At 41.6% G+C, this 72,089-nt stretch overlaps 1 protein-coding gene across 3 annotated transcripts; it reads left to right on the top strand.

Annotated features, from left to right (window-relative positions):
- Window positions 1-29,541: 29,541 nt before the first annotated feature.
- LOC140737524 (N-acylethanolamine-hydrolyzing acid amidase-like) lies at window positions 29,542-67,265 on the top strand. 3 transcript variants are annotated; one of them, XM_073063971.1, is made up of 11 exons: window positions 29,542-29,735; window positions 33,056-33,220; window positions 34,568-34,694; window positions 42,128-42,218; window positions 44,419-44,495; window positions 47,592-47,764; window positions 48,568-48,630; window positions 48,721-48,787; window positions 54,990-55,018; window positions 66,744-66,837; window positions 66,921-67,265. In XM_073063971.1, the coding sequence occupies exons 1-11, from the start codon at window positions 29,557-29,559 to the stop codon at window positions 66,966-66,968; spliced, it is 1,113 nt and encodes a 370-aa protein (XP_072920072.1). In that variant the 5' UTR covers window positions 29,542-29,556; the 3' UTR covers window positions 66,969-67,265. The 3 variants fall into 3 exon arrangements, with proteins under 3 accessions (XP_072920072.1, XP_072920073.1, XP_072920074.1); XM_073063972.1 differs by lacking the exon at window positions 34,568-34,694 and having other exon boundaries at window positions 33,056-33,236; XM_073063973.1 differs by lacking the exons at window positions 66,744-66,837; window positions 66,921-67,265 and adding an exon at window positions 65,465-65,487.
- The last annotated feature ends 4,824 nt before the right edge of the window (window positions 67,266-72,089 follow it).

Here is a 72,089-nt window from a genome sequence, read left to right as displayed (position 1 = left end):
GTCTAAATACTTTCAATTCTTAACATGGTTTCACCCCATTTAATGTTCTGCTCAGCTCACACATTTCCTCCAGTTACTGTCACAGTCTTTTCTGACAAGTTCAAAGCAAATTATTATTCTAGGGCTTTATTCAGTATAAAGTGAACGTGCACATGTGCGCGCGCACACACAACAATTGGGACAGACGGACGAACACGCACACACCCTGACCAATTGGGAGAGAGGTATCTCGTTAGTTCATTTATGGGGTACAACTTTCATTGCAGGGCCCATGAGGTGGTGTTGGTAAACCACTTCACAAAATAGTGAAATCCACCTAGTCAAGGAACCATGTTATTAAGCGGAGACACCTCATGATATTAAAGTGTAGCAATATTTTTCCAAAATCGGATGCAAGATGCTTTGGAGATTTGGTTGTATCCGTAAGCATTTTGTACTCTTGTTCTTTAAGGTAGTAATAGTTGTTTATATATAGAATGTGAGATCAACGTCACCCAAGTGAGTTGATACTTGTGAATGAAAAGTGCTGCAGATGTGGAGTGCTGGTGGTGGAAGCAGTCAATGCTTAAAGTGTAATATGAAGTATTTTGGCATCAATGGCTTCTAGTTTCTTGAATGTTATAAGACCATACTCATTGAACGAATTAGTAGTCTTCCACTTTAAGAAGTCAATAAGTGGTTCCGAGGCAAACTGACTGGAGTCAAACAGAATCATCATCCTTCAAGTAGGGAAGGACCGAAATTGTGCCCCCCCCACCCCAGTTTCCAATGACTTCAATTTCACTAGAACCCCTGGATATCAAATCTAGCCAAATGTTGGATGACAAAGGCTGACACTTGCAGTTGTAATCTGCTTTGGTGCTAAATGATGCTGACAAAACCTCAATGAATTATTATTAAGGGCCTCTTGAGCCTCTAACATTATTTCCAACACTTTACAGGCCCTTTAAAGGAAATTGATTGGCTAGTAGTGAGTCAGTTTGAATTTATTCAGCTTTTTGTAAACGGTAGATACCTGAGAAATTTTGGTGTATAAACCACAGAGTGCAATTCTAAATGGTGACATGAGAAAGAGCTTTTCATTTGAAGAGTAAGATACTTGAGAACAAGGGTAAAGCACGCAGGATCCTGAGCACTGGGTGCATGGTAGGGAAAAAGAGAGCTTCATAATTGCACCACACATAAAGATGTATTGGCTAATTGACTTATCAGGACTTCAGTTAAGTGGATACATTTTTAAAGCTAAAATTGTTCTCTCAGGAATAGATTCTGAGAGGGGATCTGATTGAATTAATTAAAGTCATAAAACTGTGCAGACAGAATAGACAGAGAGCTGTTCCCATTAAAGCCACCTTTCTAAGGCAGTGCTCCTTGAAGATGTCCGGGATGCAGGGGAGGGTAGTGCCCATGGTAGAGCCGACTGAGTTTACAACTTTCCACAGCTTATGTCCATCCTGTACAGTGCACCCCCCCCCCCCCCCCCACCCCACATCCACCACCAGACAATGATGCAACCGGTTAGAATACACTGCACCGTACATCTGTAGAAATCTGTGAGAGAGTCTTTGGTCACATACCATATCTCCTCAAACTCCAAATGAAATATAGCTGCTGTTCTGCCTTCTTTAAAGCTGCATTGGTAGGTCAGGTCCAGGTTAGATCTTCAGACATATTGACTCCCAGGAAATTGAAATTGCTCACTTCGGATTCCCTCTTTGAGGACTGGTGCGTGTTCCCTCATTGAGGACTGGTGCGTGTTCCTTCATCTTACCCTTTTTGAAGTACACAATCATTTCTTTGGTCTTAATGACATTAAGGTGGTTGCTGTGACACCACTCAACCAGCTCCTGTACACCTCGTCACCATCTGAGATTCTGCCAACAATGGTTGTATAGTGGGCATATTTATGGGAGTCATTTGAGCTGTGCCTGGCCCCACAGTCTTGGGTGTAGAGAGAGTAGAGCAGTGGGCTAAGCATACATCCCTAAAGCGCGCCAGTGCTGATTGTTAGCAAGGTGGAGATGTTATTTCAAATCCACACAAATTGTGGTCTTCCAGTTAGGAAGTCATGGATCCACTTGCAGAGAGGGGAACAGAGGTCCAGGTTCCAGAGCTTCTTGATCAGAATTGTAGGAATGATGGTGTTAAATGCTGAGCTGTAGTCAATGTACAGCATCCTGACATAGGTGTTTGTATTGTCCAAGTGATTCAATGCAATGTGGAGAACCCATGGGAAGGCATCAGGAGGTACTGTTTCATGCCTGTGGATTGCATCACTCAATTCATCTGGAGCCTGCTTGACATTGGCCTGTGGTGGGATGTACTGCTACCAAAATAATCACTGAAATCTCCCACAACAGGTAAAATGGACAGCACTTGATCACAAGGTGTTCTGGGTCTAGAGCACCACCACGAGGAGTTGATCATGCAACACATCCCTCTTCCCCTGCCTTTGAAAGACTCAGCAGTCCTATCTTGGTGGTGTATTGTGAACCCGTCAATCTGTTCTCCTATTTTTGGCTCAGGTTTCCTTTTTTAACTCGATCATTTGTTAATTGTTTTTTTTATCATACACATAGCCCCCACTGGCTGGAATCATACCTAGCACAAAGGTCGTTTTGGTTGGAGGTTAACCAAGAAGGACAAGGACAGCAAAAGCACTGAACACCACCATTTGGAAGTTGCCTTTAAAGCCACACACCGTCCTGACTTAGAAATTTATCACTGTTCCTTTACCATTAGTGGGACAAAACCCTCTAACTCTCCCTAACAGCAACTCAAGGAGTTAAATAGTTCAAGAAAACAGCACCTCCACCTTTGAGGGCAAGTACGGATGAAGTGCTGGCTCGGCCAACAAAACTCAGATCCCTTGGTCAAACACACCTAGTGGTCACTCTATTAGGTACACCCCCTTATTAATGCAATTATCTAATCGGCCAATCATATGGCAGCAATTCAATGTAGGAAACTATTTCAGAAGAAGAGGCGACTTCACATAGTCCGCAATTTAAGATGGTAAAACAGTGCTTCACGGCATTTTCAGAGTTTGAAGTGTGCCTAATCAGTGAACAGGAGTGCCAGAAGAGGTGACTTCACACAAGTCCATAAATGAAGATATACTTTCTTTCTTTCTTTTTCAATCTTTTTATTAATATCAAAATAATGGATATACATAGTATTGTACACAATTATTGGGATTACATTTTTAATAGATAACATATATAGTTATATATTCAGTTAGTACAAAGGTAATAAACCTCCCAAAAATGTTCAAAATACAAATGTAGAGTTCGGAGTGGGTGACACTAATGGTCCTGTTATTTTTTTTGTTTTTGATGCTATAAACAGCCCAAGCAGGATAGACAAAAGAGAATCAGTTGATGATGTATACATGGATTTTTGGAAGGCCTTTGACAAGGTGCCACACATGAGACTGCTCAATAAGGCCGTTGGTTCCAATGCTCTACTCAAAGTGAACTTACCCTATCTCAGCCACGTACTTGTCAGCCATTTCTGTGTTGTTAATCTTCAACATCTGGACATGACAAAAGTAATTTTTTGCTTTTAAATTCCACATTCCCCTATCACCTAACCCTGCCTTGGCCCATCCCTGTCACAGCCTTCTCCTCCAGCCTTGCAGACCTTGTAACCTCTCCCACGTATTTCTGACTTCTTAGTCATCTTCACACACAACTGGTCCACACTGAAGGATATCACACATTTCTTGACTTTTTTCTTAAAACATCACATCTTTAACCAGGCATTATCTGACTTGGTGTCAATTTTTTTTAAAATGGCTATTCTACGTAAATATAATTGGTTATTTTAACCATATCTTGTAGCAACAGAACACCATTCTTTTCAAAAATGATTTATATGCAATAAAAAATAACAGTGGGCAAACATCAACACACAGAAAATGCTGGTGGAACACAGCAGGCCAGGCAGCATCGATAGGGAGAAGCGCTGTCGACGTTTTGGGCCGAGACCCTTCGACAGGACTAACCGAAAGGAAAGATAGTAAGAGATTTGAAAGTAGTGGGGGAGGGGGAAATACAAAATGATAGGAGAAGACCAGAGGGGGTGGGATGAAGCTAAAAGCTGGATAGCTGATTGGCGAAAGTGATACAGAGCTGGAGAAAGGAAAGGATCATGGGACGGGAGGCCTCAGGAGAAAGAAAGAGGGGGGGAGCACCAGAGGGAGATGGAGAACAGGCAAACAACTAAATATGTCAGGGATGGGGTAAGAAGTGGAGGAGGGGCATTAACGGAAGTTAGAGAAGTCAATGTTCATGCCATCAGGTTGGAGGCTACCCAGCCGGTATTTAAGGTGTTGTTCCTCCAACCTGAGTTTGGATTCATTTTGACAGCAGAGGAGGCCATGGATAGACATATCAGAATGGGAATGGGACGTGGAATTAAAATGTGTGGTCACTGGGAGATCCTGCTTTTTCTGGTGGACCAGGCGAAAACGGACCAGGTGTTCAGCGAAACGGTCTCCCAGTCTGCGTCGGGTCTCACCAATATATAAAAGGCCACACCGGGAGCACCGGACGCAGTATACCACACCAACTGACTCACAGGTGAAGTGTCGCCTCACCTGGAAGGACTGTCTGGGGCACTGAATGGTGGTGAGGGAGGAAGTGTAAGGGCAGGTGTAGCACTTGTTCCGTTTACAAGGATAAGTGCCAGGAGGGAGATCGGTGGGAAGGGATGGGGGGGACGAGTGGACAAGGGAGTCGTGTAGGGAGTGATCCCTGCGAAAAGCAGAAAGGGGGGGAGGGAAAAATGTGTTTGGTAGTGGGATCCTGTTGGAGGTAGCAGAAGTTACGGAGAATTATATGTTGGACCTGGAGGCTGGTGGGGTGGTAGGTAAGGACAAGGGGAACCCTATCCCGAGTGGGGTGGCGGGTGGATGGGGTGAGGGCAGATGTGCGGGAAATGGGAGAGATGCGTTTGGACGAAGGGAAGCCACTTTGTTTAAAAAAGGAAGACATCTCCTTCGTCCTGGAATGAAAAGCCTCATCCTGAGAGCAGATGCGGCGGAGACGGAGGAATTGTGAGAAGGGGATAGCATTTTTGCAAGAGACAGGGTGGGAAGAGGAATCATCCAGGTAGCTGTGAGAGTCTGTAGGCTTTTAGTAGATATCAGTAGATAGGCCGTCTCCAGAGATGGAGACAGAAAGATCAAGAAAGGGGAGGGAGGTGTCGGAAATGGACCAGGTAAATTTGAGGGCAGGGTGAAAGTTGGCGGCAAAGTTAATGAAGTTGACGAGCTCAGCACACGTGAAAGAGGCAGCGCCAATGCAGTCGTCGATGTAGCGAAGGAAAAGAGGGGGATGGATACCGGTATAGCCTTGGAACATGGACTGTTCCACAAAGCCAACAAAAAAGCAAGCATAACTGGGACCCATACAGGTGCCTATGGCTACACCCTTGGTTTGGAGGAAGTGGGAGGAGCCAAAGAAGAAATTATTTAGGGTAAGAACTAATTCCGCTAGACCATATATGTCAAACTCAAGGCCCGCGGGCCAAATCCGGCCCGCGGTGGAATTATCTTTGGCCCGCGAGATAATATCTAATTACTATTAAAGCTGGCCCCAGTAATCGAAGCGCCTATGGCGTATGATATGGCTAATGCTGAGTTTATTCAGGTACCAGGTTTTCAGGGTTTTTAGTGTTTATTCGGCAGTCTTGCTCGGCAGTCTTCTTCATAAGAAACGGAATTTGTAAAGTGAAACACTTTGTAGTTATAGCAGAGACTGAGACACATGAGAGCAGGCTGAAAAAATGGAGGCAACGAAAGCTGCGTTCGCACGCGTCCGACTGATCCGGCCCGCATGAAGCTGCATTTTGCTCAATCTGGCCCGTGACCTAAAATGAGTTTGACACCCCTGCGCTAGACGGAGGAGAGTGGTGGTAGAGGGGAATTGGTTAGGTCTGGAATCCAAAAAAAACCGAAGAGCTTCGAGACCATCTCGGTGGGGGATGGAGGTATATAGGGACTGGACGTCCATGGTGAAAATAAGATGGTGGGGGCCAGGGAACTTAAAATCATTGAAAAAATTCAAAGCATGAGAAGTGTCACGAACATAGGTGGGAAGAGATTGAACAAGGGGGGGATAAGAGTGTCAAGGTATGGAGAAATGAGTTCAGTGGGGCAGGAGCAGGCTGAGACAATAGGTCTACCTGGACAGGCAGGTTTGTGGATCTTGGGTAGGAGGTAGAAACGGGAAGTGCGGGGTGTGGGAACTATGAGGTTGGTGACAGTGGGTGGGAGATCCCCAGAGCTAATAAGATTGGTGATGGTATAGGAGACAATGGCCTGGTGCTCCTTAGTGGGGTCATGATCAAGGGGTAAATAAGAGGAGGTATCAAAGAGTTGTCGCCGTGCCTCGGCCGGGTAGAGGTCAGTACGCCAGACAACAACAGCTCCCCCCTTATCAGCAGGTTTTATAGTGAGGTTGGGATTGGTGCGGAGGGAGCGGAGAGCAGAGCGTTCGGAAGGAGTGAGGTTGGAATTGGAACAGGGTGTGGTGAAGTCAAGATGGTTGATGTCCCGTCGGCAATTAGCAATAAAGAGATCCAGAGCAGGTAGAAGACCAGAGTGAGGTGTCCATGAAGAGGAGGAGGGTTGCAGATGGGAGAAGGGGTCATCGGTGGGTGTAGGAGAGTCCTTGTCAAAGAAGTAAGCTCGGAGACAGAGCTGGCGGAAGAAGAGTTCAGCGTCATGGCGTACACAGAACTCACTGAGGTGTGGGTGAAGGGGGACAAAGGTGAGGCCCTTAATGAGGACAGAGCGCTCTGCCTCAGAGAGTTGAAGGTTGAAGGGAATGGTAAAGACCCAGCACGGATGAAGATGGGATCAGAGGGGGGAGGGAGGCTGGTAGTGTCACTGGAGAGGGAAGGGTTGGGGTGAGAGGAAGATGGACCCTCTGAGGGCCCAGGAGCTGACGATGGGATCTGAGGGAGAGGGGATTGAAGAGTGGTGGTGGGGGAGGGGGAGACGGGAGACACAATCGCAGCTTGTGAAGACCCGGCCTGGAGTTCAAGGCTGGAGTCGCAGTCGGTGGTTGCGCAATTGCTTTGAAAAGTGGGCAAACATCCAATGTTTAAATAAACCAAGTCATTTAAAAGGTGCACAATGTAAAACAAATATTTCTTAACTGAAACTCATTGGTTCCTGACCACTATCTGTACAAGGTCCTGGTTTAGGATCTTTGTGGAAATTTTCCCCTATAAAATTATGGCAAACTTTGCAATTCTCTGCCCCCATGCTTGACTCCAGGTCAAGTTCAGCATCTGAATGCAGTTGCTGAAGCACCAAACAACTGATTGCAACTTCAGGCATAATCTCAAAGTTAACATGTATAAACAAGCTGGATGAACTCAGCAGGTCGGGCAGCATCCATTGAAATGAGCAGTCAACATTTCGGGCCAAGACCCTTCGCCAGTCCTGATGAAGGGTCTCGGCCCGAAACATTGACTGCTCATTTCAACGGATGCTGCCCGACCTGAGTTCATCCAGCTTGTTTGTACGTGTTGATTTGATCACAGCATCTGCAGTGTACTTTATGTTTAATAATCTCAAAGTTAGCTGACAGTCACCTGTGTCAATGCAATATTAACTGGTTTTACACCAACAAAGTTAAGTTTCCTGTTTCAGCAGTGAGCTGGACCAACTTTCCTAGGCAGTACCTTGGCACTGAGGAGCACTTGTTTCCATTCCATTTTTTCTGAGGCCAGAGTGGAAACTACAGACTTCTCCACAGCTTGTGTCTGAGAGGATAGAGAGGATAGGATAGAGAGCTGGTGCCTTTTTGGAAAGTGTTTGTGATATCTTTCCCCAAAGTGGCTTAAGTGCCAGCTGTAGCTTGTCAAGGCCACAGAGGCATATAGGAGGACGGGGATCAATACTGTCTGGTACACTGCAAATTTTGTGCCAGGTCTGGACTCTGGCATGGTGCCAGAGGACTGGAAAATTGCACGTCAGTCCACACTTTAAGAAAGTAGGAAGGCAGGAGAAAGGAAATTATAGATCCATTATAGAAGGTGGAATCTCATGTGGATAGGGTGGTGAAGAAAGCTTTTGGTATGCTGGCCTTTATAAATTAGAGCATTGAATATAGGAGTTGGGATGTAATGTTAAAATTGTACAAGGCATTGGTGAGGCCAAATTTGGAGTATTGTGTACAGTTCTGGTCACCAAATTATAGGAAAGATGTCAACAAAATAGAGAGAGTACAGAGGAGATTTACTAGAATGTTACCTGGGTTTCAGCACCTAAATTACAGAGAAAGGTTGAACAAGTTAGGTCTTTATTCTTTGGAGCATAGAAGGTTGAGGGGGAACTTGATAGAGGTATTTAAAATTATGAGGGGGATAGATAGAGTTGACGTGGATAGGCTATTTCCATTGAGAGTAGGGGAGATTCAAACAAGAGGAAATGAGTTGAGAGTTAAGGGGCAAAAGTTTAGGGGTAACACAAGGGGGAAATTCTTTACTCAGAGAGTGGTAGCTGTGTGGAACGAGCTTCCAGTAGAAGTGGTAAAGGCAGGTTCAATATTGTCATTTAAAAAAAATTGGATAGGTATATGGACAGGAAAGGAATGGAGGGTTATGGGCTGAGTGCAGGTCGGTGGGACCAGGTGAAAGTAAGCGTTCGGCATGGACTAGAAGGGCCGAGATCACCTGTTTCCGTACTGTAATTGTTATATGGTAGTTAGCCTGACCTCAGTGGTTGGGAGGATGTTGGTGTCAATTGTTAAGGATGAGATGATGGAGTACTTGGTGACACAGGACAAGACCGTGCAAAGTCAGCATGGTTTCCTTCAGGGGAAATACTGCCTGACGAACCCGTTGGAATTCTTTGAGGAGATTACAAGTAGGATAGATAAAGGGGGTGCAGTGGATGTTATATATTTAGACTTTTAGAAGGCCTTTGACAAGATGCCACATATGAGGCTGCTTATCCAGTTAAGAGCCCATGGTATTAAAAGTTGCTAACATGGTTAGAGCATTGGCTGATTGGTAGGAGGCAGCGAGTGGGAATAAAAGTATCCTTTTCTCGTTGGCTGTCAGTGACTAGTGGTGTTCCGCAGGGGTCAGAGTTGGGACCACTTCTTTTTATGCTGTATATCAATGATAGAATAGATGAAAGAATAGATGGCTTTGTAACCAAGTTTGTAGATGATACAAAGATTGGTGGATGGGCAGGTAGTGTTGAGGAAACAGGTAGGATGCAGAAGGACATAGACAGATTAGGAGACTGGGCAAGAAAGTGGTAAATGAAATACAATGTTGGAGAATGCATGGTCATGCACTTTGGTAGTAGAAATAAATGTGTGGACTATTTTCCAAATGGGGACAAAATCCAAAAAACTGAGCTGCAAAAGGACTTAGGAGTCCTTGTGCAGAACACCCTATAGATTAACTTGCAGGTCGAGTCGGCAGTGAGTAAGGCTAAGTTAGCATTCATTTCAAGAGGTCTAGAATACAAGAGCAAGGATGTGATGCTGAGGCTTTAAGGCACTAGTGAGGCTTCACCTTGAGTATTGTGAACAGTTTTGGGCCCCTCATTTTAGAAAAGATATGTTGGCTTTGGAGAGGGTCCAGAGGAGATTCATAAGGAATGATTCCAGGAATGAAAGGGTTATCATATGAGGAATGTTTGATGGCTCTGGGTCTGTACTCACTGGAATTCAGAATTCACTAATGAGGGGGATCTCATTGAAACCTTTCGAATGTTGAAAGGCCTAGACAGAGTAGATATGGAAAGGACTTTTTCCCATGGTGGGAAAGTCTACGACAGGAGGGCACAGCCCCAGGATAGAGGGGCGCCCTTTCAAAACAGAGATGCGGAGAAATTTCTTTAGCCAAAGGGTGTGAACTTATGGAATTTGTTGCCACATGCAGCTGTGGAGACCAGGTTGTTGGGTGTATTTAAGGCAGAGATTAATAGGTTCTTGATTGGACATGGCATCAAAGATTATGTGGAGAAGGCTGGGAACTGTGGTTGAGGAGGAGGAATAAAAACGGATCAGCCATGATTGAATGGTGGAGCAGACTCAATGGACCAGATGGCCTAATTCTGCTCCTATGTCTTATGGTCTGCTGTCTTGATCTCCATCATCCTCTGCCTCAATTGACTAAAGGCTGTGCTGGGCATATTGACAATAATGGTGCATTTCAGCAATGCCTGCTTTCACTGACAGTTGGCTCCCAAGACACATGGTCCACATTTAATGGGCCTCGCCCTTTATGTTTATTGTCAAACGACAGCATTGTAGACAGTAGGCCGTCTGAGGACCTCTGGCACGTTTTGAGTTGAGTGACATTGAGTGCAAAGCCCATTCACATACACTTCAGTGAAAGTGTCAACAATATCTTGAAGCTTGGCTTCCAAATGCCAACAAATACAACCAATGCCTGCATACTGCAACTCAACTATGGAGGTTTGGATGATGCTACTTCAGGAGTGGAGTCACTGTAGGCAATATTCCTCAGTCACACTAACCCCATTAGTGATTCCAGTTCTTCTAGCTAATGTATTGCCTCCATATTTTGAACTGCTGCCACAATCCCTCAGATAGAACACTAAATTGGTTGTGGTGAGTTAGGGGTTTCCTTCCAAATCTCAATTCTATCCACGATTTAAGAGTCACACAACACAGAAACACACCCTTCAGCCTAGCACATTCACACTAACTATCAAATACCCACAAAATGCTGGAAGAACTCAGCAGGTCAGGCAGCATCTATGGAGGGAAATGGACTGTCACCATTTCGGGTCTATACTTTCTTCTGGACTGGAAAGAAAGAGGGGAGAAGCCAATCTAAAGGGCAGGCTGATGTAGGGCTGGTGGACAAGAAGCAGAATTAAAACTGTGGGCCAGTGGCTGTCCCAATGCATAGAGCAAAGGTGCTGAATGAAGCAGTTCCCCAATCTGCATCAGGTCTCACCAGTGCAGAGAAGGTTGCCATAAAGACAATAAATGGCACCAATGCATTCACATGTGAAGTACTGCTTCATCTGGAAGAACTTTTAAGGGCTCTCTATGGTGGTGAGGAAGATGTCATGGGGAGGGGGGGTGTAACATGGATTAAGTGGCTGGAATGTTCAGTGTGGAGGAACGGACAAAGGTGTCATGGAGAGAAGGATCCATGTGGAAAGTGAAGAGTGGAGGGGAAGACATGTCTGGTGACTGGATCCTACTGGAGATGGCAGAAAATAGAAGAGATGTGGGTGAAGACTGCATCAATAGCAGTGGAATGGGGGTGGGGGAGAAAAACGCGTTTTCTAAAAAAACACAAATGTCCAGGAATAGAAAGTCTCGTCATGTGAAGAAATGCAGCAGAGTTGCAGAGCAGAGCGAAAGAAATAGCATCCATGCAAGTGGCAGGGTGGGAAGAGGTGTAGCTGAAGTAAACGTAGCAGTTCTCAGCTAGGCTCAGATTACAGGATTCACATCTCATATTCAGCCTTCGCAATCTCCAACCTGATGACATGAAGACTGATTTCTCCAACTTCCAGTAACCACTCCCCTGTGTATCCCCCCATCTCACCAGCTTCATCACCCTCCCACACCCTCTCATTCTCTCTATCACCCATACATTTCTCCCTAACATTCCCTTTATTCAACAATCCACTATCTTCTCATATTCGATTCCATCTTCTTCAGCCCTTTCACCTATCACCTTCCCGTTTCTTCCACCATTCTCACTCTCCCTCTCCTCCACCAACTGCCTATCTTCCCACTCTGCCTAACTTACCAGCTGATCAATATTGCTTTTGGTAACTTAAAACTACCTTCCTCATTATTAACATAACTGGCCACCTTACTAATAACACCTTCTAACATCCAAGTCATTAAGATATATGATAAAGAATACGGGTGTAATATTAACATGTTTTAGAATATGTCTGTCCACCTCCCTAAAATCTGTAAATGCAACTTCATTTCTTTAGTAATAAAAGTATTCATTTAAGGCATTATCCATATCTTAAGTGCAAGTTCAAATGAAATATAATTAGTTATATGGTGGTCTATGTTATAAAGAGGCTTGTACCAGTCTCGCTTGTTAATCTTAAACTAAACACTTCAGCCTTAGGATGCCCTGAAGGGATAAACATTTTGATGGAATAATGAGGTATTTGTTTATTTGAGGCTGTCTACTGTTGAGTAGCTCAAACATTTTCATTGTGAAGTCATGTGAACTTGCAATCTCAAATATTTTCAGGACACCACATCTGAACCTCATTAGCACACCCACGCAGAGATTACTGCTCCCCCTGCTACCTTGTAAAGCAAATATATTTTTTCAATGTGTATAAGCATTCCACTAATGCCACAAGGGAGAACAACTTGAACAACAGCAACTTTAGGATGTGGTTTTTGCTATTAGCAGATGTAAGAAGAAACTCTAGAATGAAAGGAGAGATTTTGAGATGAACCCAATTGATAAAATAACATTCCATCCTTGATAAAAACTTCCCCAACCAAATTGTCTTATCTTATTTTAGAGTACAGTTGGAAAACAGCACAAGTAAAAAATAAATAACTGAACCAGGTTTACTTTATGGGTTACTTTTTAGGATTACACATATTTAAAAGATTAAGGCAAAGGAAAAAGTAGAAACTACACACTCGCTTATCGATCAATGAGAAAAGGCATGGCATTGCTTTCCACAAGAAAGGAATTCTTGCAATGAACAAAACATTGATGGGTTACTGCTTTACCAATCAAGAACTCAATTTCTAACACTGGTTTAAAAATGTTATCTTATAGTATTAATTTTGACATCAGAAATAGATTAAGAACATGCATTACAAAAAAAAGATTTAAAATTAGGAAATTGGCAGACAGACAAGCTGGACTGTTTCACCTTTACTTAAATTGGGCATGTGTTACTGGGATTAAAGAGGGTTTTAATTACATAGCATATTATTCAAATTACTTCACCAAAAATCATCTTGCACTCTGGTACACTGAGACAGAAAAGCAGAGAAAGATTTTTTTTCCCCCAACTCCCAAGTTACATTTTTTTTAAATGTTATTCCAGGAGACTTTTTGGATATCATGAAGTATTACCATAGTTGGTATATAACAAAATAAAATGCATATACAAAAGTCTGGAAAAAAAGCACAATTATAGATATCAAGCAAAAGCCAAGAAATTGTATCAGAGACAGAGAGAGAAGACTTTAAGGCAGAGAATGAATGAGTAAACTGCAGCAGTATTGGAAAAGCTCTTGGAATAGGTGGGAACTAAGCAGGAATACAGTAAAAAAAAACTGAAGATATATTTAAGTGTCAGGTCTGTTTCGGTGCCAGCTTTCTCAGTGTCAGGAAGTTTTGCATCAAATATCTGTTCACATAACCTATGTTGACCCTTCTGTGAAGTATTGATGGAATCCTGTCTCGTCAATATTGCCAAAGGTTAACCACAGATGTCCATCAGACTCTCATGGTGATATTTGAAAAAGCAGGAAAAATTCTGCCATTGCCCTGATTTATCTCTCCTTTAGGGGAAGTGTGTAAAAAAATTGTGGAGTTCTACAATAACCAATATTGTGTGGATAGCCAGAGGCTTTTTCCCCGGGGCTGAAATAGCTAACATGAGGGGGCATAATTTTAAGGTGCTTGGAAATAGATACCATGTCAGGGGTAAGTTTTTCATGCAGCGAGTGGTGGGTGCGTGGAATGCTCTGCCAGTGGCGGCGGCTGTGGAAGTGGATACAATAGGGTCTTTTAAGAGTGTCTTAGATAGGTACATGAAGCTTAGAAAAATAGAAGGCTATGCGCTAGAGAAATTCTAGGCAGTTTCTAGAGTAGGTTACATGGTCAGCACAACATTGTGGACCGAAGGACCTGTAATATGCTGCAGATTTCTATGTTCTATGTTCTATTTGGATTCCTTTGTCATTCTTTGGATGTAGCAAAACTGAAGTATGACAAAATGAAAGTTGTCACTGAGACAAAGGGGATTTTAATACACAAAACAAAATCTTTACACAGGTATACTCTGTGGACTGTTTTAAAGTAAGAGAGAGTGGTCAGAATTTTTGAGAGAAAATACAGGTTCTAGACTGCTAAAAACATAGTTGCTATTGGCAGAGACAAAGCAATTGGTGATACATAGGAGACCAGCGCTAGACCAAGGGCAGAGTTCTGATAGAAAATGTGTCTGGATGAGGTTGCAGAAAGAGGTACATGGAGGATTTTGAAGGTGATAAAACTTATCACTGCAGAACCAGAAATCAAAGTAGCCCAAAAGCAAAAGGGTGGTAGACAAAAGGGGCAATGTAAATTGGAAGAGCATTAGTCAAGTCCAAGATGTGTTTAAGTAATATGGAAGGTGGAAATCCAGTACTAATAGCATTTGAGTAATCAAGTCCTGATCCAAGGTCTGGACGAACATTGCATCATTCCTGAGTTCAGACAGGGATGGAGTAATGTTGTGTTAAAGAGGTCTGTTAGTGATATTTTGGATATGTAATGAGAAGCTTATCATGACATAAAATATAATACTAAGATTTTAGCCTCAGAGTATTGCCTGGAGAGAAGAATATCAGTAGTTGGAGGCTGGGGTTTATGCTAGGGACCTAATACAATCACTTCCACTTTCCTGGTATTTGGGTGGAATAAAATTGCTCCAGTAATTGTATACATTAAAAATACTTAATTGACTGTAAAGCTCTTTGCCAGTCAAAACAGTGAAAGATGTAATCAATAAAGATATTTGCATTCTTTCTGACAGGATTAGACATATGGCTTGAGAAGATTAAGATGGGTGTGGGAATGGATGGACTTACAGACAGAAACAGAATTGAAACCGTTGCAAGAACATCGGAATTCAGCAGAACTTGCTGAGAACTGTGTCAGTAGATGTGCAGGAACGTGCTCAGCTGCCCAGTTCCAGATTAGTGGGGGATATGGAGGATACTTTTATCAGTCTGATCCTCCAAATAACATGTGTATACCTTAAAGGGTAGACAGCAACAGCTGGTAAGTGGCATTCATTCCGAAAATATTACAAGACAACCCTGGGAAGACAGCATATTGAACTGACAGCACATTTATGTCAAGATTAGCACCAAGGATTCTGTACCTCACGAATTTGCCTGGGTATTGCTCTTGAGGTTCATTCATAATGTACATTGTGAAGAAAAAGAAGTGTTGTAAGAAACGTTCTGAAATGTAGTATGATATTTAAATTTCATCTTCAGAAATCTTGGGGCAGCATGATAGCATAGTGGTTAGCACACTTTATAATACCAGCAACCTGGGTTCAATTCCCGCCACTGCCTGTAAGGAGCTTGAACATTCTCCCCATGAACATTCCTCCGGGTGCTCCAGTTCCCTCCCAGAGTCCAAAGACGTACCAGTTAGAAGGTTAAATGGTCGTTGTAAATTGTCCTGTGATTAGATGAGGGTTAAATTGGTGGGTTGCTTGGTGTGTGGTTCATTGGGCTGAAAGGGCCTGTTCCATGCTTATCTCAATAAAAATAAAAAGCCTAAATAAAAAGGAATTTGAATGAAACTGTTACAAAAACATTAATTTCATGAATAAAAATCAATCTGAAGGAATTTTTTTTTCCATTGCAAGTAAAGCAGGAGTTTAGAACTTCTATTTTAATAAAATGTCTGATTTTGTTAACACTTTTAAATCAAACCCAAGAGGATAAGAAAGTTTTAATTCTCCTTTCTACTCTGTATTTTCAGCCAATAACCAAAATGAGTGAAGATGATTACAAAATATTTTGACTGTACAGGTAATCAACATACATAACCTGATAACCCTGAAGATCACACTTAAGGAATGATTTGTGGAAGTCTGCACAAGATTAGGTAGCTACAGAACAACAACATAAATCAATTATCATTTTTGGAAGGTGCCTACAATTTTGTGTTTAAAATTACTATTATGATTAAAAATAATCAAGGTTAAGCTTGAAACAATAAAAATGAGATTAACAATAATGTCAAATGATACAAATATTTTTAAATAGTTCAAATTTGTACACTGTAGTATCAACAAAATTTGAAGTTCACAGAATTAAACTGTTCGTTAAAACAGTTAACTGGAGCTCAATTTTGCTGTTTACAAAATATATTGGCTGAAAATTTAAAACGTTGATAATAAATTTCACTTTGAACTTTGAAATTGGCCTGCCTCCATAAACTTGGCTCCATTTGTGTTATGATGACATTCAACCTGTCAACAAATTAAAGAAATACTTTTGTGAAAAACAGTACTTTTATTAATCTTTCAATCAAAACACAACAAACATTATATCCAGAAAAAAGCTCAACCAAGATATCAAAACAAATGATGTTATCAAATAAGCTCATCAATTGTTGGTTGACACACACAAAGAAAATTCAGAATTCTATTAGGCACATACTACAAAATTAAATTTACTGATTTGACTGTACTATTGATAATCCTCCTCTCCCTTGCATAACACACAGAAAATGCTGGAGGACCTCAGCAGGTCATGCATACTAGGAAAAGGAAGAAAGAATCAACGTTTCAGGCTGAAACCTTTCTTGGCATTTCCTCAGACCTGAGAACCATTTTGGTTCCAGAGGTGAATGATGCAGCCGATATGGGCCTGCAGACTCTGATGTAGATAACAAGATGGTGTCTGACAGTCCAGGTGATGGGTACCTTAATAGAACTCACACTCCTCCTGCTGTTTTACTGGTCTTCTTTGTGCCCCCAAAGCATAGTCTCAAGGTCCTCAATGGATCTCCAAGCACCTCCTCATACTGGCATGTCATGAGTCAGGAATCTGAGGGCATTTTCGTTTGTATTTTTCAACCAGGTTTTGTGAAATCCTCAAACCTTTTTCTCTGTCCATTCAGCAATCTCCTCTTGGAACAGGGTGTCTGTCATTGGACATGCAAAAGATGCAGCCTGTCTCAGAGCTAACTGAATACAACTAGGACTTGGCATGGAAGAAGATGCTAGCATCAATCTGTCTATCGGGGTGGATTTGGAGAATCTTGCAGATAGGCACTTTTCAATGAGCAATCCACTGCAGCTAGTCCAAGTGTCAAAAGTAGATAGAGGGAGCAGCATTATTTAGACCATGACTTCTGTCCTAAGCTTAAGGACCCATTCTTCAAATACCATTTTGCTCTTTGGGCCAAACAAGATGTTGGTGCCCTGAACGGTGACTCTTATCATTAATTCCCACCTTTGACCTCAGATAGAGAAACCAGTCTATGTTTTTCAAGATCTCACAATGGATGCTTATTATAGGCAGCGTTAAACAATGAAGGTAGATTACCTTTGTTTGGTGGATGCTGACTGCAAGGGTTGTTCTCTCTTATTTTTCAGTAAACAAATCAAGAACAATTTGGAATTGGCTTCTGAATGTTTACAAAGACAAAAGCAGTCCTCATGCTGCAGCTCAGCTGTTGAGGTTGGAATGATTTTGGTTCTGGACTGCAGTATTGGTTGAACAGTTTCCTATTAGTCCTATAGATTAGTTTCACTCCAGGTGAAAGCTTGTGGAGTGTTACACATGGGAGAAAGTTCAAAGTTCAAATTAAAATTTATTATCAGAGATCAAACATGTCACCACAAACAACCATGAGATTCATTTTCTGTGGGCATACTTAGCCAATCTACAGTAACTGTAAACAGGATCAATGGACAAACTGCACAAGTGTAAATATAAATACCAATAAATAACAAGCATGAAATAACTAGGTAAGAGTCCTTAAATGAGCCTGATGGTTGAGGGGTAGTAACTGATGCGAGTTCAGAGGCACCTGTACCTTCTACCTGATAGCAGCAGTGAGAAAAGAGCACGGCCTGGGTGGTGAGGGTCTTTGATAATGGATGCTGCTTTCCTACGGCACCGTTTCATGTAGATGTGCTCAATGGTTGGGAGGGTTTTACCCATGATTTACTGAGCTGAATCCATAACCTTCTGTAGGATTTTCTGCTCAAAGGCATTGGTGTTCCCATACCAGGCCAAAATGCAGCCAATCAGCACACTTTCCTACACACATTTGTAGAAGTTTGCCAAGGCTTTTGAAGACATGCCGAATCTCCACAGTCTCCCGAAGAAATAGAGATGCTGTGGTGTTTTCTTTACAATTGTATTTGTATGATGGGTCCAGGACAGGTCTTCTGAGGTAGTGACACCCAGGAATTTAAAGTTACTGAGCTGCTCCATCTCTGATCCTCCGAAGATTACTGGCTCATGGACCTTCAGCCCACAGAGCTAGGCCAAACTTTAGAAATTATCTAGGCTTACCCATAGCCCTCTATTTTCCTAAGCTCCATGTACCCATCTAGGAGTCTTTTAAAAGACCCTACTGTATCCACCTCCACCAATGTCGCCGGCAGCCCATTCCACGCACTCAACACTTTCTGTGTAAAAAACTTACCCCTGACATCTCCTCTGTACCTGCTTCCAAGCACCTTAAAACTGTGCCTTTTCATGCTAGCCATTTCAGCCCTGGGAAAAAGCCTCTGACTATCCACACAATCAATGTTCACTCAACCTATTCTCATAAGCCATGCTCCCCAATCCAGGCAACATCCTTGTAAATCTCCTCGGCACCCTTTCTATAGTTTCCACATACTTCCTGTAGTGAGGTGACCAGAACTGAGCGCAGTACTCCAAGCAGCTAATGGCAACTAAATCTGCTAGAGAAATTGTACTTGAGTTGGGTCACTGTATTCCCTGCACAGGCCACCTGGGGAAACACAGAAGTTTTGACCATATTAAGAAACATTTTCACTGGCTGAGTCTATGTGCTGATGTGGCCCAGTATTGCAGAAGCTATCCTCAATGTCAACAAACCTCAGCCAGATTTCACTCAAAAGTTCCCCTTTAGTCTTTGCCAGTCATTGCCACTCCATTTGAATGGTTGGGTATGAATGTTGTGGGCCCAGTAGAAAGAAGCAAGTCAGGAAATCACTTTATGTTGGTAATTACTAACTATGCTACTAGATATCCAGAAGTTTTTCCACTTAAAACTGTCAAGGTTAAGTCAATTGCTTTTTGTTTTGTGCAATTCTTTGCAAAGGTGGGGTTTCCTAAAGAAATTCTTACTGATCAGGGGACTAACGTCATGTCCAAGTTACTGAGGGATGTGTACAAACTGCTGGGGATTAAAGGCATCCGTACTACCCCGTATCATCCCCAGTCTGATGGGTTGACAGAGAGGTTCAACCAAACCCTTAAACAAATGCTCAGAAAATTCATAAATGATACAGGATCTGATTGGGACCAATGGTTACCCTATTTGCTTTTTGCTTATAGGAAAGTACCTCAAGCATCAACTGGTTTTTCACCTTTTGAATTATTGTATGGACTTGAGGTAAGAGGCCCACTTACTTTACTTAAAACTCACTGGGTAAAGAGTCACAAAATAGCTGAGCCACAGAATGTCGTAACCTATGCTGTCCACATGAGGGAGAAATTGGAGAAGATGGCTGCATTGGCTTTGCAGAATGCGATGGAAGCACAACAGAACCAAAAAACCTGGTACAGTTTGAAGCAAGCTTTTAGCTAAGTGGCAAGGGCCTTATGACATAATATGGAAAGTGGGTCCAACTATTTAGGAAATTGCAACTCCTGGCAAGGCATGCCCACAGAGAATTTTGCATGTGAACTTACTGAAGGAATGACCAGAAGGAGGTGTTGTTGATTAGACGTGTGGAAGAAGAGGACGACGATGAGGAGCGGTACCTTCTGGTACCTGCCCCTGCCTTGCCCGGACTCGTCCACATCACGGCTGATCAGCAGACCCAGTTCAGTGCCCTCTGTCTCCCAGAAGTTTTTAAAGAAATTCCTGGTCATACAAAAGTAATTGAACATAGCATTGTGCTTAAAAAGAATGCTGCTGCGAGAAGAAGGAGCTACAGAATCCTGGAGTGCCTCCTGGTGCCCCTAAAAAAGGAGATAGAACTGATGCTGTCCCTGGGCATCACTGAGGTATCAAGGAGTGGTGTAATCCCATTGTCTTGGTTCCAAAGAAAGATGCTACTATAAGATTCTGTATAGATTTTCGTCATCTGAATGCAATCTCTGAATTTGATTCCTATCCAGTTCCTCACATTGATGAACTTATTGACCAGATGGCAAAGCAAAATTTCTAACCACCATTGATCTCTGCAAAGGTTACTGGCAGGTGCCATTGACTCTACAATCCCATGAGCTGACAGCCTTCCGTATGCCATGGGGTCTGTATCAGTTTACTGTAATGCCTTTTGGACTGCATGGTGCCCCAACTATGTTCCAAAGATTAATGGATCAGGGATTGTTGGGATTTGCTGAGTTTGCTGCAGCCTATTTGGACGATATTGTTGTTCACAGTGCTACCTGGGAGGAGCATAAAGATCACCCGAAGGCGGTCATCGGACGTCTCCAGGAAGCCGGATTAACTGTCCACCTCTCAAAGTGTCAGTTTGCCAAGACTGAGACTGAATATCTTGGCTATATTATTGGCAACAGGGTTATCAAACCTCAGACCCACAAACTTCAAGCCAGTCAGTCCCATCCGCGTTCACAGATAAAGACCCAGCTGAAGTCATTCCTTGGAATGTCAGGTTGGTACAGACGATCTGTGCCTAATTATTCCTCTCGTGCTGTTGTTCTCACAGATATGACTCGGCGGATGAGTCCTACTCAGCTGCAGTGGAGTGAGGAGGCTGAATGTGCTTTCAAGGACCTCAAGGATGCGCTGAGTGAGAACCCTGTGTTGTGTAGTCCTGACTTTACTAAAGATTTTGTGTTGCATACGGATGCCTCACAGCGAGGTTTGGGAGCGGTGCTTTTGCAGGGAGAGCCCAATGATCGTCACCCAGTGGCTTACATCAGCAAGAAGTTGTTCCCGAGGGAGACTTGTTATTCCACTGTGGAGAAAGAATGCTTGGTAGTGAAATGGGCTTTGGACTTCCTCAAGTATTATCTCCTGGGAAGAGAGTTCATCCTGGAAACTGACCAGAAAGCCCCGAGGTGGATGGAAGGGATGAAGGATGCTAACAGCCGTATCACCCGCTGGTATTTGCAGCCGTATCATTTCACCACCCAGCACCTTCCCGGACGAGATAGCACCACTGCAGGCTTTTTATCACGCTCTTAGGGCATGATACCAGAAGGGGAGGGAGTGTGTGGTGGCTGCAATTACCAGCCACACCATCAATCAGGCATATTAAAGCATCCTGTAGCTGACCATCCTCCTGAGATACTAAACATTTTAGGTAAATAAAAGCCCTATTTTTTTTCACCTTTACCTGCTCTCCCAGTTTTATGCTTACCCTGGTCCTTCACACCAGGTGTTCTCAACCTTTTTTTATGGGTTGGACTGATACCGTTAACCAAGGGGTCTGTAGATCGCAGGTTGGGAACACCTGATTTAACCTTTAATCCATACAGATAATTTGATCACATCCTACATTTAACAAGGAAAAATAATAACAGAATGCAGAATAAAGTGTTCCAGTTATAGAGAAAGTGCAGGCAGACAATTAGGTGCAAGAACATAACAAGGTAAATTGTGAGGTCAAAAGTCCATCTTATCATACTAGGGAACAATTCAATACTTATAACAGCGTGCAGAAACAGGCCTTAGTCCTGGTGGTACATACTTTCAGGCTTTTGTATCTTCTTCCTGATGGGAGGGAGGAGGACAGAATATCTGGGGTGTGGGGGGGTCTTTGATTATGTTGGCTGCTTCACTGAGGCAGCAATTGTGGACAAAATCAGTGAAGGGGTGGCTGGTTTCCTAAATTTGCTAAGCTGTATTCATGCTCTGCAGTTTCTGGAGTTCATGGGTAGATCAGATGCCATACCAATTTGGGATACAACTTTATTCTTGTCATAAACTTTCATATCCTTTTAAGGAGAGAAGTCTTCTACATTTACAATGAATTGGTAATTTGATTACTGTTGTTCGTGGACAAGTACTGTAATCATAACAAACTAGAGTGCCTTATTCTATAATGAAATGACTTCATCTCATATTGAGAGATTATAGCAACCTTCATGTAAGAGCTGACACTAGAGTCCCTCTCTGACTCTACAGCGTGGTGGCTCTTTCTATGATGTGCTAAACTGTGTCCACAACTCTCTGCAGTTTCTTGCAGTTATGGGCAGGACAGTCACTATATTAAACCACAAGTCATAGATAGATAGATAGATAGATAGATACTTTATTCATCCCCATGGGGAAATTCAACTTTTTTTTTCCAATGTCCCATACACTTGTTGTAGCAAAACTAATTACATACAATACTTAACTCATAAAAAATATGATATGCATCTAAATCACTATCTCAAAAAGAATTAATAATAGCTTTTAAAAAGTTCTTAAGTCCTGGCGGTTGAATTGTAAAGCCTAATGGCATTGGGGAGTATTGACCTCTTCATCCTGTCTGAGGAGCATTGCATCGATAGTAACCTGTCGCTGAAACTGCTTCTCTGTCTCTGGATGGTGCTATGTAGAGGATGTTCAGAGTTTTCCATAATTGACCGTAGCCTACTCAGCGCCCTTCGCTCAGCTACCGATGTTAAACTCTCCAGTACTTTGCCTACGACAGAGCCCGCCTTCCTTACCAGCTTATTAAGACATGAGGCGTCCCTCTTCTTAATGCTTCCTCCCCAACATGCCACCACAAAGAAGAGGGCGCTCTCCACAACTGACCTATAGAACATCTTACTACAGACATTGAATGACGCCAACCTTCTAAGGAAGTACAGTCGACTCTGTGCCTTCCTGCACAAGGCATCTGTGTTGGCAGTCCAGTCTAGCTTCTCGTCTAACTGTACTCCCAGATACTTGTAGGTCTTAACCTGCTCCACACATTCTCCATTAATGATCACTGGCTCCATATGAGGCCTAGATCTCCTAAAGTCCACCACCATCTCCTTGGTCTTGGTGATATTGAGACGCAGGTAGTTTGAGTTGCACCATATCACAAAGTCCTGTATCAGTTTCCTATACTCCTCCTCCTGTCCATTCCTGACACACCCCACTATGGCCGTGTCATCAGCGAACTTCTGCACATGGCAGGACTCCGAGTTATATTGGAAGTCTGATGTGTACAGGGTGAACAGGACCGGAGAGAGTACGGTTCCCTGCAATGCTTTCTACGGTGCATTGATAAATATTAATAAGGGATAAATTTCTTTAGTTTCCTGGTGAAGTAGGGTCGCTGGTGCACTTACTTGGCCTGACAGGACAGCCAACTAAATTGCATAAAGGAATAAATGTGATTAGAGAAGAATGTAGCAGTGCATTAAATAGAAGCAGATTAAAAGGAATTACAAGCAACACAACAGTTTGTTTACACTGCATGTCAGTAACCCATTAAGTGTGGTTGATGGGGGTTGGTGAGCTGGAAGTATTAAAGATTACGTGGCATTAGAAATAGATAACTGAAGCATGCTTCAAAAGATGGCAGACTGCACACTGAATATTTCAGGGCAGAATATATTTAGAAAAGATAGAGGGGAAGAAACAGGCGACTGCTGTGGATGGAATCCAGAGCAAAAACAAACAGCTGGAAGAATGCAGCAGGCCGAGCAGCTTCTGTGGAGAAAAAGGAATGGCTGATGTTATGGATCAAGATCCTTCATCATGTCAACCATGCTTTTGCTTCCACTGAGGCTGCTTGACATGCTGAGCTCTTCCAGAAGTTTTGTTTTCCACTCCAGAAAATAAGCAATATGGTGTAATGACTGAAAGGTTCACAAATAGCTACTTTTATTCAACCATTCATTTCTTGAACCCACCAGTAAAACCTTAACCTCACACACAAAGAGCCGGAGAAACTCAGCGGGTCAGACAGTGTCTGTGGATAGCAATCAATGGCTAATATCTCGAGCCAAGACAGACGCAAATGAATTGCAGCCAGGAATGAAAGTGAGCGTGAAAAGAATTGCAATGTCTAAAATAGAAACCTGCCTGGCTGAACAAATTGTGTTACTGTTGTGGCAGGAGCTCACATACAACAGACCAATCCAGGTTTAAAGGCAAAACTCTCACAGAAAATGCAACCAAGTAGGTCACATACAAAGAGCATGTTGGGAGACAAAACTAAAGGACTGCACAAGGAGGAGAAAAAATGAGAAGTTCAGTTGTAGTTCCATTAGGAGCTCTAATCTGCATGCTGCAGATGAAACATCTGATAGTGATGGAAGTGACACGGATTGAGTAGCCTTAAGGCTTATAATGCAAAAACTTAGGTGATACCAGCAATATGGCTTAACCAGAAGTAAACAACAAATTAATTAAAATGGAATTCAACACTGGCTCGGCTGTTTTAGTTATTCAACAAAATGAGTTTGAGAGGCATTTTAAAGATACTGCACTGAAGCCTGCAGATATCCAAATAAGAAGTTATACTGCAGTAAAGATTACTCTTGTGGGAATGATAATCATAGTAGTCAAATAGACCAACCAACTAGCCACATTGGGCTTGTATATGATAAAAGCAAGAGGGCCAATGTTGTGAACCCACGATTTACTGAGACAACTATATTTTGATTGGAGATCCATCTACTATTTGCATGCCATATCCCCTGCAATAGAGTCAACTGAAAGTAAATTAGGAAAGGTAGTGGATGACGCCACAACGGTGTTCAAGGATGGCATTGGAAAACTCAAACATATCAAGGGTAATATAGTGTTAAATCAAAATGACACACCAAAGTTTTACAAAGCCCATCCGGTTCCTTATAGAATCTGTGATAAAATAGGCAGTGAGCTAGATTGCATGGAGGCTGAGAGAATTCTTTCCAAGTTTGAGTGGAGCCCATGGGCAAGACCAGTTGTCCTAGTAGCCAAGAAGAATGGGTCTGTCAGAATCTGTGGTAATTTTAAGGTCACCATCCACCCAGTACTGAAAGTAAATCAGTATCCTCTGCCCAGGATAGAGGAGGGAAACAGTTCAGCCAAGTGGAATTAGCTGAGGCCTACCTACAAATCGAGATGGAAGAAGAGACAAAGGCGTTGCTCCCCAAAAACATTCACAAAGGGATTTTTGACTATAATAGGCTTCTTTTTGGAGTAACATCTTCATCTGCACTCAGGCAGAAGTTATGCGCCAGGTGCTGCAACCCGGCACTCAGTGCTACCTGGATGACATCAGTGTTACTGGTGAGAATGACAAGGACTATCTCTAAAATCTCAAAACAGTGCTAAAAGGATTATAAGATTATTGACTCAGAGCACAATACAAGTGTGAACACCTTAAATTAAACATCACTTACTGTGTTTACACCATCAACGCACCAGAATTACTTAAGTGCACTGAAAAAATTCAAGCAGTAGTGGAAGCCCCAAGGCCAAAGGACGTCAGAGTCTTGGTCCTTTTTAGAATTCAATTATTATAATAGGTTCTTGTCAAACCTACTACTGTGCTCCACCCTTTGAACTCATTACTGCAGATCAGGAAGAAATGGCAATGGTTAAAGCAATGTGAGGAGGCTTTCCAAAAGGGAAATGAACTGGTGACTACAGACATTGATCCACAATGTCCAGTGAAGCTTGCCTGTGATAGCTCTCCTTATGGTATAGGAGCAGTCATGTCACATGCTATGAGTGATGGAAGTGAATGTCCCACAGTCTTTGCATCATGTCATAGCAGAGAAATATTTTGCACATATTGACAGAGGCCTTGAATCTGGTTTGGGGTGTGAAACATTTCAACCATTACCTGTATGAGAGAGAGTTTACTGTCATTATTGATCATCAACCACTGGGGTCCATTTTCAATTCATCGAATGCGGATGCGGATAACAACAGCAGCATGAATGCGGAGATGGGCTCTGCTCCACTATAGCTTCACACACTGTTGATGTTTTGGGAAGCCTCTTCTCAAGGACACTTAGTTAGTGACAATGGTCCATGGTTTGTTGCGGAAACAGTTCCAGCAATTCCTGAAGATGAGTGGAATGAGATATATTACACCTGCACTGTACCACTCAGCTACAAATGGGCTGGCGGAAAGTTAGTCTAAAGAAGGCGAGCAATGTCAGCAGAACACACTATACTCACACTGAATCAGAAACTCATCAATTTCCTCCTTGCATATTGCAATGCAGCACACTCCACAACCAAAAATTCACCAGCTATACTGTTCATGTGTTGTCCCTTGCTCTCACACTTGGATCTCCTCAAGCCCAATCTCAGAAGGAGTACTTAGGACAAACAGCTGAGACAAATTGAGGTCTCCTCAACCAAGGAGGCTTAATGTTTCACTCCTGGACTAGCAGTCCTGGTGAGGGACTAAATAATAAAAATTAGGTACTGGGTAAGATTAAGGGCGGAAATGGACCACACTCTTACACAGTGGAGATTACGTCCAATGCCATCTGCAGAGGACACATTGATCAATGCAAACAACCAGTGTATAACAGACAACAAAATGTGCAAGTACAAATAAAGAAGTAATAATTAAAAGAAATAAATAAGCAATAAAAAATGAGAACATGAGATGAAGAGCCCTTGAAAGTGAGTCCATAGGTTGTGGGACCATTTCTGTGATGGGGTAAGTGAAGTTGAGTGAAGTTACCCCTTTGTTTCAAGAGCCTGATGTCTGAGGGATAATAATTGTTTCTGAACCTGGCGGTGTGAGTCCTGAGGCTCCTTTACCTTCCTCCTGATGGCAGCAGTGAGAAGAGAGCGTGACCCGGGTGATGGGATTCCGTGATGATGGATGTTACTTTCCTGGCACAATGCTCCATGTAGATATGCTCAATGGCAGGGAGAGCTTTACCAGTGATGGACTGGGTTCAATCCATCACTTTTTACAGGAGTTTCTGTTCAAGGGCATTGGTGTTTTCATAACAGGGTGTGATGCAGCCTGTAATATACTCTCCACCATAGTTTCCACCAGTCTCCGCCACGAAGTGTGTCAAAGTTTTATATATCAGTCCAAATCTCCTCAAACTCTTAAGGAAGTAGAGGAGATGCCATGTTTTCTTCATAATGGCCCTTACGTGCTGAGTCCAGATCAGTTCCTCTGAAATATAATGGCGAGGAATTTAAAGTTGCTGACCTGCGCCACTTGTGATCCCGATGAGGACTGGCTCATGAACCTCTGGTTTCCTCCTCCTGAAGTCAATAATCAACTCCTTGGTCTTGCTGACATTGAGTAAGAGGTTGTTGTTGTGGCACCATTCAACCAGATTTTCAATCTCCCTCCTATATGATTACTCATCACCATGTTTGATTTGGCCAACATCTGTGGAGTCTCAGCAAACTTGAAGATGGCTTTGGAGCTATGCTTTACCACACAGTTATAAGTGTAAAGCAAGTAGAACAGGGGGCTAAGTACACAGCCTTGTGGTGCACATGTGCCGATAGAGATTGTGGAGGAGATGTTGTTGCCAATCTGAACTGACTGGGGTCTGCAAATTAGGAAATCAAGGATCCAATTGCACAAGGAGGCATTGAGGCAAACCAAGGTCTTGAAGCTTATTGATAAGTTTGATGGGATCATAATATTGAATGCCAAGCTGTAGTTGATAAAAGAAAGCATCCTGATGTATGCATCTTTGCTGTCCAGATGCTCCAAGATTGAGGGAAGAGCCCATGAGATGGCATTTGCTGTTGACCTGTGTGCCGGTAGGCAAGTTGGAGTGTTTCAATCGCTACTCAGGCAGGAGTTGATATGTTTCATTACCAACTTCTCAAAACACTTCTTCACCTTTGGAGTGAATTGGAAACTGGAGCATGCTGAGGAGATCCACACAGCCACAGAGAGAACATTCGCTCTCCACTCAGGTAGAAGCTTTGGTCAGGAGCAAACTCACATTGCTGGAGTGTGTAGCTGTTGCACCTTTGTTGGTAAAATATGTGCATTTAATGAAGAGCCATTAACTTGTAGTAGACAGGAGAGGTAGGTAAAACTATTTCTAGACGTTGCTCCACTTGTTGGAGAATACAGCTGCTACACAGTATAGTTGAAGGGTTTTGCTCAGTCCAGCTGTGTTGACTGACCGTACAATATTCAATTAGATCCTCTGAACTTTGTGAGCGTGATTGTAATTATTAAACTTTTCAGAATGTCAGCAACCTGTGAAATGCATGGCAACACTGTAGCCTGTCCCTGTGTATCCTTAAATTGTAAACAAATACGATGCATTTCTCTAAATGTTCTGACGTACATGAATCTGAATTTGAACTTGTGGCAATAAAGTTAGAGGCTCTGGGTTGGGAATCATCACCTGTGAAATGGCTTGTGTCCGTTCACTGCCAGTCTCCCCATTGACCCATGGTGAACATGAAGAAATTGCCTGCTGCATCTCCCTAAATGTTCACTCTACTTTCAGTTATGCTAGACAGAGGAAGGCCATTCAATTCATGTAGTGTTTGTAAGTGCTTCGACCATCTCCTGGCATCACTCACTCAAACTTTCTGACCAAACAGCCATAAACAAGGTGGTAGACATAAGCAAAAGGGATTCTGCAGATGGTGGAAATCTTGAGCAACAATCACAAAATCCTGGAGAAACTCAGCAGACCAAGCAGCATCCATGGAGGGGAAGAAATAATCAATGTTTTAGGCAGCGACCCTTCATCAGGACTTTTGAAGATAGTGCCACTGGAAATCCTCAAAGTACTCTGCAGTGATGAGTTAGCCTACCAACCTGCATGTCTCTGTGATGTAGCATCAAATCAGAACACCTGAAACAGACCCACACAGCCACGTAGAGGTACTGAAATCACAACACAGAGAGCACCAAAGGTCAAGATCAAACACTAGTCACTGAAGCTGTGCAGCAACAGTACTAGCAGCTGCACAAGTGGGCCACCTTGGATAGTAAATTATGCTCATTTTTGCACCATTAATCCATGGTAGACAGGAGAGCTAGTAGGCAGAAGTACTTAGTGAGCCCCATCCTCTGTGCATATGTGTTTACAACCAATTGTTATTGGAATGAAATCTTACTGATATACAGAGAGTAAAACAGAAATTAATACCTTTTCAATGTATGTGTGAAATGTCTTCTCCCAGAAGATCATGAATCTTTGGAATTTTCTCTCCCAGAGATCTGTGCTGCGGGATCTCTGACTATATTTGAGTTATAAGGGAGTCAAAGAGACTGGGGAGAGGAGTATTGTGTTTCTGAGGCCAAGACTGTACCAGCTGTGAAATTACATAATAGCAGAACTGGCTTCGGGAGCTCCATGGCTTTCAGTTCCTGTTTCTTATGTAATTTTGGAGTCATCAAATAAACTGAACATACACTCTCAGCTCTGGTCTAGTTGTAAAACATCTCATTCCTCTACCTTCCAGGGTGTATGTATACTGTGCAGATCTAAATGGGCCAAGGAAGCCTGTCGAGGGGAATTTACGAGAGAGGGACCTCGTTAGCAGAGTGCACTCTGTGTGGTGCCGGCGATGATCTGCTGGGGAAACACATGAAGATTGGTGCAAAGTTCTTGCTCCGGGGTGATGATTCAGTTATTTCTGAGTTTATCAGGAAGAGGCTGGACTTCCTGTTGTGGGCACTGAGTAGCTGTTCCCTATTTAACCACCACTCTGTCTTCGCTCCAACGACTGCTAAGCGAGATGCATGTGTCCGTGCAGTTACTGTTACTACTGTTGGGCTTGTTGGCTGCAGCGAGGGGCGATTCGCCAGCCCCGCGTTTTAACGTGAGCCTGGACGTGACGCCCAGCCAGCGCTGGGAACCGGTGCTCCGAAAATACGACGCTGCTCAGCTGAGGAATTACACGCAACAAATCGTCAGGTGGGTAAGCTTAGCACAACCACTGGCAAAGGCAAAAACCCCCTCCTCCCCCTCCCCCTCCCCCTTGCCCCTCTTTGCAACGGCGGGTAAAATATGTTGAGAAATGATGAGGTGATGCACTTTGGAGGGAAATTAGGGCATTGGCAATGAATGACAGCAACTCAAGAAATGGTAAGTAATAAGGGACAAAGTCCAAGGATCTCTGGAAGGCAGCGGCACAAGTAGATAAGGTGGTTAGGAAGATAATCCCGATACCTCTTTACTGGGGCAGAGAAGAGCAGAGAGGGTATGTTAAAACTTTAACATTGTTAAAACTCCGTTAACCCAGCATTCTGGGAGCTAATGTGAATGTTCTTAATAAACACACCAACACAATTTTAACTCTGCACTTTAAGATATTACAGAGCAGAATTTAAATTTTTCTCACAAGTTTAAAGGGAGTGTCGGAAATAGTTTCACTAGAGCGTGAGTACTGGGTCCCTGGAGTTTACCAGAAGTATGAGGGTGGATTCCAGCGCATTTAACAGGTGCAATTTTAGCATTCATTTCAGGAGGACTAGAAACTAAGACCATAAGACATAGGAGCAGAAGTAGGCCGTTCAGCCCATCGAGTCTGCTCCACCATTCAATCATAGGCTGATCCAATTCTTCCAGTCGTCCCCACTCCCCTGCCTTCACCCCATACCTTTTGATGCCCTGGCTAATCAAGAACCTATCTATATCTGCCTTAAATACTCCTAGTGACTTGGCATACACAGCCGCTCATGGCAACAAATTCCACAGATTTACCACCCTCTGACTAATGTAATTTCTCCGCATCTGTTCTAAATCCTTCAATCCTGAAGTCAACCCGTCTTGTCCTAGAATCCCCTACCGTATTTCAATAAGTAAATAAGTAAATGGGAAATAACTTTGCCATATATAATCTGTTCAGGCCTTTATAAAAGCAAGGATGTGATGCTGAGGCTTTTTAAAACAATGGTCAGACCGTCGTGAGTATTGTGAGCAGTTTTTGCCCCCTTATCTAAGAAGAGATGTGCCTGCATTGGAGACGGTCCAAAGGCGATTCACCAGAATGATTCTCGGAATGAAACATGGGAGTTGTTGGTGGCTCAGGACCTGTGATCGCTGGAGTTTAGAAAAATGACGGAGGAGTCTGTGGAATTCATTGCTACAGACAGCTGTGGAAGCTGTCATCGAATATATTTGAAGTGGAGTTTGACAGGTCCTTGATTAGTTAGGGCATCAAATGTTACAGAGAGAAGGCAGAAGAATGGTGTTGAGAGGGATAATAATTCAGCCATGATCGAATGCCGAAGAGGACTGGATTGGCTGAATGGCCTAATTTGCTTCCATGCCTTATACACAGTGGATGGTCAGAAAGTGTTCCCCATAGCAGAGGTGTATAAAATCAGAGGGCTCGAGTTTAAGATGAGGTGGTAGAGACTTAGAGAAGATTGGAAGAAGAATTTTTTTCATCCAGAAGGTGCTTGGTATCTGATACACTCTGCTCAAGGGGATAACGAAGGCAGAGTACATGGCAGTGCTCTTTTATGCCTTAAGAATTCAAGTGATCTTCTCAATCCCAGATGAGTATTGAATTGTCAAGGCTCATATGGCTACAGGTGAAGAGCTGGAAAATTGGACTAGTATGAATGGTTGGCATGAAAACATCTGTTTCTGTGCTGTATGAAGTAATAAGGGAAACAAAACAAAAAGAAGGGACCAGCCGGTATCAGCAAGCACAGGGGCAGAACAGGAACACAGGGTGCTTGTGTGGGGAGCCACCTCTCTGCTGAATGTGCTACAGGTCACAGCCCGATAGTATTGGCTAGTGGAGCATTGTGAGAGTTTATCAGAAGCATCTACCTTTCTATTACTGAAACAGGTGACTACAGAGATGCTGGAATCTAGAGCAAGTATCAAATTGCTGGAGAAGGTGATGGAGGATCTCATCCACAAATGCTTACTATCCATTTCCTCCACAAATGTTGCCTGACCCTGCTTCCAGTAGACTTTTGCAGTCTAATGATTACTGAAGCAATGATAATTGTAATTAAAATTATGAAAAAGTGAGAAGGTAAACAGTGAACTCTTATTTACATTAATTAGTGAATTGATTGTAAGGGAGCATAAATTTAGGATTAGAAATAGAATAATTTATCTACATTGAATTGAATTCTTCTGTAAGATAGTTGATTCATGGTCAGCTTCAGTTTGATTGCATGGTGAAAAGAAGATATAAAGGCACAATATTGCTGTTTCAGTTAACCTGTTCTTATTTATATTTGGTATTATTTTGTCTTGAAAAATGCTAATTCATCTTAATTAGCTCTAATCATCACTTGTGACTGCACACTGTATTCCACTAATTTTTGCACCACACCCAAAATGCATGCTTAATTACACATAAAGCACTAGAGGAACTCAGTGGGTCAGATAGCATCAACATTGGGAAATGGACAGTTGAAATTTCAAGTGAGATCCCTCCAAATTCCAGCACCATCACCCCCTTGTGTCTTATGCTGAATTATCAATTTGCCAGCCAGGAGAAATAACGATTCACTATTTGCACTCAGTTATTTTAGTTGCATTGAACACATCCAGAAGGGCTTACTAAAGAATCTAGCTATTCTTGTGATTATAGTGATAGTTTTCAAGTCTCTCACTATAATATTTTTGAATTTTTGGATATGGTTAGTAAAGCTACAAAACTGGATTTCATTGTCTTTGCCATTATATAATGTCCAAAATTGCACAAAGTTTCAAGTGTCTTCAACCTTTACACAGATTCATTATCATCCACTTGCTTTTATATTCACTGCCCATATTTAAATTTCATAATTGCATTTTCACTTTTTATTGGCTGTCACCACTAATCTACTTTTGAAGACCAGATTATTCATACTTTTTTAATCTCTTGCTTCACTCTAGGACATTTATGCTAAATGTACTTTATGTTTGTCTTTATAAGACAATTGGCACATAGATATTACTTTAGTCCATATTTTATGTTGTTTTGAGAGAATTTGGGAGAACATAGACAACTTAAATATGTTAAGCACATAACACTGCAAGAAGCATCATCACCATCAATGCTGTGAACCTTTCCTAATGTTAGACCAGAGCAAAGAGAAAACTTTAGTATGAACGTGAGCAACATTTCATTGTGATTACTATTGGCAGCATAGAGAAAACTGAAAAATGAGAAAGCTGTTCTGTTTCATTCATATGATTATTCATTTGTTAGGCTTATTTCTTAGCTGTTTTAGTAAAAATAATGAAAATATGCTCAAATCAAATGTACTTTTAACTTACAGCTCTGTTGTTCCAAAATGGGTGACTAATGTTATTAACTGGCTAGCACCCATACTGAAGTATTTATTACCAGAGCCCTATCGAGGAGAAATCGAAGGAATCTGTAAATTCCTTGGTGTAAATCTTGGAGAAGGACTTCTTATCAATCTTGCCTATGAAGCTTCTGGGTATGTGCTCCTTGAGGTATTAGCTTCTTTATTTTATTTTATGAGGATAGTCATATAGTTGAATACTGCAATCCAAGTAGATCACAATTTGTACCAATATACATTGAGACACAATTTATTTCAGGTCACTGTTTTTTTTTGTTGACATCATATAAAAAGGTAAGCTATAACATGTAAGGTAAAAATAATGGCCTGAGAGAATATACACAACAACGTAATATTTAAGAAAGGTGTATTATGAGTTCTAGGCTGACATAATCTCCAAATAGTATTATGTTAACACCAGCATTAAACTATTTCATATACAGTAAATGGATTAACAGCAATAAAACTGAATCAAACAATAAGCAACTATTACATACTTCCCTCATCCTTTTATTGGCAAGCTTACAGAAAAGTAGTTCTGAGCTCCCAAAGCAAAATGGGATCTGGAACAGTGAGTAAAATAGACACTATATTGGAATCCTGGTGTGCAATATTCTCTCCAACCCCAGCATTAGTTGTATATTCTACCCAGACATTTCAGCATCCTCACCTCCTTTAAGATCTTTTTATTAAACCCGCCTCTTTGGACTGGCTTCTGACTAGTCATCCTAATATCGCCTTCAGTTCATGCCTCCCAGTGAAGAGTTTAAGGTATAACCTTGGTGACTGAGGTGAATCTTGCTGGCTCCGACCAGAGTTCCAAAATGAACCACCTGACTACAGCCATTCACAGTGAAGTAAATCCTGAAACTATCCAGAGCTTACTGAGCAACAGATATTGCCACATCAGTCACTAAGCTCCGTCAATTGTTTCCACTTGGAGTCCAGTGGTGAACCCTAATTTTAGTTGGATTCCCTGGAGATACATTCTTCTCCAAGCTTATGCCTGGCTTTGTGTCTCTGGCTTGGAGTCTCATCTACTGAGTAACAGTATACTGCCCTCACCTCGTAGCCTGTCTTGAGCTTGGCCTGCAAAATAAGGAAGTTCTGTTTGCAATGACTTGTGGATTTCTTTTGTGTTTTTAGTGCACTGTTTTGCTGTTATTAATTAATAGTTTGGTAGATTTTGAATGTCTCTGACAATCAGAAACAAAAACAACTTAAATTCTTTAACAGCTCTGACAGGTTACGAGATAATTCTCATCCTTGTCTTCTGTCAAAGCATGTCAAAGTTCAGAGCTCTGGGGGTGCAGCTTCAACTGCATGTCAGCTGTGCCTGATATGATGAACTGATGTCTTGTAATCACTCTCCAGGATTCCACCAATATACAGGGGGAATCCAGACAATAAGTGAAGCTGCAAACCCAATTTTTGGACAATACCAGCAGATGTGTCTTTGAGCTGATGTGTCATTGCTCACAGATATTGCACCAGTATTGTCGCAGAAGACTCAGCAGGAAAGATTTACCATGGTAGAAATATGGACTACGCATTTACTGATATTTTAACGGCTATCACAGTTGACGTGCAATTTGTAAGCAGTGGTCAGGTAGGTGCATACATTAATTAAAACAATAAATAGAAAAGAAATGTAACCTTTTAAATTGCTGGAATATCCAGATTTGATGTAGTGGGATAAAATCTGTGTTTACAATTTTCTAATATTTTGAATATTTCTGTGCTTATCTTTAGAAAAGCTAGCTCTGTTTCCAGTGATAAGACATTTGAAACAATAAGATAAGCACAGATAAGATAAGATATTTTGTGATGTTAAACCAAGTAATAAAATATAAACAAGAGAAAATCTGCAGATGCTGGAAATCTGAGCAACGCACACAAAATGCTGGAGGAGCTCAGCAGGCCAGGCAGCATCTAGGAAAAGAGTAGGGTTGACGTTTCGGCCTGAAATGGCAACTGTACTCTTTTCCTGGATACTGCCTGGCCTGCTGAGTTCCTCCAGCATTTTGTGTGTGTTGCACATAATAAAATATAAATATAAATCAACCTAAATTTGAGCAGTCTGAAAATATTGCACTGTTAATACCACACTGTTACATTGTAGTCATTTAGTTTGATGAATTGATCTGTAAATCATAGAAAAGTACAGCACTGAAAGAGGTCCTTGTGCCCATTTAGTGCCTGCCGAACTATTTAAACTGCCTAATCCCATCAAGCTGCACTAAAACCATAACCCTCCACACCCCTCCCATCCATGTACCTATCCAAATTCTCTTAAACATTGAAATTGAGCTCACATGCGCTTGTACTGACAGCTCATTACACACTCTCATGACCCTCTGAGTGAAGAAGTTTCCCTTCATGTTCTCCTTAAACTTTTGACCATTCACACTTAACCCATGACCTCTAGTTGTAGTCCCATCCTCAGTGGAAAAAAACTACTTGCATTTACTCTATCTATACCCCTCATAATTTTGTATACCTCCATCAAATTTCCTCTCTGTATTCTGCACTCCAAGGAATAAAGTCCTAACCTATTCAATCTTTCCTTATAACTCAGGTCTCCAGACCCAGCAAGATCTTTGTAAATTTTCTCTGTACTCTTTCAAACTTATTTACATTGTTCCTGTAGGTAAGTGACCAAAACTACACACAATACTCTAAGTTAGGCCTCACCAGTGTCTTATACAACTTCAACATAACATCCCATCTCCTGTACTCACTACTTTGATTTATGAAGGCCAATGTGCCATTAACTTTCTTTACGAACATATTTACCTGTGCCACCACTTTCAATGAATTATTGACCTGTATTTCTAGATCTCCTTGTGTTACCACATTCCTCAGTGCCCTACCATTCACTGTGTAAGATCTACCCTAACTGGTCCTGCCGAAGAGCAAAACCTCGCACTTGTCTGCATTAAATTCCATCTGCCAGCTGGATCAGATCTCGCTGCAAGCTCTGATAGTCTTTCTTGGTGTCCACTACACCCCCAATACTGGTGTCATCTGCAAATTTCTGATCCCATTAGCCACATTATCATCCAGGTTTTTGATATAGATGACAAACAACAATGGACCCAGCACCAATCCCTGCTGCACTCCACTTGTCACAGGCCTCCAGTCCGAGGCAACCATCTACTACCACTGGCTTCTGCCGAAAGCCAATGTCTAATCCAATTTACTACCTCATCCTGAATGCCAAGTGACTGAACTTTCCTGATCAACCTCCCATGCAGGACCTTGTAAAATGCCTTGTTAAAGTCCATTTAGGCAACATCCACTGCCTTGCCTTCATCAACTTTCCAGGTAACTTCCTCGAAAAACTCTAAAAGATTGTTTAGACAGGATCTACCACACAAAGCCATGCAGACTATCCTTAATCAGTCCGTCTATCCAAGTACTCATATATCCAGTCCCTTAGAATACCTTCCAATAACTTTCCCATACTGATGTAGGGCTTATTGGTCTATAACTTCCTGGTTTAGTTTTAGAGCCTTTCTTAAACAGCGGAATAACATTAACTATCCTCGAATCTTCCAGCACCTCGCCCATCACTAAGGATGACTTAAATATCTCTGCTAAGGCCCCTGCAATTCCTGCACTTGCCTCCCACAGGGTCCGAGTGAATATCTTGTCAGGCCCTGGAGACCTCCTCCTCTGTAATCAGTATTACGTCCATGACCTCACTCCTGAAGACTCTGTATCGATATCCCGAGTAAATACAGAAGCAAAAAATCCATTTAAGATCTCCCCAATCCCTTTTGCCTTCACGTATAGGTTACCATTCTGACCAATTTTGTCCCTTGCAATCCTGGTCTTGACATATCTGTAGAATCCTTTCTTGCAAATCTCAATTTCATCTCAGGTTTATTTGTTTAGCATGGTTAACACCATCATATATAGAATTAAGATAATCTTTTTGTTGTTAAAATGCTTTTTAACAAACCTTTGATTTGCTCTTAAAGTACAGATGTTGGCTAATAACATATTTCACTATATGATAAGGGTTTTTGTTTTCCTTTTTTCTTTCTTTACCAAACAGCTTCAGTCTTGGTAGTGAGATTAGATTATTTTGTTTGTATAATAAAATTACCACATTTCAATATTACAATTTAATTTAACTTACATGAATACAGGCTAATGAGATTCCAAGTGTGATTCAAATATAATGTATTTGATAATATTTAATCTATTTTTTACTTATATATGTTACTGTACTCTGTATTCTTCTATACAGAAAATTAATAAAAATATTGAAAGAGAAAATGCTTATATGCATGACTTTGTTAAGCTGGAAATTGTTACATTTACAGCTTCATAGTTGCAGAGATGGAATTAGATAAATACCAAGATATTACAAAACTTAATGTTAATATGATATTGTAGAGACTCCTTAATTTCATCAGGCAGAATTCACCCAGACTGTTGAGGGTTAAGTTTGCTGTGTATGTTACATGTTATGTTGTATATTATTATGTTTTGGGGGTGGGTTTTTCTTATCACATTGGTGACCCCAATGCTCCTCCGGACGATTCCGGAGTGATTTCACTCATTTTACAATCATGACCACAAACGCTGTTGCTCTCAAGGTTCCTGGATTCTGGCAGGAACATGCTGACATCTGGTTCATTCAGGCAAAGGCCCAGTTTACAGTGCAGGGAATCTCACAAGACGGCACAAAATAGTACGACGATGTCGCAGCATTAGGTAACTCTAAGGTGACTAGAGTGATGAGCGTCCTGCAGCAACCACCAGACGTCAGCAGGTACGAGACTCTTAAGCAACTCCTTCTGGAGACCTTTAAACTTTCCAAGTCTGAGTGCGCCTGTTGGCTCCTCTCACTGCCTGGCTTAGGTGACTCCAAGCCATCGAAGTTGATGGACCACATGTTGTCCCTCCTTGGTGGACATCAGCTGTGTTTCATCTTCAGAGAGTTTTTCCTGCAACAACTAATAGGTGAGGTCCAATCGGCTCTGGGTGGCTCTCCCCTCAAAAACCTCTGGGCTCTAGTGAGAGAGACTAACAAGGTGTTTTCTGTCACCAAGAGGGCCTGTGCGACAATGGAGACAGGCGTATTCACTGTTTTGCTACCACTTGAACACGAGACATTCGCCGTGGCTCAACAATGGTCTCCTACCCGGTTTCTAAAATGCGTGGTTTGGGACAAGAGCTAAGAAATGCCACGCACCCTGCAGCTTCAAGGAATTGAGAAACAGAACAGCCGGTGCCCATTAACTGCTATGGGTGTCTGCAGATCAGACTCTGTTTCTGAGCACCACTTCCTCTATGACACAGGCGTTCAGGTGAGCATCCTGCCCACATCAAAATTGGACATACAAGCTGGGGAATATGGACCGTCTCTCGAGGCTGCGAACAGCAGTGCCATCCGGACTTTTGGTGAATGTGAGATGGCATTGTGCTTCAGAAGTTAGAAGTCATGCTAGAATTTTGTGTTAGCAGCGGTGTCTACACAACCAGCTGGGGGCCAACTTCCTCTGTGCCAACAGCCTTCTCTTTTTCATCCAGAACCAGCGCCTCATCAACGCAGAGACTTTCTACTCCCTCTCCGGCACACTCAGCCCCACCGGCACTTCAAAGTCCAGCATCCTTTCCACCCCTGATGATTTCCTCCACCTCCTTGCTGAGTTCCCAGACCTGACTGAGTACACCTTTTCCTCCTCCACTGCTAAATATAGGGTAGAGCACCACATCCTCACCACCGGCCACCTTTTCACCCAGGCACCACAATCCAGAGAAGGTAGCTATCGCCAAGGCTGAGTTTGACGGCATGGAGCACTTGGCATCGTCAGGCAGTCCAGCAGTCTATGGGCTTCCCCTTTCCATGTCATGTGAAAGCCATGTCCATGTGGCAATTACCGACACCTCAACAATGTCACAACCCCTGACCAATACCCAATCCCGCACATCCAGGATATCTCTGCCCACCTGGAAGGAAAAGTTTTTTTCTCAAAGGTGGATCTCGTTCATGGTTATAACCAGGTCCACCTGAGTGACATTCCTAAAACCAGCGTTATTACACTGTTTGATTTGTTTGAGTTCCTTTGAATGCCATTTGGGCTGAAGATTGCAGCCCAGACCTTTCAGCATCTCATGGACAATGTTCTCAAGGATTTGCCATTCCTGTTTGTTAACCTAGATGGCATTTTGGTAGCCAGCTCTTCTAAGGGTGAACATCTCTAACACTTGAGAACCCTTTTTGAACGCCTTAGTCAGCACAGTCTTATCATCAACCCAATGAAGTGCCAGTTTGGGCTGTTCGCGGTCAATTTCCTCGGACACCACATCAATGCAGCAGGGGCAGTACTCCTGTCGGCTAAAGTTGAGGCCATAAAGCGCTTCCCTTGGCCAGTCACTGTTAAGGCCCTGCAGGAATTTTTGGGCATGGTGAAGTTTTATCACAGTTTTGTCCCCAAAGTGGCTCAGCTCTTGTGCCCCCTCTACGAGGCCCTTAAGGGCAGAGTGGCCAAGCATGTCATGGACTGGACATAAGAAAGTTCCAAGGTGTTCTCAGATACTAAGCAGGCATTGTGTAATGCAACACTGCTGGCGTAACTCCTCCCAGACACACTGGTTGCTCTTACCGCTGATGTGTCGGATTGGATGGTGCATGAGCAGTTGATCAGCACTATTCAGCAAGCTTTTTTAGCCGTCAGCTTTTCCCCTACGAGCACAAGTACAGCACATTTGACCATGAGCTTCTCAACCTGTACTTGTCTAACATTTGCCATGACTAAGGTCTCTGACCCTTGGTCTGCGTGACAGCAGCACCATCTTTCTTTTATTTCAGAGTTCACCATGGTGATCCAGTACGTCGCGGGGAAGTGCAACCTTGTGGCTGACTGTCTGCCTTTCCTGGCCCCTCACTGGTGCTGTCCATTTGGGTGTGTACTACGCTCCGATGGCGACAGATCAGATTTCGGACCCGAGCGTGCAGGTTCGACGGGGGTGACCCCAGCGGTGCATTTTCGACGTGATCCACGGGCTTTCTCACCACCGCGCAGGCTAAAGAAGGGTGGTAGGGACTGACTGCTTGTTTGGCCATGTCAACGCGGGAAGGTGCATTGACGCGCCAAGGCTCCTTTCATGGTCCCTGCGCGGCATTTCGGATTTGGCGAAATCCAGGCGAATGTGGATTTGGTTGGCCCGTTAACCCCTGTCCCGTCTCCGCAGGTTTACTCACCTCCTCGCCATTGTTGGTAGGACAACACATTGGCGGGCCGGAGGCAGTGCCGCTGTCGTCCATCTCGGCCGCGGCGGTAGCGCGCGGTTCACTCAGTTTGGCACCGCGTCACGTCAGATGTCTCTTCAGACCGACGGATGCAGCTTATGTCCGGGCTTTGGTGGGTGGTTGTCCGTGATTTGGGGGTCAAACTGCACCGGACCACGGCTTATCACCCTCAGGCCGATGGCCTGTGCGAGTGGTTACACCGTTCAGTGACAGCCGCTCTCCGTGCATGGACAGACTGCCGTGGGTCATGTTGGGCCTGAAGGCGGCCCTTCAGCCCTCTTCTGCGGAGGTCATTTTCGAGCAATCCCTGCGGGTGCCAGGAGAGTTTCTCCCAACATCCACGGTACACTTCACAGCGGCGGGCAGCTTCTCTGGACAGCGCCAGAACTTTCACTCTGGTGCCCACAATGCAACATGGCCAGCCGTGGTCGCGCCTCTTGCCGGGTCTCTAGGAGATGAAGTATGTGTTTATGAGTTACGGGTCCTCTGTGGCCCGTTCCGCTTGTGGAAATGGGGGTTAAGTTTTTTTACACTGGACTCTGGAGGTATCCCGGATAGTTTTTATGTGGATCGTCTCAAGCTTGTCCATTTTACCTGGATTCTCTAATGGAAGTCGCACAGCCCCCGCAGATGGACCGGCTTCCCACCTCCAGACCTTCTGACATGGTTGTTCTTCCCGGGCACCTGCCTGTGAGAGCAGGCTTTATATGAGAGCAGGGATTTGGTGCTGAGGCTTTATTAGGCACTGGTGAGGTCTCACCTTGAGTATTGCGCACAGTTTTGGGCTCTTCATCCTAGAAGAGATGTGCTGGCATTGGAGAGGATCCAGAGGAGGTTCACAACAATGATTACAGGAATGAAAGGGTTATCAGACAAGGAATGGCTCTGGGTCTGTACTCACTGGAAATTAGAAGTATGAGGGAGGATCTCATTGAAACCTTTTGCATGTTGAAAGGTCTAGACAGAGTAGATGTGGAAAAGATGTTTCCCATGGTGGGAGAGTCTAGGACAATAGGGCACATCCTCAGGATAGAAGGGTGTTCATTCAAAACAGAGATGCAGAGAAATTGCTTTAGCAAGAAGGTGGTGAATTTGTTGCCATGAGCCACTGTAGTGGCCAGGTTGTTGGGTGTATTTAAGGCAGAGATTGATAGGTTCTTGATTGGACATGGCATCAAAGGTTACGGGGAGAAGGCTGGGAAATGATGTTGAGGAGGAGAAAAAAAGGATCAGCTGTATTGAATAGCAGAGCAGACTCAATGGGCCAAATGGCCTAATTCTGCTCTTATGTCTTATGGTCTTATAAACAATGTCACCATTTGTTTGCTAGAGGAATAAAGTGTACTTAGATGTAATACAACTCTTGTCCATTTTCGCCAACACTCCTTTTAATTGAGACCATCTCTTGTGAAAATTATTTTAATCTACAGGTGCCCCCCCCCATCCGCTTTACAGAGGTAGAGCGTTCCTATGAAACTTTTCTTAAGCCAAAATGGCGTAAAGCAAAGAACCATTAATTTATATGGGAAAATTTTTCATAAAAGCAAAAATGCTCTTTGTAATGCGAAAGCAGGATACTAATATAGGTCCCTTATAAAAATGAAGTGGCGTAAAGTGAACATTCGTAAAGTAGGGGACACCTGTATACTGGAATATTTTCCGACATGCTGTTGAGCTGGTTTTGATTATATTTTCTGATTGCTTATATCCTACAATTTAATGCTGTTTTCCTTGCTGCCAAAGTCTTAACTGTGTCCCTTTTTAAAATTCAGATTGTTTACACAGGGACAACATTCCTTGGTTTTGTAGGTTTATGGACTGGGCAAAAACCAAATAAGTTTTCCATTACAGCAAATGAAAGAGGTGCGTTGAACTTTGTTATTCTTGTCTTGATAAACCTACTCATTAGAATTAGTGCTATGTAAACTCAATACCATAAGCTTCATCTAGTATTTGATAAATTTGACAAGTTGATTAGAGTTATATGAATTAGCCTCAATTGCCAAGTAGATTTCATTCCATTATGCTCTAAAAGAATTTCCACTCCTCTCAGTGTGGGAGGATTTTCATTAGTTGTAACTAAAATATAAAATCAAAATATAAAGATGGCATTATTTCCAGTTGCTACTAACAATGCTAGGTCTACACATTTCAATTCAGGTCGCAGTTGCCTTTTAAATGTAGTCATGCCAAAAGCATCAAAACAATTAAATGTGTATAGTAGATATTTTTCCAACCAACTGCACTTATTTGTTGCAGGCAACTGCCAATTCTCTCTCGGTGGATATGTCCTGATTTACCACGGTTCCAATAGGTTTTGTTAAATGTTAAGAATTCTGCTTTGTGTGTCTTGAGAACTTTGAGACCAAAATAGACCAGAAAGTAGTATAGTGCAGGAACAAGCTTGTTGGCCTACAATGCGAATCTTAATCCCAGCTAATCAAATCCCATTGCCTTCACTGTCTTATAGCCCTCTTTTCCCAGCTTATTCATGTGTTTAAATGCCTCTTAAACATTACCATCATATCCATTTCTGCCATATCCCCACCATTCTTTGTATAAACTTTCCCCCTTCACCTATAAAATATGATCTCCAATATTGAACATTTCTCCCTGGAAAAAGGGCTCTGACTATCTATTTCATCTATGCTTATCTTAATTTTATTTGCTTCTATTAGGTCACCCCCTCAGCTTCTAGTGCTCCATCAAAAGCAACACAAGTTTGTCCCATCTCTCCTTATAGCCAACACACTCCAATCCAGGCAATATCCTATGTACATCTTCAATACCTAATCCTTCACATCCTTCCTATAATGTGTTGATTAGAACTATATATGATACTTTGAAGCAACACACACAATCTCCAGAAGGAACTCAGCAGATCAGGCAGCATCTTTGGAAACAAATATACAGTCAACATTTTGGTCTGACACCCTTCTTCAGGACCGAAAGGAAGGGGGACGATGCCAGAATAAAAAGGCAGGGGTAAGGGAAGGTGGACCAGCTAGAAATTGATAGGTGAAACTGGGGTGGGTAGGAAAGATAAAGGGCTGGACTGGAAGGAATCTGATAGGAGAAGAGAGTGGACCATTGGAGAAATGAAAGAAGGAAATGATCCAGGGGAAATGATAGCCAGGTGAGAAGGGATAAGAGACCAGAGTGGAAAATAGAAGAAGAGGGGAGGGGGAGGGTATTTATTTTACTGGATGCAGATATCAATATTTATGCCATCAGGTTGGAGGCTACACAGATGGAATAGAAGGTGTTGCTGCTCCACCCCGAGAGTGGCCTCATCTTGGCACAAGAGAGGCCATGGATTGACATGTCGGAACAAGAATAGGAATCAAATTAAAATGTTTGACCACCAGGTAGTTCTGCTTTAGGTCAATGGAGAGGGGGTGCTCGAAGAAGTGGTCCCCCAATTTATAATGTAGGAGAGGCAGCTGGCAGGGATAAGTGACAGGAGGGAGATTAGCATGGAAGGATGAATGGACAAGGGAATCATGGAGGGAGCGATTGATCCCTATGGAAAGCAGGGTGGGTGAGGAGACAAAGGTATGTTTAGTGATAAAATCCCTTTAGAGATGGCAGAAGTTGTAGAGGATGATGTGTTGGATGTGGATGCTCATGTTTATGATACCTCAAATGTGGCCTGACTAAACTTTTGCACAGATGCAACATAACTTACAGATTTTTACACTTGGTGTCCTTATTAATGAAGGCAAACATGCCAAATACCTTCTTCACTAATCTATCATACATGTTGCCATTTCTATGGCATTCTGGACTTGCACTCCAAGATCCCTCTGTACATCAGTGCTTCCATAGGTCCTGCCATTTACTGTATGATATCTGCTTTTTCCATCTATTTGAATTATATTTCAGTTCTTGGCTTTGAGTAAGTACAATATTTTACAGAACCAAGGAACAGTAATGCAGTACTTCAGTGGTTCTGCTGTTATGTTTTTGCTGTTTGTATTTTAATATGTCAGGTTGAATAGTCAAACAAGTCTCCTTTACATGACATTGGAGTCAGTTCTATGTAATTATTATTTCATTTCAGCTAAAGGTATGGGGTGGAATATTGCAATTGCCAGTTTTCTGAAGAGAAATCGTTCTCCCAGCTGGGTGATTAGAGATGTAAGTAATTTTCATTGACTTTATTAACAAAAAAGCCCTCATGAACAACATCATATATTTACAATAAGGCAAGTTCTTTCCTGATGTTGGTTGACAGATACTCTTCTGTGAATAACACTGACATATTGTTTGAAACTAATTTGAGGGTCTTAGCTTACCATTTCATTAGAAAGATGGTACCATTGACAGTTCAGCAGTCCCTGGATGATACACTCCCTTGGTAATACTCTGAAGCTTCAGCCAGGATTATACACTCAAGCCTGCTAAGAACATCGATAATGATACCATGAGTATTTGCAACCATTGGACCTGCAACCTCAAGAACAGTGAGGAGGGAGAGGCTTATGAGGCACTCCACGGTTGTTTTGAGGTGACAGACTGGCAGGCACTCTGTGAGCCACATGGAGTGGATATTGATGGGCTCACAGAGTGCATTACTGGTTACATCAACTTCTGTGTGCACTGCAATGTTCCAGCAAGAACTGTCCTTTGTTATTCAAATAACATGCCATACGTAACAAAGGACATTAAGGCCATCCTGAACATTAAAAAGCGGGCATTTAGAGATGGAAATAGGGAGGAGCTGAGGACAATACAGAGGGACCTGAAAGCCAAGATCAGGGAAGCTAAAGACAGGTATAGGAGGAAGCTTGAGTGGAAACTCCAGCAGAACAACATGAGAGAGGTCTGGAGTGGGATGAGGACCATCACTGGGTTCCGGCAAACTAGCAACAGAGGAGCTGAAGGCAGTGTGGACAGGGCCAATAAACGAACAGGGCTGAGGGTAGCAGACACCAACAGAATCAACAAACTCATTCGTAAGGCCAGTGATGTTGTGGGGGGTGGAACTAGACTCTCTGACAGTGGTGTCTGAAAAGAGGATGCTGTCCAAGTTGCATGCCATCTTGGACAATGACTCCCATCCACTCCATAATGTACTGGTCAGGCACAGGAGTACATTCAGCCAGAGACTCATTCCACCGAGATGTAACACTGAGCGTCATAGGAAGTCATTCCTGCCTGTGGCCATCAAACTTTACAACTTCTCCCTTGGAGTGTCAGACACTCTGAGCCAATAGGCTGGTCCTGGACTTATTTCCACTTGGCATGATTAACTTATTACTATTTAATTATTTATGGTTTTATATTGCTATATTTCTACACAATCCTTGGGTGGTGTGGCTGTAACAAAACCCAATTTCCCACGGGATCAATAAAGTATGTCTGTCTGTCTTAACCTGTTCTTCAACAGATTTGACACTGTGGCCTCTGCCCATCCCCCACATGATTCATCTGTTGTCAGCCCCCAACCAACACATACTCCACTCTCCCCTCCTACCCCTCCTCACAGCCCCCCACCCTGCTCTCATGACTACACTCTTCCCCCACCTGAAACCACCACGGTGGGCTTCACTACTGAACAGGTGAGAAGACAGCTGAAATGTCTCCACCCAAGCAAGGTTGCAGGCCCAGATGGTGTCAGTTCCAGGGTACTCAAGGCCTGTGCCCCCCAGCTATGTGGAGCACCACCATGTCTTCAACCTGAGCCCGAGTCTCCAGAGGGTTCCTGTGCTGTGGAAGACGTCCTGCCTCGTTCCTGTACTGAAGATGCTGCGCCCCAGTGGCTCCAATGACTACAGACCGGTGGCATTGACCTCTCACATCATGAAGACCCTGGTGAGACTTTGTTCTAGAGCAGCTCCAGCCTATGATTAGGCCACACTCAGACCCCCTCCAGTTTGCCTACCAGCCCCGACTAGGAGTTGAGGATGTCATCTGCTGAACCGTGTCTACGCCCATATGGACAAGCTGGTGAGCACTGTGAGGGTCATGTTTTTTTACTTCTGCAGTGCGTTCAACACCATCTGCCCTACTCTGCTGGGTGAGAAGCTGACAGTGATGCAGGTGGATGCTTCCCTGATGTCATGGATTATTGATTACCTGACTGGCAGACCACAGTACGTGCGCTTACAACACTGTGTGTCAGACAGAGTGGTCAGCAGCACTGGGGCTCCACAGGGGACTGTCCTGTCTCCCTTTCTCTTCACTATCTACACCTTGGACTTCAACTACTGCACAGAGTCTTGCCATCTTCAGAAGTTTTCTGGTGACTCTGCCATAGTTGGATGCATCAGCAAGGGAGATGAGGCTGAATACAGGGCTACGGTGGGAAACTTTGTCACGTGGTGTGAGCAGAATCATCTGCAGCTTAATGTGAAAAAGACTGAGGAGCTGGTGGTGGACCTGAGGAGGGTCAATGCACCGGTGACCCCTGTTTCCATCCAAAGAGTCAGTGTGGACATGGTAGAGGATTACAAATACCTGGGGATACGAATTGACAACAAACTAGACTGGTCAAAGAACACTGATGCTGTCTACAAGAAGGGTCAGAGCCGTCTCTATTTCCTGAGGAGACTGAGTTCCTTTAACATCTGCCAGATGATACTGAGGATGTTCTACGTATCTGTGGTGGCCAGTGCTATCATGTTTGCTGTTGTGTGCTGGGGCAGCAGTCTGAGTGTAGCAGACACCAACAGAATCAACAAACTCATTCGCAAGGCCAGTGATGTTGTGGGGGTGGAACTGGACTTTCTGACGGTGGTGTCTGAAAAGAGGATGCCGTCCAAGTTGCATGCCATCTTGGACAATGACTCCCATCCACTTCATAATGTACTGGTCAGGCACAGGAGTACATTCAGCCAGAGACTCATTCCACCGAGATGCAACACTGAGTGTCATAGGAAGTCATTCCTGCCTGTGGCCATCAAACTTTAAAACTCCTCCCTCTGAGTGTCAGACACTCTGAGCCAATAGGCTGGTCCTGGACTTATTTCCACTTGGCATAATTTACTTATTATTTAATTATTTCTAGTTTTATTTTGCTATATTTCTACTCTATTCTTGGTTGGTGCAACTGTAACGAAACCCAATTTCCCTCGGGATCAATAAAGTATTTCTGTCTGTCTGGATGTGTTCTTAATGAAGTCACACACAGTCAGCAAGGTGGAGTGAGGAGAGGGAATTGAACTGACAATGAGTGAAAATGACAATCTCTAAACTAATAATAAAATACATCTGTTTTTCTTGTTTCTTCAGACTCTTAGAGAAGCTGTGGACTTTCAAGCTGCATTACAGAAGTTGTCCTATTCTCCCATCACTGCAAATGTGTACTTCATATTAGGTGGAGTCAAGCTGAATGAAGGTGTCATTATTACAAGGGAACCTGAAAGGCCTATTGATGTCTGGCCTTTGAAGTCTACTAAAGGACAGTAAGTGGATAAAAAAACAAAAATGCTAAGATTCAGGCAATGTGTGGGGAGATTCTCCTTTTAGATGGTTTATTCAGCTGAACCGCCAGCAAAGTACAATATTTACTAGAAGTAGCTGTTGGTGATTCTTCCCTAGAAATTCTTTCACAAAAGTCCAAAAGAAATAGGGCCTGTGCAATTGAAAACTGGCAAAGCTTAGAGGAATTTTACACATATTTCCAGATAAGAATTAATTCCTGACCCTTTGGTGAGAATTTTATTTATCTTAACACCTTCTATCCACTGTAAAACTCTCCACAGCAACCACTAGCATAAGATACAAAATTAGCATGCAGTTAGATTTTCCAAGTTCACTGGTCAGAAAAAAAGTATTATTTCTCACAGATCTACCAAATTTATTTGTCCTCATTTCCCCTGACAGCTTGCTATTTAAAACATCACCAACCAAACTGCATTCTTTGTCCTCCATGAGACCTCTAACCTCGGACTTCAGATAGAGTCCCACGTGTGCATTTTCACTGTTCTAACATTATGCTGATCATGGGATTTCAGCTTGGGCTCACACCAATCTGCTGTTGATCTTTGCCATATCTCCTAGTATGCTGCTCAGGCTACAGTTAGGAGTCTATCAAGGCAGCACACTCATTTGTTCCATAAGAATTGTATTAATGGTTCGCGTTTAGAGAATTTAATACCCAGGTTCTGTTTCCCAGCAGATTAGTGAATAAGTTGTTTTTATTTAGATTCATCTAACTCTGAAAGCATCTCCTGGTGAAGTTATGTTTTTCCCCTCATTTACATAGATGGTACAGGGTAGCGACGAACTATGATCATTGGAGACCTCCACCTCCATGGGATGACAGAAGGTGAATGTTCCCATGTTTTCAAACCTTTAAATCATTGCACAGCTGTCTTATACAGCTTTTGCATTTACATGTTTGTTTTGTTTTCTCAAGGACACCAGCCATTTGTGTTCCAAATGCTACAACGCAAAAGAACATCAATCTAAATACAATTTTCAAGGTGAGTCCCAGTGGTTCCAACTCTATTTATTATTGGAGTCCAAGATGAGGTATGAATGTTAATTGTAAACGTACATATCAATCAAAGGTGAAAGGAAATTAAAGCATAGGCTGGGGTGGTGACTACCAAAAGGAGTACTTGTATAAATTGTACTATTTAGATCATTTTCTCTTTGTGAACTTTTTATTACTTTTACCTTTTCATTTTTGACCCCCCCAGGTACAGAAAGTTCTCTGATTCCTTCCTCTGGCATTATTATTTATGATGTTGTTCAAGACAGTGACCAATTTTAGTTGTATTTGATATGTGGATGCCACTGTCAAGGCCAGCAATTATTGTCCATCTGAGAAAGTGTTAAGTTTCCCCCTTGAAGCAGTATTTGTTGTCTGGTTTTTTTTGGCCATTTTTGAAGGCAGTGATGGAATTGGCCAGAGCAGATAAGGACAGTGGATTAGCTGTCCTAACCTGATTTGGTGAACCAGTTTGGGTTTGAAAGTTCCATTGTCATTTTTGCTGCTTCCTGCTTTTTACTTCAATTTCTTTTAAACTGAACTCAAATTCTCAAACTGCCACACCTCTGGATCATTGTCTCATATTCTTAGATGGATCATCATCATTATGTGGCCTGTTGTATGATGTAGGCGATCATGGTGACCATGATTGTTCTTGGCAAATTTTTCTACAGAAGTGGCTTGCCATTACCTTCTTCTGGGCAGTGTCTTTACAAGAAAGGTGACCCCAGCCATGATCGATAGATTCTGAGATCATCTGCCTGGTGTTACTGATCACATAACTAGCACCTGTGATCTGAACCAGGTGCTCATACGGCCATCCACCAGCTGCTTCCATGAAATCCTGTGACCCTGATCGAAGGACTAATCAGGCGCTTCACCTTGCCCAAGGGTGACCTGCAAGTTAGTGGAGGGTTGGAGCACCTTACTTCTTCTTTGGTAGAGACGTATCTCCACCCCAAACAGGGATCTGTTTATATCAATCCTACATTAATCCATTTTTATTCCCCTCAAATTCCTATCAGATCCCTCCCAGATTTTGACACTTACCTATATACAAGGGTCAACCTATAGTGGCAATTGAAACCAGTGTTTTTGATGTGGAAGGAAAGCAGAACATCTGGAGGAAACCCATAGAGTGATGGGAACAGAACTGTGTTGGGTTTTTCCAGTGTGGAGCAGACCATGTAGTGAGCACCAGATGCAGTGCATTGGATTGGAAGAAATGTAATTCAAACACTGCTTCACTTTCAAGGACTGTTGGGTCCCAGGATGATAGGAAGCAGATGCTGTATCTTCTAAGGTTGCATAGGAAGAACAATGAGTGGTTGTTCGAGATGGAAGAATGGACTAGGGAGCCAGAAAGTGAACAATCCCTTCAAAATTCTGCAAGGAGCAGAGAGGGAAGGCATGTCTGGTGGTGGAATTTTGATGAAAATTTTTAATATTTCTTGGTTGTTGAATAGGAAGTCATGGGGTGGAATTGTTATAGTATATATTAACATACATATATAAAAATATATTATATGCATCATACAGCAATGTCCAGCGACCAATCTGGACTTTGGAAGATTGAGAGGAGGGGATTTCGATCAGGTCCACTGCCCGAGTAGAAAGGGCAGCAGCAAGTGGGTCACAGCAGTGTAGTAGAGCTTTGGACAGTGACTAATCTGCATTTGTGATTGATTAACAAGAACAAGTTAATGAAAGGCAGGGGCAAGTGCAGCGGAGATCTTGATGCTTTAGCTCTTCGAGGCTTAAGTCAGAGAAAAGAAAAGCTTGAGGTTAATTTTTTTTCTCCTTCCCTTCTTTATATCTGCGCAGTTAGGAAAGAAGAGATTCCAGGCAGGATAGAGGACTGCTGTTCTCGTGGAATGTGGGAGGACAGGGAGACATCCAGAATCCCTGACGACTATCCAGCTGCAGCTTCTAACAATCTGCATTCACGAGTTGCTGCTGGAACTGAATGAACTCTGGATCATTCAGGATGCTGAAGGGGTGACAGATAAGACATATAAGAGAGGTAGTTATACCCACTGTGTAGAAGATAGGAGACTGTGTGACAGTCAGAAAGGGGAAGTATGGTTAAGGAGTCAGTGCAAAGTAACACTGTGGCCATCCCCATCAACAACAGGTTTATTGCTCTGGAATATGTTAGAGGGGGGGTTGTAGGCCTAACAGAGGGAAATCACAATGGTTAGGTCTCAGGCACTGAGTCTGCCTTGTGTCTCAGAAGGGAAGGGGCGGGGGAGAAGAGGTATGCTGTGGTGATAGGGGATTCATTAGGGGAACAGACAGGAGGTTCTGTGGTGAGAAGAGGATTCCTGGATAGTATGTTGCCTCCCGGGTTTTAGGGTCTGGGATATCTCAGGATTCTTAGGTGGGAAGGTGTACAGCCAGATGTAATGGTCCATGTAGGTACCAATGACATGGATAGGACAAGTAACAAGGTGTTGCATAGGGAGTTACAGAGCCTACAAAACATATTCTCCCCCCAGGAAGTTTTCATGTTTTATTATTTTACAACATCAAATCACAGTGGGTTTAATTTGTTCTTTGTTGACACTGATCAACAGAGAAAGACGCTTCTCTGTCAAATTGAAAACAGATACCTACAAAGTGATCTAAGTTAATTACAAATATAAAAAGTAAAGTAATTGATTGCAGAAGTATTCACCCCCCCCCCCCTTAATATGACACACCAATCATCACTGGTACAGCCAATTTGTTTAACAATTCATGTAATTAGTTAAATGGAGATCTGTTTTTTGAGACCTGTGGGCAGCCAAGGTGTTTCAATTGATTATAGTAAACATACACCTGTATCTGGAAGATCCAACTGCTGGTGAGTTAGTATCCTGGCAAAAACTACATCATGAAGACAAAAAACATACCAGGCAATTCAGGGGGAAAGTTCATTGAAAAGCACTAGTCAGGAAATGGATACAAGAACATTTCCAAGTCACTGAATATCCCTTGGAGTACAGTTAAGTCAGTCATCAAAAAATGGAAAGAATATGGCACAGCTGTAAATCTGCCTAGAGCAGGCTGTCCTCAAAAACTGAGTGACCATGCAAGAAGTGGACTAGTGAGGGAGGCCACCAAGAGACCCATGACAACTCTGGAGGAGTTACAAGCTTCAGTGGCTGAGATGGGAAAGACTGTGCATACAACAAATGTTACCCGGGTGCTTCACCAGTCACAGCTTTATGGGAGAGTGGCAAAGAGAAAGCCACTGTTGAAAAAAACTCACACGAAAACTCAGCTAGTTTGCCAGAAGCATGTGAGTGACTGAAGTCAGCTAGAAGAAGGTGCTATGGTCTGAGGAAACCAAAATTGAGCATTTTGGACATCAGACTAAACTTTATGCACATCATCAAAAACACATCATCCCTACCGTGAAGCATGGTAGTGGCTGCATCATGCTGTGGGGATGCTTCATTACCGCAGGCCATGGAAGAAGGTAAAATGAATGCAGCAAAATACAGGGAAATCCTGGAGGGAAACCTGATGCAGTCTGCAAGGCAGTTTTGAGGAAGTAGAGAGGCTACAGAAGGACTTAGATAGATTAGGAGAATGGGCAAAGAAGTGGCCAATTGCAGTAATGCAACAGTGTGGATGCCACTGCCATAAAAACTCAAGGAAGAAGAAGGAGAAATGGCCAGTGGAGTACAGAGTCAGGAAGTGTATGGTCATGCACTTTGGTAGAAGAAATGAAAGGGTTGACTACCTTCTAAATGGAGAGCAAACAGAGGTACAAAAGAATTTGGGAATCTTAGAGGTGAGGCCTCATGGAGTGTTGTGAGCAGGCCTTGGGTCCCTTATCTTAGAAAGGATGTGCTTAATCTGGAGAGGATTCAAATGATTCCAGGATTGAACGACTTGTCATATGAAGAGCATTTGATGGCTCTGGGCCTAGATTCACTACAGTTCTGAAGAATGAGGGGGGACCTAATTGAAGCCTATCAAATGGTGAAAGGCCTTGAAAGAGCGGATGTGGAAAGGATATTTCCCAAGACCAGGCGCCACAACCTCAAAATAGTGACGTCCTTTTAGAAAGGAGATGAGGAGGATTTTTTTTTTAACCCAGAGAGTAGTGAATGTGTGGAATTCTTTCCCACAGGAAGCTGTGGAGGCCAAAGGCCAAGTCTTTATTGTATTTAAGGTGGGGGGTGATAGATTTTTGATTGGTCAGAGCATGAAGGGATACGGGGAAGAAGAACGCAGGAGATTGGGGCTGAGAGGAAAATTGGATCAGCCATGATGAAATGGGCCAAATGGCCTAATTCTGCTCCTATATCTTTTGATCTTATATACTTATGGTAGTTCATGTTTTTTGTTTGTTATGTATTGCGTTATACTGCTACCGCAAAGATAACAAATTTCACGACATATGCCAGTGATATTAAACCTGATTCTGATTCCGAAAAGCAGAGGTGTGGAAAGTTTCATGTTCAGGGAAGATCCAATGGAGACTGAGGAACTGCGAGAATTAAGTGGATCTTCACAAGAGGCGGGCAGGGAGGAACCTTGTTTGAGATAGCTGAGAGAGTCTGTCAGATATTAGTCACTTGCTTATTGTTTGAGAAAGAGTCATAGAAATCTAGAAAGTGAGGGGAAAAGCCAGAAGTGATCATGTAAAAGTGAGAGCGGTGTGTGGAAACTACGAACAAAAACTATGACATTTTCGAGTTCAGCAGTAGTGCAGGAAACAACACCTACAATATATGATCAAGGATGTACAGAAAAAGTAAGTGGACATTCATTGAATGTTTCACAAGCCTGAGCTTCCAGTAGTTTTTCCTGGAATCAAGAACAACCAAACCATTGGCAAGCAATTTCACTACTAATTTCCACATCCTTTGTTTCTTTGCTGTCATGATTCAGTCAATTGCTGGACTCAGATAATTTGATATGCAATCTCTTTCTTTGTTTTTCCATCTGAAATAAAAACAAAAAAAACTAGAAAGACTTAACAGATCAGAAAGGATCTGTGGAATGAGAAACAGAGTTAACATTTCAGATATATGACCTTTCTTCAGGGAAGCCATTCATGATGGCTCTTTGACCTGAAATGAAAAATGCTTTTTTTCTCCACGGATGCTGCCTGAACTGCTGAGTATTACCCCCATTTTGGTTCATTTATAGATGAAATATAACACCAGCTTTATACTTTGTATCAGGTTTACAGCATCTGTAACATTAATTTCATAAGCATGAGAAATTCTGCAGCTGCTGTAAATCCAAACTTTAGTGGGGAGAAACGAATGGATAAGGGAATCACAGACAGAGCAATCCCTGTGGAAAGCGGAGAGAGAGACACAGGTAAAGATGTTTGGTGGTAGGATCCACTTGAAATTGCAGTAGAAGATGTGTTTGATGTGGAGGCTCATGGGATGGTAGGTAAGGACAAGAGGAACTCTATCACTTAAGTCAGTTGGAAGAAGGGGTGAGCGTGGATGTTCGGGAATTGGAGGAGATGCGCATGAGGGCAGTATCAATGGTGGAGGAAGGGAAACCCTGTCCTTTGAAGAAGGAGAACATCTCTGAAATCCTGGAATGGAAAGCCACATCCTGGGAACAGATGTGGTGGAGACAAAGGAACTGAGAAACGGGAATAGTATTTTTACAGGTGATAAGGTTGGAAGAGATATAGTCAAAATAAGCGTGGGAATCGGTAGATTTTTAGAAGATGTGGGTTGATGTGTCAGTCCAAGACCTCTTGTAGCACAATGAGGTCTTCTTCAGGGTGGAGGAGCAACACCTTATATTCCATTTGGGTAGCAACCAACCTGATGGCATGAATATCGATTTCTCAATCCGGCTAAACAAAATTCCTTCTTTCCCTCTTCTTTCATTCTCCACTCTGGCCTCTCATCTCTTCTAACCTGCCTAGCACCTTCCCCTGGGTTCCCTCCTCCTTCCCTTTCTTCCATGGCCCACTCTCCTCTCCTATCAGATTCCTTCTCCAGCCCTTTACCTTTCCTATCCACCTGGCTTCACCGGTCACCTTCTAAGCTATCCTCCTTCTCCTTCCCCCTTCCTTCCCAGTCCTCCAGAAGGGTGTTGGCCTGGAACCTTGACTGTTTGTTCATTTCTATAGATGCCATCTGACCTGTTGATTTCCTCCAGGATTTTGTGTGCGTTACATTGATTTTGTGTTTTATAATAGTGTATATTTTTTATTGCAGGTTCTTTCAATCCATCCGGTGTTAAATAAGTGAGTTTTGTTCTTTAACTACACTTGACTTGGAAAATGTTGAAAGAGATGTTGCTGAATGACATTTACAACTTTGTGACAGACTTGTGCTATCCACATTGCTGAAAAATGTAACAGAAAATGTAATAAGCTCTCAAAATTGGTTAAGGTGAGTCCTCTCAAATTATTTATTTTTTGGTATACTGCATGGAATAGACCCTTCCAGCCCTTCAAGCTGTGCCACCCAGCAATCCTCTGATTTAGTCCTAGCCTAATCATGGGACAACTTACAGTGACCAATTAACCTACCAACTGGTACGTCTTCGGACTGTGGGAGGAAACCAGAGTGTCTGGAGGAAGCCCAAGTGATCACAGGGAGAACGTAGAAACCCCTTACAGGCAGCAGTGGGAATTGAATCTGGATCACCTATACTGTAGAGTATTGTGCTAACCACTACGCTACTGTGATGCCCTGCCTCTCTCTCTCTCTGCCAGAATCTGCTCTTACAACACATTCATTTTCTCAGTCACACCGTTTCTGCTTCTCTTTCCATCTTCTTTCCTTCTACTCCTCTCCCTTGCCACATGCCAGGTTCCTGCTGTTCACATGCTGCTGCTCCTCTCTCCTTGATCCCCTGCCGCTCCTGCTGTCACACGGCTGTTGTCCTTCCCCCAAGCTCTCTGCCTTTGAGCCTTTGTGCCGTGCATTGGGAGGGACGATAGCGTAGTGGTTAGCACAATGCTTTACAGTATGAGGAACCCGGGTTCTATTCCTGCCACTGCTTGCTGGTGCGGTCACATTCTCCCCATGACCGCGGATGCTCCGGTTTCCTCCCACAGTCCAAAGACATTCCGATTGGTAGGTTAATAGGTCATTGTAAATTGTACCGTGGTAGGCTAGGATTAACTTTGGGGACTGCTTGCTGGTGTGGTTCAAATGGCAGGAATGGTCAACTCTGTACTGTATCTCAATAAATAAATAAATAACAAAGTGTTGTGATGAGTTACTGCCTGACTTGCACATAGGCAACAATATCCCATTCTGACCATCCATATGGCAGTCCACCAAGCTGCTAGCAGTGAGCTGACAGTGATTTCAAGGTTGCCTGTCTTGAGTACTTGGATTTACCACCAGAGCAACCCATCCGGAGAAAGGTCTCAACCTCGAACAAGATATTCAGTAAGATATTCAGTTGGAGTAAAGATAAAGTTATAAGCAGAGGTACTTAAACCTGCATCTTTATGGCTAATCTAACCTGAGTCCTCTTAACAGAAGAGATCGGAAGTTGCATTTATTGTCATACATACAAGTGCATGCGTGCACAGGTGCAATGTAAAAACTTAATTGCAGCAGCATCACAGACACACAGCATCAGATACACAATATTCACAAAAATTAAGCATAAAATTATACAGAAAAGTATACAAATAAAACAAAAACATTCAATCTTAGTGTTAAGTTTGTCATAGCCAGTTTGTCAACACTATGACCACTTTACGAAAAATCTTTACAAAAGATTTTACAAAAGGTGTTCTTGTACATCAGTCAATGAAAGCAAGCATGCAGGTACAGTAGACAGTAAAGAAAGCTAATGGCATGCTGGCCTTTATAACAAGAGGAATTGAGTATAGGAGTAAAGAGGTCCTTTTGCAGCTGTATAGGGCCCTGGTGAGACCCCACCTGGAGTATTGTGTGCAGTTTTAGTCTCCAAATTTGAGGAAGGACATTCTTGCTATTGAGGGAGTGCAGCGTAGGTTCACAAGGTTATTTCCCGGAATGGCGGGACTGTCATATATTGAAAGATTGGAGCGACTGGGCTTGTATTCACTGGAATTTAGAAGGATGAGAGGGGATCTAATTGAAACATATAAGATTATTAAGGGATTGGACACGTTGGAGGCAGGAAGCATGTTCCAGCTGATGGGTGAGTCCAGAACAAGAGGCCGTAGTTTAAGAATAAGGGGTAGGCCATTTAAAACAGAGATGCGGAAAAACTTTTTCACCCAGAGAGTGGTGGATATGTGGAATGCTCTGCCCCAGAAGGCAGTGGAAGCCAAGTCTCCGGATGCTTTCAAGAGAGAGTTAGATAGAGCTCTTATAGATAGCGGGGTCAAGGGATATGGGTGAGGGCAGGAACGGGGTACTGATTGTGTATGATCAGCCATGATCACAGTGAATGGCTAGAAGGGCCGAATGGCCTACACCTGCACCTATTGTCTATTGTTTACATTACAATAGGATTTTTTGTTTTATTTGTATACTTTTTATTTTCATTTAAAATCTTTTTTATTAATTATTATTGAAGAGTAACAAAAAAGATACATTAAGTCTATGTCATTATGTACAATAAAGAATTAAATTAGAAAATAACTAATTAACAATGCTAAGCAATATATCAATAATAAGAAGAAAAAATAAAGTGTTGAGAAGATTTTTTTGAAAGGAAAAGAAGGGAAAAAAGTACCCCTACTAACTAAAAAAAACCCCTACTAACTGAAAAATAAAACAAAAACAAAAAAAACCCATTGGGAGCACAACCCCAGAGCTGTCAGAGCTATACATCATACAAGCTTCCAAAAAAAACATCAATCCGCCAACTCAAATCCGCTTAAAGAAAAATCGGAAGGAAACCATATTAATCAACTCAAATCAGATGATAATAGCGGGAAAATTAACCCCACCTTTTCTCAAAATCGAATCGAGGATCAAAAGTTCGACTTCTGATTTTCTCCAAACTAAGATATAACATCACCTGAGAAAACCATTGTATCAAAGTAGGAGCAGAAGCATCTTTCCATTTCAACAAAATAGCCCTTCTGGCCAATAATGTAGCAAATGCAATTGCATGTTGGTCTGATGGAGAAATACCATGAATATATTGAGGAATTATACCAAATAAAACTATCAATTTATTAGGTTGTAAATTAATTTTTAAAGCTTTAGAAATTGTAGAGAAAATAGACTTCCAAAAATGTTTCAATACGGAACACGACCAAAACATATGTGTCAATGTGGCTGTCTCAGTTTTACATATCAACATTAGGAAACATTTTAGGCTGTCTCTCCTTTGTCAGATAGGTAACAATGTACAATTTTAAATTGAATTAAAGAGTGATTGGCACAAATCGAAGAAGAATTGACCAACTTCAAAATCCGCAACCAATCTTTTGTTATCAGGGTCATGTTAAGCTCTCCCTCCCAATCTTGCTTAATCTTAAGTGAAGGATAATTCTGCTGTTGTAACAATAAATTATAAATTTTCCCAATAAAACACTTCACTAAAGGATTCATTTTTATAATAATATCTAACAGGTCAGAATCTTATATACATGGAAAATTACTTAAGTATATTTGTAAGAAGTGTCTGACCTGAAGATTTTGCAGGAAATATGAATATGAGAGAGAGCATTTTGTTACTAACTTCTCAAAAGACATCAATTGGCCATCCTGGAACAGATCCATGAAGGAATAAACCCCTTTATTCCTCCAAAGAAGAAAAGAAGGATCACTTAATGAAGGTTTAAATAATTAATTTTGATAAATTAAACTAAAAAGTTTAAATTTTTTAAGATTAAAAAAATTACAAAACTGGAAACAAATTTGTAATGACTGCTTAATCACAGGATATAAATTTAAATTAGTAATTTTGGCCAGTTGTACAGGCACAGAAGCTCCTAATAATGAGGTTAAGTGAAACTGTTTCACAGCATTCAATTCCACGGAGCTCGTTCATCTCTATCAGCCCATTCTAACCAAAAACACATATAACGTATATTAACAGCCCAATAATACATTCTCAAATTAGGCAAAGCAAGACCTCCATCTTTTTTAAAATTTTTGTAAATGATATTTAGCAATTCTTGGACTTTAATTACTCCAAACAAAAGATGAAATAATGGAGTCAATCTGATCGAGGAACTTCTTAGTTTAAAAAAAAGGATATTTTGAAATACATATAAAAATTCTGGTAAAATCATCATTTTAACTGCATGAATTTGGCCAACTAACGAAAGTGTAAGTGGATTCCATCTACAAAATAATTGCTTCATAAAATCCACTAAAGGAACCAAATTAGCTTTTTCAAAATCTTTATGATTTTTAGTGATAATAATACCTAAATATTTAAATGAGTCCATAACTCTAAAAGGAATGTCATCATATACAGAAGCAGAATCATTTAGGGGAAATAATTCACTTTTATGAAGGTTTAGTTTATATCTGGAAAACTTTCCAAAATCATTTAATAGTTTCAATAAACTAGGAATAGATTCTTCAGGATTCGAAATATAAACTAAAAGATCATCAGCATAAAGGGAGATCTTATGAACAGTCCCATTTATAAGAATCCCATGAATATCTTTAGCTTAACGAAGTGCAATAGCCAAGGGTTCCAGCACCAAATTAAATAACAAAGTACTTAATTGACATCCTTGTCTTGTACTCCGTGAAAGCCGAAAAAAAGATCTGCAATTGTTATTAATAACAGTAGCAATAGGGCTTTTATATATCATTCTAATTCACTTATTAAAATTAATACCAAAGCCGAATTTCTCTAAAATATTAAGTATTTCCATTCAACTCTATCAAATGCCTTTTCAACATCAAGAGAGACAACACATTGAGGAGCTTTAGAAAAGGATGAATATATAACATTTAACAGTCTCCGAACATTAGAAAAGGAGTAACGGCCCTTTACAAAACCTGTTTGATCTTGAGAAATAATTTCAGCTAAAATATTCTCCAACCAATTAGCCATTACTTTTGAGAGAATTTTAGCATCCACATTTAATAATGAAATACGTCTATATGAAGCGCTGTCAGTAGAATCTTTATCTTTCTTAAGAATTAAAGAAATAGAAGTTTCATAAAATGTGGGAGGTAACTCTCCTATCAAAAAAGAATCTTTAAGCATTTCCAACATATATGAAGAGAGTAATTTTTCAAATTTTTATTAAATTCTACAGAATAACCATCCAGTCCAGGAGCTTTACCAGATTGCATTGAAAAAATAGCTTTCTGAATTTTGCTTTCAGTAATAGGAGCATCAAAAGTTTGTTGATCTTCAACAGAAATTTGAGGAAAATCAATCTTTCGCAAAAAGGCATTCATTTTGGAAGAATCATCTGGAAACTGAGATTTATAAAGTTCCATATAAAAGTCTTGAAAAATTTTATTAATATCTTCATAATTGCATGCTAAACTACCATCTCCCCTACAATTTTTAAAAATTTGTCTTTTAGCTCTAGCTGCTTTTAATTGAGGTACTAATAGCTTATTATTTTTATCTCTAAACACATAAAATTGACTTTTCAATTTAAGCAAATTACTTTCAATAGGATAAGTTAAAAATAAATTATATTGTGATTGGAGTTCAACTCTTGGTTTAAATAAATCAATGTTAGGAGAGACTGCATAAATATTATCCCAGTCTTTAATTTGTTTGGAAATCTTATCTAACTCTGTTTTTGTCTGTTTCTTAAGCTTAGCTGAATAGGAAATTATCTGACCATGCAAATATTCTTTAAATGTGTCCCATATAATCAATTTCGATACATCTCCCATATGGTTAAAAAGAAAAAAATCATTTATCTGAGACTCAATAAATTTGACAAAGTCCAGACTTGGTAATACATTTTCTGGAAAACGCCAGGGCAAATTTGCAATAGCAACATCATTCAATTCAAAAGCTAAACTTAAAGGTGCATGATCCAAAAGGGCTATAGCATCATATTCACATTTCTGGACTTTGGGCAAAAATCGGGGATCAACTATAAAGTAATCGATTCTCGAATATTTTTTGTGAACGTGTGAAAAAAAGAATAATCTCTATCATTAGGATGTAAATGTCTCCAAATTTCAACCAGGCCAAAATCAATTAGAAAAGAGTTAATATGTGATGCAGAACAACTCAGAAATCGCTGATTGGTTGAACTCTTGTCAATCAAAGGGTTTAAACAATAGTTAAAATCACCACCCATTAACAACATATATTTATTTAAGTCTGGCAATAAAGCAAGTGCATTTTTAAAAAAAAGAAAGATCATCTACATTAGGTCCATATTGTTAAACAGAACAATTTTTCTATTACAAATTGTTCCCTTAACAATTAAAAATCTGCCATTAATATCTGACACAATATCTTCTTGGATAAATAAAATATTAGATTTAATAAAAATAGGTGCTCCCTTTGTTTTATTTTGACAAGTAGCATGGAATTGAAGGCCTTTCCACATTTTAAAACATCTATTTTGATCGCCCATTTTGATATGTGTTTCTTGAACAAAAATTATATCAGGTTGGAATCGATTAATGACTTTAAATGTCTTCTTTCACTTAATAGGATGATTCCAACCATATACATTCCAACTTATAACATTTGTCTGTTTAATTGTCATAAAAAAATGTACTTAATATATAAATGAACACATACTAGCGCAGGCTAACCAAAACTGGTGGTGATAAGTACAACCATACACAAAATATGCAAGCTCCGGAACTCCGTAATGGGAAAAAAATACCAAAAAGAAAACTAAAATTAATCTTACAATTAATCCTGTAAATCAAAACTAACCCCAATCCTCCAACCACCCCAAAAAGCCGAAATGCCTCCCCATAGAATAAAAAAAGAGACTCCGCGAGCTGCCTATTTTATAATAGTGGTTTTAAAAAGCTTTCCTTAATTCCTCCCCTCAGTTACAAAAAAAGACAATATACGGCCCTAAAATAGAAAAGCCCTACAAAGGAAAAAAACATTTTGCTAAATATATAAAGCCTAAAACTACAAAGCAACATAGCACCATATCAAGTCATGTTAACTGGTTCTTCTGCCCACTTACAGGCCTTACTTCTAACTGATATATATGCAATTTAAATATCAACTTTAATGCCTTCCATTACTTTACAGAGTATTATTGTACTGAAACAATGGACACTAGTAATACTAGGTAATCATTAAAACATGGAATAGATTCCCAGCTGAAATGGTTAATTCAAGAGGACACAATTTTACAGTGATCAGAAGAAAGTATAGGGATCTCAGAAATATTTTTTTCATAGACTAGTGGGTATGTGGAGAGATTTACCATGGGTAGTCATAGAGGCAGACACAACAAGGACATTCAAGAAGCTCCTAAATAGACTGATAGTGAAAGACGAATAGAATTCTCTAGAGAACAGAAGCATTAAATTAATCATGAAATAAATTGAAAGGTAAGCAGAACAATATGGGCCAAAAGGCCAGCACTGTTCCATTTTTCTCTACAACATCTAGCTCCCCATATCCAACATAAGAGTTCAGAGAAAGAAGTGTTTACACTTAATCCTTAAAAACACACTGGGGAATGCAAAACAATCTCCAAGGAAGCCAAAGCTAAACATTAAACAAAGAAAAAATACCTATGTAATCTCTAGTGAAGAAAATCTCTAGTGTCATTTAACTGACACGCCCAATGAAAAACTTTGTTTTAGAAAAAACTAATTATCTATCGACTAAGCCCTCCCAACTATATATAAAAGAAAAAAAACCTTATGAACTATGGAAACTATCACTTAATTAATAAAAAAAGGAGAATAAAACAAATAATAAAACAGATAATCAGTCTATCCATTGTCTTAATTCACTCAGTAGACCAAACAGATTTTAAAAAGTCATTCATCATTCACATCCAAAGGTTCACATCTTCTTTAAATGGTCGATCAATCAAAGGACATCTTGAGCAAATCAAAAATATTCAAAGCTTATCTTCTTTTCAAAAGAAAGATTATTCAGCAGACCTAAAACCATTCAAACCTCGGCTACAACCGGAATAGATTTAACATAGTCCAACATCTCTTTGGGGTCCAGAAAAACACGTGGAGTCGAATCTTTGGGAAATAATTTTAATCGGGCTGGATACTGAAGTAATGGGAATAACCCCTTATCATTGGCTATCTTCATGGTTGGAACAAATTTAGACTGCAAAGCCAAAACCCCCCGTGGATAATCTTCCTAAAGGCGAAGCTCGGATCCTTTAAATTTAAAAACTTTTTGTTTCCTTGCATATTTTATGATTCGGTCTTTAACTTTAAAATGAAGAAAGGAGACCAAAACTGACCTTGGCCTGTCTTGGCGAGGTGTTGCAGTAAAAATTCTATGCGCTCTTTCAATGTCAGGAGGTTGAGATAAAATATCCGGAAACAGAGATTGAAACAGATTAGCAAAATAGTCTAATAAATCTCCAGCAACACACACAAAATGCTGGTGGAACGCAGCAGGCCGGGTAGCATCTATAGGGAGAAGCGCTGTCGACGTTTCGGGCCGAGACTCTTCGTCAGGACCGAAACGTCGACAGCGCTTCTCCCTATAGATGCTGCCTGGCCTTCTGCGTTCCACCAGCATTTTGTGTGTGTTGCTTGAATTTCCAGCATCTGCAGATTTCCTTGTGTTTGCCTAATAAATCTGCAGTCTCAGATCCTTCCTTCAATCCAACAATTCGAATATTATTCCAACGAGATCTTGCTTCCAAATCGATGATCTTTTGTGACTTCTCCAAATGCGCTGACATTTCAGCAATTTGCCACTTCGCCTCTTTAAGTTCAGAATTCAGGGAGATAATGTTTTCCTGCACAAATTGAAAACTCTCTCTTAATGACTTCATCTCAGAAGAGGTAGCATCAAGTTTTACCGTGTTGTTGTCTATCTTCTTATAAAGACTCATCAGCGAATTTTCTAATCACTCGACCCAAGCTGGCGTTTTGTCCGACTTTTTCCCCTTTCCATTGCTGGATTCAGGAAGCTGCTTTCCACTTCTTAAAGATTGTGACATAGTAACAACTATTCCCCAAGATCCGACAAATTAAAGTTAAAAATTCAAAGTTTAAACTGAGGAAAAGGAAGAATTAATTGTAGCCACACAAGTCTGTGTGTCACTCCATATACAGTAGGCAGAGTCTCCCCGTATACATCTTTGTATAATTCTAATCCATCTTACCTATGCAATATCCATATCCCCCATCTACCTCATATTCATGTACCTATAGAAACATAGAAAATCAACAACACAATACAGGCCCTTCGGCCCACAAAGCTATGCCTAATGTGTCCTTACCTTAGAACTACCTAGGCTTACCCATAGCCCTCTATTTTTCTAAACTCCATAATATTTATCTATCTAAACGTTTCTCAAAAGCCTCTAATGTGTTTGCCTCTACCACCATACCAGACATCCTGAGTAAAAAACTTACCCCTCACATCCTTTCAAAAGTTCAAAATCAAGTTTAATGTCGGAGAAATATGTACAATATACATCCTGAAATGCTTTTTCTTCACAAAACATCCATGAAAACAGTGGTGCCCCAAAGAATAAACATGAGAACCCCCATAAGTTCCCCCCAGCTCCTCCCCCGTGCATAAGCGGCAGCGAGCAACAATCCCCCCTTCCCCCCACCAGCAAAAATAAATGCGCATCGGTACAATCACCAAGCCCAACTGTATGCTAAGCAATAGCAAGGACACAGACCGAAGTTACCCCAAAAGCTTCACATTTCATCTGAAATTCGATAACCCACAGGTTCTCTCTCTTCCTGGCAAGGGAGAGGGAGGTCCCCCCATTTTCACAGCGAGTGGGAGACATAACAACAACCCACTCATTTATGATGTTAGAAGTCTGTTTCATTGCTTTTTTTGAGCTCTTTGTCCAAAGATTGCAAAGACCTCGGGTCTTCAGGCCCACAGTGAAAGATTTTCCGACCTCCCCGACAACACACAAGTCTCCAGCCATGACACCGACCCTCAATCCCCCCATCTCCAGAGCCCTGAGATCTTAGGCTTCTGAACATGATTGAGACTCTCAGGCCAAGCACTTGGCATATCGAATAATGGCCAGTCATGGTACCCCGAGAACGGGTCCCATTCCCACAAAGAACCGAAACCCGTGTGTAATTCCAGGTCAGGGTCTTCAAAAGAACCCTGAAAGGAAAAAATAAAAGATATTGAAGGTAGAAATAGAGCTGATTCCAAAGATGCAAGCAAAGGAGTCACCATTAGGCACCATCATCCCTCCTAAGCTCCACACCTACCCTCTCTCACCTCCAATGCATGCCCTCTGGTCTTAGACATTTTTACCCTGGGAAAATCAATTACTTCCATTCATTGTGGTACAGTGTCTTCAAACCTCCAAAAAAAATAATTCAATTATGTACAAACTTGCTGTCATGCAATCATTAGAATAATTTCTTAGATCATATATGTCAAACTCAAGGCCCGCGGGCCAAATCCAGCCCGCGGTGGAATTATCTTTGGCCCGCGAGATAATATCTAATTACTATTAAAGCTGGCCCCAGTAATCGAAGCACCTATGGCGTATGATATGGCTAATGCTGAGTTTATTCAGGTATCAGGTTTTCAGGGTTTTTAGTGTTTATTCGGCAGTCTTGCTCGGCAGTCTTCTTCATAAGAAACGGAATTTGTAAAGTGAAACACTTTGTAGTTATAGCAGAGACTGAGACACATGAGAGCAGGCTGAAAAAACGGAGGCAACGAAAGCTGCGTTCGCACGCGTCCGACTGATCCGGCCCGCATGAAGCTGCATTTTGCTCAATCCGGCCCATGACCTAAAATGAGTTTGACACCCCTGTCTTAGATGAAGAGTAACACACACAAAATGCTAGAGGAATTCAGCAGGCCAGGCAGCATCTTTGGACAACAAGTACAGTTGACGTTTCGGGCCGAGACCCTTCGGCAGGACGGGATGGAAAACAGATGAGTAGGTTTAAAGGGTGGGTGGTAGGAGAGTGAGGGGAGAGAGAAACAAATAGGTGAAACTGGGAGGGGGAGAGATGAAGTAAAGAGCTGGGAGGTTGATTAGGAAGGGGTGGAGAAGGGGGGAGACAGATAGGAGAGGACAGAGGCCATGGTAGTAAGAAAAGGGGGGAGAAACACTAGGGGCAAGTGATGGGCAATTCAGAGATAAGGCAAGAGAGGGAAATGGAGGAGGGGAGGCATTACTGGAAGTTCGAGAAATTGATGATTATGCCATCAGGTTGGAGGCTACCCAAATGGAATATAAGACGTTGTTCCTCCAACCTGAATGTGGCCTCATCACGACAGTAGAGGAGCCATGGAATGACATGGAATTAAAATGGAGCCACTGGGAGATCCCACTGCTTCTGGCAGATGGAGTGTAGATGCTCGGCAAAGCAGTCTCCCAATCTACGTCACCGATCTACAGGAGGCCACAGCAGGAGCACCGGACGCAGTATATGATTCTATTAGACTCACAGGTGAAGTGTTGCCTCACCTGGAAGGACCATTTGGGGTCCTGAATGGTAGTGAGGAAAGAGGTACAGGGGCAGGTATAGCACTTGTTCCGCTTGCAAGTATAAGTGCTAGGAGGGAGATCAGTGGGGAGGGACAAATGGACAAGTCGCGTGGGAAGCGATCCCTGTGGAAAGCAACATGTGAGGGGAGGGAAAGATGTGCGTGATGGTGGGATCCTGTTGGAGATGGCACAAAATGTGGACTGTACTTTTTTTTCCCCAAAGATGCTGCCTGGTCTGCTGAGTTGCTCCAGCATTTTGTGTGTTGCTCCAGCACTTTGATATCCAGCATCTGCAGATTTTCTCTTGGTTGTTCTTAGATGAAGAATTCAACTAGTGTTTTACAATAAACTGATTATTGTATCTGTGAAATCTAGATTGTAATTATTTAGTAAGTTCAAATAATGATGATATCACTGGTAATCTTTTTAAAAATGACACAAATTCCAGGCGTACAATCTATACAACTTTAATATGTGCTGCACAGCCCAAGGACTACAAGACAGTGATTTGGAAACAACCTAAGCAGAATAATTGGAATTTTGTAAGTAAAATTGAGGTGTAATGTTAATTTGCATATTCTCTTGTATATGTTTTGCATATTAATATTCATATTGTGATTGATAGACTGCAATCAATGAACAAAATGAAGATAGCACTGCTGGCCCGAATTAGGACAAAAGACTGCCGAGGAATATCAAGATGGTCTTTGTAAAAAAGTCTGCTTAATGTGATTTTCTTTGAATAATGTTGCTTTTGCATTCCATATCCACGCCTTTGGGATTACCCTGCTCAGTACCAAATGTTTAACAAGGCTTATCAGTTGGAAATCAGCTCATCTGCTTATTAATTTTTTAAGAGATTTCTGCTCACTTTAATTATGTAAACAAAGTATTCTAAAATGACATTTTTTCTCTAATTAACAGATGTTCACAGAGGCAGATTTGGAATTAAAATATTAATACTGCCAGATTACTAGTATTGAAAGTAATTCACAGAATTACCAAAGCCAGATCAGCTGGAAGATAGATTGTTTCAATGAACAATTTTATTAAATATGAGCATCTAAAGAGTGTTTGATAAACTATGAAAAGAATTCAGTTTCTGCAATGTCCACAGTAATATTTAGGTGATAACTTTCAGTTCATTAAAAACAAGCTGTAAACTGAAAAGTTTGACAGAGAAGTGGCAGACACATAATAGCAAACAAAATGTCACTTTTTCTAAAATATCTATCTTTTTGTAGAAAAGTTTGATTATCCATCATGTGGTAACTTGGACAGGTGCCAGGTGCCAGGTTCCAGCCACTCCCTTGCCAATATTCTGCCATTCCTTAAGCTCCATGGATTTGGACACACATTTGGAGGTGTCCTGTCTTCAACACCTCACTCCCTCAGTGTTATTCCTTCACCGGCTTGGTTGCTTCCATGACACTGCCCAGTGTTGGCTTAGGTAATCCCTCTGATCTGTCCAACAGCCCAAAGCTGGCTGAATAGCCGGTTACCGAAATTTGACTACATGAAAGAACAAATGTTCCATGAAAGAACTACTGGGATATGAACGTGATCTGCTGGCAGCCATAGGCTTATCACACAAACCAGTCAGAATTCTTTCAGCCTAGCTGATCTGTATGATTTATGATCCAAAGACCACTTTTAAGTGGTAGTCTATACTTTGGTAGTGCATTTGTAACTATTGATGACCAAGAATGGGGTCAACTAGACAAAAGGATCATGAACTTACCCATGCACAACAATGGCACTTGAAAGACATGTAAGGTGAGCAGCTTTAACCTACTGTTGCCTGAACAAATCACAATTGTGGTTTTCTGTCTCTGATCAATTTGATTCAGATGCCATTGAATGCAGTGAACACAGCACAACCTTTCCTCAATGGTAGCTTCATAGTTGTAAAGGCAATGGACTGGAACATCAGAATTATCCATTTCTTAGCCGTCCTGTTCAAGGACCATGATATTTGCTTAAAAATATGAACATCCAGGATTGTGACATTCTCAAACCAGCCAGTAGCTTTTCCCAATTTCCTACATGGGAGCTACATGACAGAACAAAGGCAAAACCACCTGCTCACTGCATCAGGAACCATTTGACCAACTGTGGCACTGAAGAAGGCTAGGATCAATAGGGGTTAAAGAACAAATGGGAGGTATTGGGTACAATGGAAGGTAAATATTCACACAGTATTTTACTCTATAATGAAGTAACCTGTGGCACAACTAGACTCACAGTTGAATGTTGGCTGACAAAACAATAATTTGGGCAATCTATGAAAAAGACACAAGTGCTGTCAGGGAATTCATCGCTCAGTTGTAAAAGGAAGATTTAACCACTCCTTGCTAAGGGAGGATCTGAGTCTCTTCTACTTCTCTGTTGACAGTAACATTTTGTTGGTAAATAGAAGTTGTCAGGTCTCACCCAATTTTCCAGGTTCATGTTTTCTCTGGAGCATCAGAGGTTGAGGGGACATCTGTTAGAGGTTTTCAAGAATATGTGAGGCACAGATAAAGTGAACAGAGAATATCTGTTTCCCCGGATTAAAATGTCTAATACTAGAAGGCATGCATTGAAGGTGAGGGGGGTAGGTTTAAGGTGAATGTGAGGGGCAAGTTTTTTTACTCAAGTTGTGGATGCCTGGAATGCACTGCCTGGTATGGTGGTAGGGTTAAACACATTAGAGGTTTTGAAGAATTGTTTGGATAAGCACATGAATGTAAAGAGGATGGAGGGATATGGACATGGTGTAGTTAGGAGGGATTAGTGTTTGGGTGTTTTTGATTTGCTTTTTAGCTGGTTCAGCATAACATTGTCTGAATGGCCCATTCTGTGCCATTCTTGTGTAGTATGTTTGTAGAGTATAATTACCATTATATCTGAATATGTCGTAAATAGCACGTTCCAGTACAAGTAAGCCTTTTTTCAGCCAATAGTCAACAGTGTCCATGTCTAGTTATAGATTTCTTATATAAAATTTGTACACAGTTCTTTGCAAGTTTTGCAATTGTACATTGATTCATGTAAAATAGCAAAGGTAGGGTTAAAGGAATATCTTAAAAGGCAGAGATATAGTAACGTGAATGAAATTTTGAATACAATTTCGGGACTTGCTGAACAATTTAAAAGGGACAATAAAGGCACTAAATAAAAAGATGAGGGTTTCAGCAGAAGCTGAGCTGAAAAAGGGCTCTTACAGCTGCAGAAATCAATTCCAATATGAAATACTAATTATCTGAATAATTCTTAATTTTTTTTCCAAAAAAAGTCTAAAAAGATTAAACACAAGAAACAATCTGCAGTGTTGTATTAGCCAGTCATTAGATCCAGACTTTCTCTTGGCAAGGAGGAATTATACTACTGATGTTATCATGTTTCATTTTCTTTTCCGTCATAATCATTATGTCTGATTTTACTGTTGATGCATAAATAAGTCGTACTTTTCTGCAACGTAAGTTCCACTGAAGGTGGAAGAGTGACTTATTTATTTTACAAAACCATTTGGAAATTTCCATTGCAGATGTTCCATCCTTAGTAAAATTAGACAATTTGAAAGCTGATTTGAAAGCTGATTTGAAAGCTGATTTTGTTGTAGAATCAGAAGCTAGGGTCCTAAATATGAATAAGGGAACAGTCATGATCTGACTGATAAATTGGCGAACTAGACTAAATAGATTGATAGTGTATAGGCAATGGGTAACATTTAAAGTATGTATATTATGAATTACAATAATTATCTTCTGCCACACAAATAAGTTTGAATAGAAATTTCAACTACAGCTTAGAAAGGAGATGAAGAAAGTGTAGGTACAAAGAGAAGAAATATTAAACTTCCAGGGAAAGCAGTAGGCCTCATGACTGAGACAAGTTTAGAATTCAGAAAGGAGGACAAAAAAGACTGAGAAAGAGAGAAGAACGATGAGAGTAAGTTCCAGATTGTAGCGGTTACGGGAACAAACCCAAACTGCTCAGAGTAAGGGGGGGGAGCTTAATCCTGCAAGGTGTGCTATCCAATTCAATAACAAAGTTTCAAAGTCAAGGAAAACATTTGATCTTTTATTAAGAAACTAGCAAAACAATCTTGAAACAATAAAAAAATCTAATGAAATTAAAACTAGCAATATAACAAAATAGAGTCTTTAGCGTATTAAATGTACTTAAGCCAAGCATTCTTAAATGTATTCAAGAATAGTTAAATGTAATTAAAGTAAATTTAAGAGTATTTAAGCAACTTTAAGCAGTCAACAAAAAAATCTCACCCTGGCCCACTCTCTCGGTCTACCCACACCAAAGACAAAGCATAAATATGTAACTAAACACTTCCCTTCTAGCTTGCCCCCAAACCATGTGACTACCATAATAAACATAATAAATGCGCAACACCAGATACAATATAGGTAATAAGTAGATACATTGCTCCTACTGATCACTAAAGCTTCTATAAATACTTGAAAAAGTTAGTGAAAACAAATATACACTCAGCGCCACTTTAATTAAGTACAGGAGGCACCTAATAAAGTGGCCACTGATCATATGTTTATGGTCTTTTGCTATTGTGGCCCATCCACTTCAAGGTTAGATTTGTATGTTCAGAGATGCTCTTCTGCACACCGCTGTTGTCAAGCGTGGTTATTTGATTTACTGTCGCCTTCCTGCCAGCTTGAACCAGTCTGGCCATTTTCCTCTGACCTCTCTCATTAACAAATCATTTTCACTCACTAGATTTTTGCTTCTGCTTTTTACACCATTCTCCATAAACTCTAGAGATTGTTGTGCATGAAAATTCCAGAAGATCAGATGTTTCTGAGATACTAAAACCACCCCATCTGACACCAACAATTATTCCACAGTCAAAGTCACTTAGATCATATTTGTTCCCTATTTTGATGTTTGGTCTGACAACAACTGAAACATAGAAACATAGAAAATAGGTGCAAGAGTAGGCCATTTGGCCCTTTGAGCCTGCACTGCCATTCTGTATGATCATGGCTCATCATCCAACTCAGAACCCTGTACCTGCTTTCTTTCCATACACCCTGATCCCTTTAGCCACAAGGGCCATATCTAACTTCCACTTAAATATAGCCAATGAACCGGCCTCAACTGTTTCCTGTGGCAGAGAATTCCACAGATTCACCACTCTCTGTGTGAAGAAGTTTTTCCCCATCTCGGTCCTAAAAGGCTTCCCCATTACCCTTAAACTGTGACCCCTCGTTCTGGACTTCCCCAACATCGGAAACAACTTTCCTGCATCTAGCCTGTCCAATCCCTTTACAATTTTATACGTTTCAATAAGATCCCCCCTTAATCTTCTAAATTCCAGTGAGTATAAGCCTAGTCGATCCAGTCTTTCTTCATATGAAAGTCCTGCCATCCCAGGAATCAATCTGGTGAACCTTCTCTGTACTCCCTCTATGGCAAGAATGTCTTTCCTCAGATTAGGGGACCAAAACTGTACACAATACTCTAGGTGCGGTCTCACCAAGGCCTTGTACAACTTCAGTAGAACCTCCCTGCTCCTGTACTCAAATCCTTTTGCTATGAATGCCAACATACCATTTGCCTTTTTCACCGCCTGCTGTACCTGCATGCCCACCTTCAATGACTGGTGTACAATGACACCCAGGTCTCATTGCATTTCCCCTTTCAGATAATAATCTGTTTTCCTGTTCTTGCAACCAAAGTGGATAAATTCACATTTATCCACATTAAATTGCATCTGCCATGAATTTGCCCACTCACCTAACCTATCCAAGTCACCCTGCATCCTCCTCACAGCTAACAC

The sequence above is a fragment of the Hemitrygon akajei genome, chromosome 13 (assembly GCF_048418815.1).
Source record: "Hemitrygon akajei chromosome 13, sHemAka1.3, whole genome shotgun sequence".
Taxonomy (NCBI): Eukaryota; Metazoa; Chordata; class Chondrichthyes; order Myliobatiformes; family Dasyatidae; genus Hemitrygon; species Hemitrygon akajei.
The sequence above is the reverse complement of the archived record's forward strand: the minus strand, read 5'-3'. Positions and strand labels throughout refer to the sequence as shown.

Coding starts and splice junctions, on each gene's coding strand:
- LOC140737524 (XM_073063971.1), top strand. CDS start 29,557: ATGCATGTGTCCGTGCAGTTACTGTTACTACTGTTGGGCTTGTTGGCT. Junction 29,736..33,055: donor TACACGCAACAAATCGTCAG/GTGGGTAAGCTT, acceptor TTTAACTTACAG/CTCTGTTGTTCCAAAATGGG. Junction 48,788..54,989: donor ATCTAAATACAATTTTCAAG/GTGAGTCCCAGT, acceptor TTTTTATTGCAG/GTTCTTTCAATCCATCCGGT.